Here is a 72,089-nt window from a genome sequence, read left to right as displayed (position 1 = left end):
TATCGCGTCGATGTCACCAATAATCTCATTTTGATCTATGTGCGTACCGCTGAGTTTTACCGTCAATTTCCCGACAGATTCTAATGCCAATCTAAAAAACTAAAGATGACTTCAGATCCCCGCTACAGTCATTTAGACCAAAGAAGTGGCCACGTTACCACAACGGTGCGCTGCCTCTTGTCCCGCTTTATTTATCCAAATGGGACGATCTAGTCTGTTATGGACTTTTTAACCCGTCAAAGTTAATGTAAAGTGGATTCCGAACTCCGCTGTAAAGAACCAGGAAGTCGAGCACAGCATGCGCGATGGTAAAAGTCTTTGAATAAAATCCCAAATTGGTGGAGTAGTGTCTTCCTTCGCTCCGCTTGTCCTGCTCTGGTGCCTGTGTAGGAGCCCAGTGTGCGCGTCTGACTTTAACTGAAGAGAGCTGTGCTTTTCTCCGCGGGATGGAGGGACCATAGCAGAGGAGAGAAAACATAGGAGGTCTGACGCTTCCACCAGCCGCCACCGAGGACGATGAAGAGGAGGAGGAGGAGAGGGGATACACTGGGGCTGACGAGAGTCGGAATATAGGCGGGACTTAGGGATTTGGAATGACAATTAAGTAGCCAATAGACGCACAGAGATTGCGCGTAGTTTCAAATTTATGATCATTTTTATTATTAGGTTAAATTCGCCTAACTTTTCTGGAAACTTGGAGTCACTTTAACCAGTCACACAATGTCATAAAAATAGCCGAATAAATTGAAGCCATCAATGTCTTTTTGTTGTTATTTTGAGTGTGGCTGGAGAAGTGCGCGCGCCCTCATCCTGTTTATCCCTCTAAAGCCTCTGCCTTCATTATTCATAGAGAGACACGCGCGACACCTGTTCCTGGTGTAATCGATAGAAGTTCGCTGGTGTCGGCAGCACGCAAGACGTGCCTCACACAAATGCCTCATTCACTTTCTATTACAGAAGAAGTGTGTGTGAGTGGATTTTGGACGAAGTTACTGGCCGGAAAGATATCTTACCTTTCTGACGGTCTGGTTTAAGTGCGCACCTGCTTTACTTTGTCAGCTACAGAGATGACATTGTGACTAAGTGAATTGAAAATAAGGAAGATTTCGGGAGACGAGGATAGGCGATACTCACTGAACCTCTGCTAGTATCAGAGCTCTACCCAGTCAAGCAAGGAACGATAGCACCCCCTGCTGGCGACTGTGCGTTAAAGTGAATGGGGATGCTTGGCGCCTGCACCAAAGAACGAGCTATTCCATTACTGCCAAAAGACCACACTTTTCATACATATTTCCACGTCTTGATATGTGTAGACTTAATTACCACCACATGTTATCCCAGCCTCTAATTTCATCACAAAGAGTTAAACTTTCATTCCTGTTCAATGCCCAGTCGTCCATTTACTATCTTCAAATCCATTTCTCTGCTCTGCCCTTCCACTCATCTGTGCTATGAAGCAGAACCACATCAGCAGGCTACAGTCTCATGCCTCTGGAGCCAATGTTCACTAGAACTTGCTCTTGGAGTATAATTTTTTTTTTCTTTTTTTCTTTTAGCCTAATTCCTCAGTAGCATGCATCAAGCATGCAATGAAGTAATATGTGTGCAGCTAGTTCCACAATACCAATGGGACTGCACTGGCTGAAGAGCGTTGCCAGAAGAAAAGTATTGCAAATAGTCTTATTTTGCAAAGACAAAGTAAAGATCCACTATGTGTATTAGTATTGTTGAAGCTTTTGCCACTCAAAAATAGTAGTTTAGAGACTCAGGGAATCTTTTAACATAAAAGTGTGTTCCAATCTCCTAACATGTCCTGAAAGTAAAACTACATCAGTGAACACATAAAATGCTTTTTAAATACAATAACCTTAATTGTTGTAAAACCTAACACACCTGCAGGCACAGTATGTTCTCGTATGATGTACTGTATATCACAGAGGAAGCCACAGCAGCTGTCCAATATGATGGTAGCATCATGTAAACTATGACTGTTATGCCTCTTGTGAGAAGAAAAGGAGGAGTCTGTCTGTGGTGCTCCATCAGGCTGACCACAGACTGTGACCTGGTTTACCTGTGCTCTCTCCACTTGGACAAGTCCAGGCTAAATTCTGCCATTATACAAGCCCCACTTTTCACATGCACTTTGCACGCATGGCTCAAAAGAGAGCTTCAAAGGAAAAGTAGATAGTAATCAATTACAAGCTAACATTGATTTTAATAAATTTAAATTCCTAATGTGTGTACAACCTCAGCTGTCCAGGTAGAATCCATAGCAGAAGGAGAAATTCAATTTCAGCTTGGATTCAGCTCATCCTAAGCTGAGAAACGTATTTGATCGCAATAAACTTTTGTCCAGCTGACAAATTGAATTTCTCCTTTTGCCTTAAATTCCTTATAATCTGCAATTGTAATAAAATACCTCCATTATATTTTGCAACAACATTTTTTTTCCATTAAGAATGGAAAGGTAGCTCAAGCAGGTTGTATCTTGTCATTTGAACTCACTTCACTGACAGCTAGTGATCCAGGTGAGCTAACCACCATCTACCCTAAAAGAAGACTCCTAATATCAGATTAATTTTCTCATCAAGTGTCAGTAGGCAGGTGAATGGTGGACACTTGAAGCATCACAACAGGTGTGTCAAAGAGCAACCCTGTGTCCTGTGGTCACCTTTAGGTGCTGTTCGTCGTCACAACGTTGTGTCAAATGTGACTCGTGACCTTTGACCTTCTCCTGTCACTGCAACATCAGCTTCACATCTCTTTGGGCAGAGAGGGCATCACTCAATAACCCGTCTCTATAGAAATTGTAAATCTATTAGAGCTGCCCTTATAAAAAGAGGCTGAACCTAGATTGATTCTTTTCACAGTAATAGAGCTTCAACTAATATTTGAAGTACTATCCATTTATCCACAAGGGCAGTGGGAACTGCCAACTCTGCACACAGTGCATATGCAGTACACCTGAACAGAGACAAGGGACTAGAGCTAGTCTAATATAACATATTTAGGAAGGCACCCCTAGAAGTAGTACAAAGTCCAAAGTGTGAGTAGTTCAGCAGTGAATTACACCATTTTCATTTCACACTGTTATTGGAACAAAGGGCATATTTGAGTGTGATTTTACCCATGGGTCAAGCTACATCTTTGGAACAAATTGCGGTACTGCCGTTACTTGTTCAAACAATTCTACTATATTTATAGCTCAAAGTTATTCATTTCATTGGGACAATCGTCAATTCATGTACTGCATTTCGATGAATAGAGTAAAGATAGAAGGACCACATCAGAGGGACTCATGTTTGATGATTATTTATCAGATGGCCAAATGAAACAGAGGAATTGTGACTTAATTCTTGACCGTGGAGACATTTTATGGAATGACACCATATAGGATACATGCTGGAGCTACTGAAGGCAAGCTGTTTGTAGCAATCTCTCAAAAGAAAAAGTTTGTATTGATTCTCTGAAGAGCAAAAAGCCACGTGTTAATAAATAGCTACTGACATGAGGCCCACATGTATTTTTGCACTTGTTTATACATGTACGTTGCTTTTCCTGTTAGATTTGATGGGCTGCTAAATGAGAGGCAGGATTTGCTATACGCTTTACTCAGAGACTTTGCTATACACTTTGCTCAGAGACTGAAGAAAGAGAACTACACTTTTTAAAGTGCACTTCCACTGGACTCCTCCTCACTCGTCTTCTGTCTGCTCCATCTCCAGGAGGAATGCTCTGCTCACTGGAGCAAATGGAATACATTAGATTCCAATTAAGGTTGTGGAGAACTGCTCAGGCGAGGAGTGTGTAGGTTTGAGCAGGGAGTTTGATCTTGTAATTTCAGATAACTGACTGTACACACTGTAACACTGTATGTAAGTTATGGTTGTATAACAAATACAAGACACCTAAAATGTCTTGTGGGATTAATTTGGGATCTAGTGGGATTGCACTTAAAATAATACAGTTTATTTTACATTTTACAGCCTACCAAATTGCAATTCAAAATCTCAAAGCACTGTGTTTACCATTGCAAATAGGGATTTTTGAATACATTCAGTCAAATAAGCATTTTACAGCAGAAGTGCAAATTCAAAAATTAAACCCAAATCAGAATATGGTGTTCTCGGTTATGTTGTTCAGCTTTTGCTTTTGCTTAATTTGAACTGCTTCACTTGAGGAAAGTGTAACATAGAACAACTCCTAGTGCTTTCTGCTTTCAGTGGGTGTTATATAGTTGAATGTTAGATGACCAGTGTACTTTAAAAGGTGTACCATGTAAGTTTTCTAGTTGAGTGTCTGCTGTTTACCATGGAGGAGTGTAGGATTTGCCTGGAATGTTCCACACCAAGGCAATAAACCCCATCATCCTCCATGGAGAAAAGCAGATGACCCTCTTCATTTTACTGAGTCAGCTCCTTGCTCTTCTCCTCACTCACTCTGCTCACTGTCACCCTCTGGCTAAAAGGTTAAGTGTCTATGCCATGATGCTGGTAGTTCTACGCTTATGTGACCGCTGTCTGAACAGTGTCACCCAAACGCACACACGGAGACGCCCTGAGATCAATTACAGTCATAGGTGCTACACTCCTCCTCTTGCTACACATGCAATTTAACCTCACTCTGTAAATCAATGGAGACAAGTGGGGCTAATTTAGACCATTTGATGTCAATTTGGCCTTGACCCTCTCTCGCAATCCCTCTCCCCCCTTCCCCACACACACTCAACTTAATGACTAGCACTAGACCTTATTACCGCCAAGCCCAGAAGCACCTTGAGTCGCGCTTATAAATACACACGTTTGGGAATTACAGTGGGAAAACACACTTACATGCACCGACACACATGTACGCACTGTATGAAGTGGGCTATAACTCGCCAGGCCCCGCACACAAGATTTCCATATTCGTTCTGTCAGAGGCCATTTTGTTTACAGGACACTTCGGATGAAATAGCAGCACAGGGGACTATCAATTATGAAGGGAGTGAGAGGGGGCGTAGGGAGAGGGAGAGAAGAGCACCCAACCGGGATGTGAAGGCAATCGGGAGACAAGAGGAAATACTGCACAGATAAAGATTGGAAAGAGAATTGTAAACATGGAAAATTGTTTGTTGCAGTAAAATTGGTGCCATTAGAATTTGAATACATACTGTACATAATGCCAGTTTTTAGACAAATCAATTTCAAAATTGACCCTTATACATAGGGTTTACTAAGGTAGCATGGCAGGTGTTCTTCAGTAAAAACATGTACATGAAAATTATTTTCTTGCTGCAATGACATGCCAGAGCATCTCAGTTCTGCGGAAATCAATGGACCAATTTCTGATATTAGGTCAGTTTTAGATCAGTTGCATTTTAGATACATTTTATTTATTGTAAAACATAATTTAAGAAAAGTTTATGCATGTTAGTACTAAAAACAGGGAAAAAATCACGTCTTCTTTAAAGGTGCACTGTGCAGTTTTTGTGGTGGAGGGTTCGTCACCTGTTTGTCTTTATGGGGATGTTATTGCTTTGGTTGGAATGTTCCATAGTGACATTATACACATCTATTTAGCATTTATTCTTTATGGATGTTTCTATATTCAAAAATAGGGTTGCCTCTCCACAGATCTGACCTGTAATGTAGCCTAGGCTATAGTCACCTCCCTTGAGATACATTAATAGGTTTAATCTCTACTATTGAACAGACAAGCAGGTGACGGACCCTCCACCAATAAAGTTGCACAATGCACCTTTAACCCTCCATTAATCATTTGAACTTTGAATTTCTACAGTTGGTTGGCAGTGGTGACGTAGGTGGCCTTAAATGAAACAAAATACCATTAAACATGAGCCATTTGAACACACATTGTGCACTATGGCGATATGTGAGCAGCAGATACAACACCTGACCTTTTCATCTGTGCTCTGTGTGCAGAGTCACTGACTTCTGCAGACTTCACACTGTACTTTCTGCCTCTGCTACACAATCAGAGGAGCGTACAGCTTTTCCACTCCACTGAGCCCTCCCGGGCTCATCACATCATTTTAGACACTTCCACAGACTCAAGAGCTCCAGAGCACTGTGAATGTAGACCTCAAAAAGATGATATTGTTTTGATTCTGTCTCCTGTCTGTCCTGAGGAGTACCAAGATTTATCATCTAAGCATTACAACATATCCAATGAAAATGGTCAATAGTGGGGAAAGCACATACACATTTAAATACCAGTTGTCTTGGTTGTTGTTGTGTATAGAATGTTCCACAGCATTGTTTTCATATTATCTATCCTCATGGAAATAAGCAGTTAATGAAACCAGGTCAGGTCTGTGGTGAGGCAACAATGCTCGCTGTAAGAATGCTTGCTTTTCAAAGTTTATTTTTGTTTTAGATAAGTTAAATGCCATACTGCCAAAAGTTTCAGGTAAAGCTGTAAAAGTTGTAATACTCAATGGAGGTTAGCCCCCTCCACACACCCCACACACAGATCAGAAATATCACACAGCACAGCTTACCTGCTTTTGCTGAGAAGTTAAATAAAAATGATCTTTTATTTTGAACTGTCCAGACCTATATTTGCATGTCCAAACTGTTGACTGTTTGCATGTGACTATGGGTATGGTTGATTTTGTAATGTAATACTGATACTGAAATTCTTAATCACTCACTCATCACAATGTCCAAACAAATTACTAGGCCTCACAGTCATCACTTAACAGGGCCGAAGGTGGCTCTGAAAGATGTCATTAAGAAGCCCACATAATAAACACAGTCTGTGAATACTGATGCAGAGGCCCCCACAACTGGCATCTTCATTACACTCATCACAGTGATCGTCCCCAGTGGAACTCCGCCTGGCCCAGCACACTTGGAATTAACCACTGTCATATTGGATCATTTCTCCAGAGTGCACGTGTGCATGTGTGTGTGTGTGTATGCACGTGCGCATATGTGTGTGCATGTGTATGTGTATGCGTGTGTGGAATCAAAACTTGCAATTAGCATCCTACATCTAACAGCCAACACTTTCAGGCAAAACAAGTGACAAACAACGAAATTATTACAACAAATAAATTTGAATAACTGCACAAAGACTCCACTCATAAAGAGGTTTCCTAGATGACAAGAAACTTAGCCTGAAGTGCCAAAAGTCATCATCCACAAATCAGTGACAATTAGCAGATGTTAACACCTGATAATGAGACCCCAAACCCAAATTAGCACACACAGAACGACAATTTTCACAAACCTCATGTTGCTTACAGATTAACTGGTGACAGATTTGGGCTGTAAGAGGAAACAATAAAATAACCAAGGTTATAATAAAATCTTTGTTTCCAAAATTGTCATATGAACTTTTAATTAACTTTTTTAAAATTTTAAATATGTTACACCTCTGATCCAAGAGGCTTTCTTAATTTGGATTATAAGCACACACAGTTCCTTCATTAAGGTTAAGGCAGGGTAATGTTAACGGAAACTTGCCCTGTGCCTGGGGATCCATCTCCATGATCTTGTTGCTAGGCTTGATCAGGACTACCCTAGCTGGACGATTTTACCTATGGTGCATGTTTTGAGTGGTAGCGTAATAATTAACAATAAAACCTGTATTATATTCAGAAAAGGCAGACTGAAAAGACCATAGCCACAGATGGCGCTCTGAAGAGAGTAAACAGAGAAGGGTGAGAGGAGGGCTGAGGTACGCACATGAGGACTAGGAGACAGTAAACATGGCAGTGTGCAGCGCTGGATGTGAGCAGGGCACAGTGTTTGGACAGATGGTCGTCTGTGTGCTAATTACAGCACAGAGCTCGACACTGTCAACAGTCACACACAAACTCACTCTATTTGTTCAGCTTCAGCCACACTATAGGTGCACAGCATCATCATTCACACATAACGCACACATGCAAAACAATGACCAAAAGCACGCTGCAATGAGCACAGGCAAACAGGGTTTCACCTCTGTGCACCAACATGCACCACTCAGGCACAAATAACAGTGGAACAATCAAACAACAAACTGCTCTCCTATGGACTCAAACAGTCCACTTCCACATCAAAACTGAGCCTGCACTGGTCTATACCTGGATGAGACGAGAGTCAAAAAAAAGTTTACATCAGAGATGAACTGGGCTCAATTAGGAAGTATGAACACGCTGAGCCTGTTTTGAATATTTACATTTTCTATAGAGTGAATCCCATTGGTTAAAACTTTCACCCATCACCCTTTGAGGTCGATGGTTTAATCCCAGGTCAGAGCCAGTGTATTCTGCCATTATCTCCTTGGGCAAAATACTTGAGAGGCTGGTAAATGCCATCATCAGATTTTGTTGCACACTTAAACATGCTGAGTTCAAAAAAAATGCTTGGACGACACGCCTGGTGCAGCCCGTATCAGACAAAACAGTCAGTTTAATGTAGCTATCATTAGTTTAATACTGAAAGCATGAAGGAAATAAATAACCAGATTTCATATCTTCATAACACTCCCACAAACAGCTCAGATTTGCACAACCACAGACTTGCATGCAGCCAAAAATGACATGAGCCATTTCCATTGGCTATGCCAGTGAGAGGAGCCAGGCTGCTTGCATAAACAATACAAGTATCCTGGCACACACGGGGGAATTATTAATATAAACCTGTGTGCTGCATTTCTGACCAAACACATGCAGATGGACCGCTCAACAGTTCTCTCAACACTTTTCAGCATTTTAAATGTGGTTTAAAAATATAAAAAAAAAAAAAAAAAGTAGCTGAAACATGGCACCTGTGAGCTCCTGAGAGGGGCAGGAAGCCACGCCCCCACACAGGTGTCTGCACTCAAGCTGCTGAGGGGGCGGGGCCAGGGTGGATATTTAAATGAGGTGACCGTAATGGAGGAGAATGGACACAGGTGCAATCATTCAGGCTGGAGTTATTCAAACAGACACCCAAAGTAGGGCCAGTGAAATATCTTGCCTAAGGAAGTAAAAGCAGGCATAGAAGCAATCAACCTTTAAGAAAGTGTTAACCATAACAAGCAGGGCCGCAAGCATTCACGTGGGGTCAAGAAATCACAAAAGTATAATACATTTAATATGAGATTGGGCCACTAGTTACTTTTCACAGTAAAGGTCAGGGGACCAGGGTCAAAAAGGCAAATGACCTACATTTAGCCACTGGTCTCTCATTGTTTCTTGTGCAGCAACTGTGTTAATGTTAAAGCAATATCCTTCAGATCTTTCCACTTGATTCAAATCCATACAATGTCTAATTCTGTAATGCACCATGTTTCTCTGACTACACATCTAGCCAAATAGTTAAAACCCTTTACAGTTTACATTTGACTAAAATATTCTATACAATAGTTACACTGTGTATGCTCCTGAAAAATATTGGTAATGTAAAAATATAGATCACCATTTCTGATTGTGTAAGTGAACATGCAACCCTATTTTGTTATTATTAATCTTTTAGTGTGTCCCTTTGTGAAGAATACCTGGATGCACACAGCTCCTCCACATTCCCACAGTGCTCCATGGCTCAGTCACCTTGTAGCATGCTCATTAGCAGAAAACATAACGCAGAGGCCTAACGAGCTTAACGAGGGCCTAACGACGTGTTGGTGTCTGTCGGCGAGTGGCGTGTGGTCGCGCCTCGTCAGGCAGCCCAATACAGCAAAGTGTCAGCTCCAGATGTTAGCCCGGCCCCTCCACTGTTACAGGCACCACAGGCACTCTCATTTGTGGAGGTGAGGCCAAACATGGGCTATTATGCAAAACATTTTTAACTATTTAAATTTTACTAAAATAAAGTTAATAATCATGAATCCAACAGGCAAACACGAACCACTGTACTCACTGTGGTGCTATTTGTTCATTGTACCTGGAAGGGCATCAGGTGTAAAATCAATGAGTAAACACATGAAGGCAGATGGGAACACTCATTTACAAATCTTATAAAATTAAAAGCTGTGAACTCTTCTATGGTTTCATATGTGGGAGTGACAACAGTCCATATGTTTGACTCATATTCACAGACAGAGGCATTATTTCATTATTGTTTCTGAGCACTCTATAGCTCATGTTCACAGTGTGTGTTTAACTGAGCTGATGAATCCATTCACATCCACGTCAACAGCGAGCCATATTGAATTGGATCTGTGCAACATCACATTATTCAAAGTGATTGGTGGATCAATCAACAGAAACCCCAGGAGGTTAGTTCAACTTTTTGAGACAGTATTATTCAACTTAAGCAACTGTTATGACTGAATTACAGAAAACCTTCCGAATGTTCCACAAGACTCAAACTTATTGATAGCACATGAGTATTGACTACATGCTTTCAGTAAAGTGCAGTAGCTCCAGAGCAGCTCCTAAAGGCCTGTAGTGCAGTCAAGGTTAGTGTGGGGTAAAGGCCCTGGCCTAGCTCAGTCTGCGTCTGTGATCTGCTGTAAGAGGCTCTAAAGCGCTACAGCTGTGGAGGCCGGCTCCACCTCCACCCTCTCTCCTCCACAACACACACACGTTTCCATGCTTTGTGTGGACGCTACATTCGCTTACCCTAATCTTTATTACTTCTTATCTATTAGTCTAAACCTTAAACTGACCTAAATTATTACTTTTCTTCTGCTGTCTGCTTGTCTAATGCTTTGCCTGGAATGTCCCACAGTATGGCATTAAACTTGTCCATCTTGAAATTACTCAATCAAGTGTTTTTATTGCTCAAAAACATTCCTACTGAGAGTGGGGTTGCCAGTAATGTGGAACATTACAGGCAGAACACTGAGATTAGGAAGGTGGACCCTCCACCAGAAAATTTGCATAGGGTACCCTTTACTTGTGACCTGATTTTTGGTCCAAATTCCTGGCCATAGGCACACACAGAGATACTTTTACTACAGAATCTATAATGCCTTTCTTTAACTGAAAATAGGACAAAGAAGACAAAAGGTTACACAAATCGTTCATTCATTTACATTCTATAAAATAATGCAATCCAAGCACCCCACACGGACCTGGATGTAAACCAGGAGAGCAACAGCTTGTAATGAATATTCAGAAGTGATTGTGTTTGAGTGCTTCATATGTAAAGATGGTGAACAGCCTTATGTAATCCCCCACAACAGGAAACGTGCTCCTTTGAATGTACGGCAGGCCTGTGTGAAGAGCAGAGGCAGATCAGACAAAGGCCATTCCAGTTTGTTGTGTATTTACAACATGCATTCTGTCCAACCACTAGTAAGCAAAGTACTAGTAATTAAAAATACATTTGAGGATGGAAGTGAAAATAAGATGGTACAGTTAGCAATGCTTGTGTTGGCATGTATGCTATTCTACAGCACTACACCAAATGTTCAGGCTGGATGTTTCTGTAACTGGGTGGTACAAAGATGAATATGATAGCCTGTTCTTTACAATTCTTTGGTTAAAAACTTATTTGAAGAGAAATTAATAGTTATATAGTCTCTAGAGAATGATTTATTATTATATATTTAATTCAGGAATTTTGTGTGATAATTGATTTTACCTTTCAGTTCAGTAGAGATTGGCAATTCCAGGGCTGAAATTATCGAAATGATTATAGAGAAGATGTGAGTTAATACACGTTGAAACACTTCCTGTATTACCACATGATATCACTGAGTGGAACAGAGTGTTTTCTGTTGGAGAAAAGAACTCAGCCTAAATATGCAGGATTTGTGTTTGTGTATATTTGTGTGTATGAAACAAAACACAACTCCAGGATCAGAAAAAAGCATAATATGGGGCCTTTAAATCTCACTTTGTAATTTTTAGTTTTGGATAAAACTTTGAAAACTTACATGTCTAAAATGAAACGCAGCATGAATGTGACTATATGGTTTTGCTTTAGCAGAGGAGCTCCATCAGTCTTAGTTTGGAGGCTTCAGGTAGCATTTGTGTCACTAATTCCACATGAGCAGGTTCAGAGCAGGCTGGTGACGCCGAACAAACTGGTTGATTAATGCGCTGATGGGACATGATTAGCTCAAGTGATGTGTGATTATCATATGATTCAGATAGTTAGTGAATGGCTGGGTTGGTCAATGATTCATTCAGACATCACTTTGTGATTTGTGAATTCCTGCCTCACAGTCATTGATCCTGTCAGTGCAGTCCCTCTCACCACAGGCAGGTGGGCCTCTCCAGCTGGGAGGAGGAACACAGTGGGGGTCATTAGTTTCACAGGTTTACGTGGCCATTCTGTTGATACCGTGTTTCCCAATCGGGGGGGTGGTGACCTCAAGGTTACACAAGCTCTTACCATGCAATATTTGGAAGGATTTCAGATTTTTAAAGGTAAAAATTTTGTTTTTTGAATATACAAAGTAATGTAATGTAATGAAAAAAGACTCTGGTGGTACCCTCTGCAGTGTTCATTTATTTTGCTGGAGACAAATCTCTTCATATTTTTGCCCTCCGTTGGGTTGGTCATCACCTTTATGATAGTTTAGTCTCACATTTGACCTGGTTTAGTCTTATATTAAACCATGAGAATCCCCAATCCAATGCTAAAGCTAAAGTATTAATGCTTTGTTAATATGGTGGTAGTACTATGTGCGAGTAAGGTCCTGGGTACTTTTACTTTAAATAATAAACCTAAACAGGAAATACAGCAATAATCTAATCCTTGAGTACATAATAAATTTTTGTTTGACGGTGCCTCTACTTAGCATGTATATTTAAGATACTTTTTTAAACTCCCCAATAATAAATAAATAAATAAATATGAATTATCTCAAATTTATCTCAATGTAAACTGATGCAACCTTTGAGAATATGAACCTAAATTAATACACAATGCAGACTGTTTAAATGTAAAAAAAAAAAAAGGAGTATGTTCAATGCATTTTAATTTTCAATAGGCTCTATTCACGCTTACGTCACAAACCAGGAAGACATTTGGAAAGTGACAACTTCCCAGGACCAGTTTTCTTCATCTAAATATCATTGTAGTGTTGCATTATGTTCAGCTAATCAACAATTACACCCATACCTCAGTTTTCATCATTTCCACTGACACACAACTCCGAGCGCACTGGGTACGTACAGTTAAAAGAGATTTAGGCACCAAATTCAAGATTTTTCCAAACAGCACATATGTATGCAGTCTTCATTTTATCACTGATGACATTTACTTCAGTGGGTTTTGTCACAGTCAGTTTTAATAAATCCATGTTCGCCAAACACATTGTTGATAACTATACTGGAAGTTGTAATTGCATCTTTCCAAACGTTTTCTTGGTTTGTGACGTAAGTGTGAATAAAGCCTATAACAACTGAAATAAAATAAATAACGTCTTGTTTCAGATTACATTTGTAACCTTAAATCATAAGTAGGGCTGCTTCACCTGTTAAGGAAACCAAAATAAAAGCACGTAAACTTTCAATGGTACTCACAAAACCGTGGGATGAATCAAAGAGTAGGTGACAAGGCTGGGCAGGCGAGGAGTGTGTGTCCATGTGCTTGCTCGAATGGCAGGCTACGTATGCAGGATTTAGGGAAGGAGCAGCACACGCCATGGAATGAGACAACTGAAATCCACAGTAGGGTCCAAAGATAGCGGCTTCGGTCCACTGTGCATTAGAAAGTCTCTTTTTAGCATATTTATAAAAAAAAAAACACAATATTTTGCATACAGAAGAATAGATTTAGACTTAGACAAACTTTAGAGACCCACAATGGAAATTATTTGGACACAGTAGCTCATATCACAATAAATATAAAAGCCAAAAGCAAAAAATATAAATGGTAATAATAAATAAAACATTAATAGCAAAAACTGTAATAGACTGGTGTCAAATGAGGCATAATTATACAAATATATATGTATAAATTAAAATATTGAAATATTGTAAAACAAATATATCTCTGTTATAGGGCTGGGCGATATGGGTCAAAAAATATATCTCGATATATTTTGCTATATCTCGATATACGATATATATCTCGATATATGTTCAAGAAAAAATAACCCCCTAAAACTGAAAACTGCAAAAACAAATCTGCCAAATTCCACAAGGTCCTTTTTTTTTTATTGAAGTGTAAGAGGTCGACAGTACATATAGGAACATTTAAGATTACAAAAAACCCTAATTACATAAATAATAATTTAACTGTAAAATAAAAGAAATAATACATATTTTCTTCTTTTCATTCATAAATAAAACAACTCAACACAAGTTCATCTTTGCATTAACTGTTATCTAGACCATAATCATAACCATGAGCTCATTTAGCAGAAGAAGCTCAGGATGTTCCTTATTTCAATAGATCCATGTTCCTATCCAGCAGTAAGGAGCACTGAGGTTTAATCCCACAATCCACTACAGATCAAATCAAACGTTTCCAAACACTATTGTACAAGTGACACTGCAGCAGATTATTAATTAAAATATTCTGCATAAATAAACTTTACATTGCTAAACTTTACAATATATAAAGCATAACGACTCTAGAGCCGCATCAGCCTGTTAGCGATAATAATGTGTTTAATGCAGTTTTGCGCACGTGTGTTTACATTTTACAGAAACGAAACTAAAGCGCATGGCTCATTTGCATAAACGGCGCACTTCTCGTGCAGCTCAGCTCGTTTAGCTTCTTTCGGGCTAAAGGACGCGACTCGGTGGAATATGAGGATGTGCTGCTGATGTTCTTGTCTGTAAATGGTGGAAAAGGTTCGTGGTGCTTTAAGTTTTTCACTAGCACCAACTTTCGGAGTTCACGGCGACAGTGAGGAGTGAATGAGACACGAGCGAACAAAATCAGGGAGGCGGGGGCGCGCGGAGAGAAGGTAAACAAGCGAAGCGGCGAAATCAGAATTGAATATAAGCATTATATCGATATATACGATATGAATTCATATCGAGTTTAAAAACTATCTCGATATATTTAAAATATCGATATATCGCCCACCCCTACTCTGTTATATTCAGGAGACTGTAAGGAGAAACAATGCCATGATAAATAATTATTGATATGCAGAGGGTATCTATTACATAAGGGTCATAGTAGTCTAGTGTAGTAGTAGGCTAGTAAATCAATAAAGGACATATTAATAAGATCAGTAGTTGCTTTTCCACATCTTATAATTTCCTTGCAAACATTTATTTGCAGAGTCATCAAACAATACAAACAAGGTTTAAGAATATTCAGTTAATCAATAAAGAGTTATTCAGGTCACAATACAATCTAGTATCAACTAATAAATAATAATCATCAGGAACTTTAGAAGCATAGACTTCAAGCATAGACTTCATTTTAATCTACACTACAATTAAACATGTAAAGCGCTTTTTTTAATCTGGCAATTAAACTTTATGTCATCCAGAAAATGGTTTTGGTCATGCAATAGAGCTCCGGACCCCACGTGACTCACGGTGGGCGGGCCGCCATTTTGGCAGTAAAAATGGATAGCGCCACCGCTGAATTTTTCAAGCCATCGGAGTACTCACTTTAATTCACAAGACATTGAGCTTCAGATCAAAATTAAATGGATTAAACATTGACCGTATAATGCCCGGGGTTTTTTTTTTTTAATATTTCCGCTGAAGAAGACGTCCCAGATCCGCAGTACATCGCCAAATGAACCAAAATTGGTCCGATTGACATGCCTCTGTTTCCTGGTAGAACAGCAATACCTCCAATTATCAACACCGATGTTCCCTGTTAAGACCACGGGACATCCTCATCTCAAGAGTCATCATGAACTCGTAAAACACAAAAGCACGGGTAACAGCAGCAGCAACAGCGATAAAGAGGAGCCCTCACCGCAGCTCAGATCCCTCAGGACGGGGTCTGCGGTCTGGTCCTTGGTCCGGAGGCTCCGTCCTCCATGTGCTGGTTCCAGACGGTAGCGAGCAAGACCAGTGCTTGATGGGCTGGGTCTGAGCTGTTCCGTGTCATCGTCTGCATGCTGGTTCCGTGCGGGAAAAGCGAGAATGCACTGTGGACTACAGGTCTGGACAGTTCGCTCCGGCGGTCAAGAACTGCGGCTGGTTCCGAGGTGATGCAAAGCATCCGGACAGAAGCGTGAATAGTTTGGTGGGTTATATGTTGTTCTGAGCGTCCGACCTCCGCGCTCTTTGTTCCTGGGGAACGTTCTTGTCAGGCCAAAGCACCTGACACCACTCCCCGCTGTAGCTCCTCTGAGCCCGGCCTGAACCGGAGCTTCTCCCGCTGGTTCAGGACTCTGGTTTGGATCTAGTCCGACTGTAGCATTTCTCACACTAGGCTAAAAGCAGGACATTTTTAAAGTTGAATCAATTGAATAAGCTATTGCCTATTTCCATAAAATTATTTGGTTAATTATAAGCCTAAAATAACAAATGCTGTTTGCTACTTTGGAGCCACACGTTCGCACATTGGTTCTTGCTCTGATCTTTGTGTATTACATTATCTGTATTGGAAAATTGTTGGCAAAATAATTCGGAAATGAATCGCGGCTGCGTCTGGAGAACAATCTGTTATTGCGCTGGAGTCGTACAGCGCGAGTCAGCCGATCTGCCGATTACTGCCAAAATGGTGACACCTTGTGCTTGACGAGCCGGTATGACGTCAGCTCCCGGAGCTCTATTGTGAATAATCATAAAATTATGATTTCTTCTCACAATAGCACAAAAATAGATGCTCTGACATTCCTAAAACTAACATCATAAGGGAAATGATACTGGAGCACAACTTGGACCCTGTGCAGCTGCTGTCCGAGTGACTGTTCCCCACAAAAACAGCCCAAATTGCTGGCACTGGACTGAGACTGATCCTATCTTCTCCGGGCACATGAGATTCGTGGTCTGTCTAAAACCTGGCTTCCTGCTGGTTTAGCCCTCCTCCTCAGCGCGCTCACCCCCAGATCCTGCCTAGTCCCCTCGGCTATTTCCAGGCCAATTAAAGCTGTTGCTCTGACCGCGTTTTGGACAGCCTGGCAGAGTGGTTGGCCTTTAGGATAATCCAGGCTATAAGGATCAGTTCACAGCAGGTCAGCCAGGAGACGTGTGAGGTATACGACACCAATGTATTCTCACCTATGATTGCAAAGAATGTGGAATTAGCTAGCACCGGGCAACTAAAATAACTCAGATTTTTGTGCTATCGTGAATAAATGTTTTTGTTCACTCCTAATTTTAACTCAATAAACATTTGAAGGATCTGTTTTTGAGTTACTTACTATTTTTGTCTATTAATAATGCTTAATAAATTATGTGGTAAAGCAAAGGGTGGGAGTGGCATAGTAGTTTAACCAGTCATACATGAAATAGGATAGACCAGAAAGTGTTTTATTTGACATTTAATTTGGTGTTGCTGCTGTCTTTTTCCTATGTGCTTTAGTCCAGATAATTACAATTATTTTAAGTACAGTTGACGATAAATTTAATAGTCGAACTGTCACGATTATTAAGATTACTGTTTCACCCCTAATTCCTATACAGTTGGTGCATACTGTGGTTGTTTCCTTGGGCAAGACACTTCACTCACCTTTTTTAAATATGATGTGTGAGTGTATTATTTGGTGCTGGGTGGAGTCTACCCTTGGGCACCAAAGGGAGGTTATTTTTAGTATTTTTTCTGCAATGTCTACTATTGCATTTTGGACTTGCTTCTCTGAACTGCCAGTTGGAACCCACTCAAAACAACCATCGCCCTTCGTGGCTGTGAGTCTCCTGAAGTGAATTCTGGCACTTGTGCTGGAGGATTAGTCGCTACAGTGGTGCCATCTCACACTGGCAAATCCATAATCGATACCAGGGCGGCCATTTGCGACACCTTTAATAAGTTTCTGTCAGCAGCTCGATTATTAGCCCGTGCCCAAACATTCAGGGTCCATCTAGAGTTCCTACTTAGTACAGAGGAGCTGATTAAGACAGGAAATAGTCTCATGTGAGTGTGCTTTAGCCCTTTTTAATATCAGAGATGGAGATGCGATCGATACAGGAGCCCATCTGGAGAGCAGGGTGAGGAGTTTCCCACAGTGTCTTGTGTAAGGCAGACTAATATTGTCGGTATTCAGACTTCCTGTAATGATTTTTCCTTCTAAATTTACAAACTTTAGGACTGGGTTGTTCCTGATTGATCAGTGGATTCAGCTATGTGTGGATGAAGCCTAGACTTTTTTTTTTTTTTTTTTTTGGCATAACCTATTTCACTGTGGTCTAAATGCAGTGATGTGGGAAGGATACTTTGAAATGTATTTAATTACAGAATGCTGAATACCTGCATTAAAATGTATTCTGATACATGGGCCAATCACAGTACTGTATACTGAATACTTAGAATACTTTTACATAAAGTTCCATGTAATTTGTAGTGTAAAGACGCATTATAGGATTAAAAACTGCTTAATACTTGTTTCATTGTTTGTTTTGCATTTCTCTTTGCAACACTAATTGGAGAAGGAAAAATCATACCTGAACTCAATGCAGAATTTTCTATGTTTCTCTCTGATTATGTGCTGTTTTTTGTATTCAAATACCACAATGTATGCCTATGATTTTAGAAAAGCAACTGCATTCTGTATACTTTCTCAAAGAGTAAATTGTACCGGAATATAGTTACTCAAAATTAGGATTCAGAATACGTATTCTCTGTACATGTATTAATTTACATGCCAAGACTGTGTAAATGTGATTTAAGAATCCATATTAGCAGCAGTAATAGTCATACAGTAAAATGAATAGTTAGTTATGGATAATAATTGGTGCTAGAATCAATGTGGTATTGGCATAATTTACCAATATAACCTCTTTTTTCTATTATAATATAAAACTAAAGAGCAATGAATTTAATGATGTGGCCATGCTTACACGACCATCATAAAAAGTAAAACTAATTGTATTATATTTAAGAAAATATATTACGTAATGTGTTTGAAAGTAAAAAGTTAATTTGAGAACTTAAGTACAACTTTACTTGAAATTTGGGCCTTTTCATAAATATAAAATAAAATTGGCAGATATTGGCTGAATGCAACAGCAACAAATATTGAAAATCTATCTTGGTTGGGGAAAATAATCTGTATTAGATGGTTCCTAGTTATAACAGTAACATGAACATTAACAGACTTGTGACATTGACATAGCTGACATTAGCCACATGGATTTTCAATTTTGCTTGATAACACAATACCACTGCCACTTATGCCAGCTGTTTTTTATGCATACACTATACATCAGTTTTAACAGAACTTTAGATCTTAACTCAGATCTAAAGTTAAAGCTGGTATGATAGAAATGTATATATATATGTTTTTGTTACAAAGAATGTATACACCCAAACAACTGCTGTAATTGAGGCTATTTAAAATGAGCAAGACAAGCCACAATTGATTTTACATTATTTTAACACATGTTTTGCTTATCTGCGGCTTATGTGCAATGTAAGATGATTTTCTATGGACTTTTTCATCCCTGTTTGTAGAATGTAAACCAACACTGTATATCTGAATAAATAAGAGATCTGACAGTGAACACCATGCAGCACTATGCTGATAAGTATTCTATGCTTGACTTGGTAATATTTCTGCGATCTGTGTCATTTAGATGAAATCAGGCTGCTCACTGGTGGTCTCCACTTCAATTTCATGCAAATGTGCACATCCTGCTCTGCTCAGTGTGGGATCAGAGATAGAGCAGGCTGTTAGATGGATAGGCTGTATGCACTGACAAAACTAGATATAAAGATTCAAAAACCTTCATGGGACATGTTGTAATCTTACATTGCATGACTAAATAAGAGTAAAACATAGGAAATGCATTTTTGAGGTGAGACACTGCTAACAGGCACATCTAATTTATTTACTCCCTGAACATAAGTTTACATATAGAAACAGCATTGTCCAATCCACATCTGCAGTTGTTTTATTGTTTCATTTAATCAACTTGCAACCACAGATTTATATAGAATTGTTATCTCACATTATTTCCTTCTACATGCACCCAGAACCATACAGCCACCAAAATGGGTTTTGATCTTGACAGTACAGGATTTGTTGATGTCTTATTCTAAACTTGATTTATTAAAGTTTTAACTACAAAAATATGAATGTTTAGTTAGATGTAAATAAAAAATAAGACATCCAAAATCCTGTGAGTAAATTTAATTTGTATCTGTCAGTTAAAGGTTGTATGGAGGATTTTTTTTTGTTTCAAGTTGTCAATGATAGCATTATAGAGGTGCAGTAGCCTTGTAATTATGATGACCAAAAAAAAGAGAATAAAAATTCATCAACTCTGGATGTGGTGGGGCTAAACATTTGCCAATAGATAACGACACTGCCTCGTTATCTGTTAGTTGACAGGCTGTCAATCAATCTCCCTACGTTTCTAGCGTAACTGACTTGCCTGCGCGCCGCCGGTACGTGGTTTACGTACGCCTGTCACGCAGTCCACAGACGCAAGACGCACAGACGCTGTTTACTCCACCAACGCAACAGTTCTTAGCGGCTTTTTTTGACCTATATCTTCCTCGCAGTTAGCACAAAGTTTGTTGCAATGGCAGACAAGAATCCAGGAGCAGTTAGCCGCAAAAGAAAGTCCGTTTTTGAGGTCGCTGAAAGAAGAAGACAAGGGGAAAAGCAGCGAAGCCAAACTAAGGTGATTCTTATAGATTCATTCCAGCGATGGCGCAACTGAAGCAGACGCAGGGTCTAAAGACTGACGCATTGGTCGCCAAATTACTCCTGGACAGGTCACTTCTGCTTATTATGAAAACGTACTTTATTTCCAAGAGCTAGTCAAACGTTTTTCAGGACACGAAAGCGATATCCTATGTCTGAAAACGTAATCTTCAAGGCAAAGAAAGAGTCCGCTTGCTGCTGCGTGTTGTAGCTAGTTCATTCGCACGGAATCTCCGCGCAACCTTCTCTGCACCCCTTACTGCTCCTGTCCCCGCTGCCCGTTCCGCTCTTCCCCCTGCTCCTCACTTCTCTGGGCACGGAATCTCCGCGCACCGCTCCCCTCTCCTCTCTCCCTGCTCCGCTCTTCTCCCTGCTCCTCACTTCTCATCCGCGAACGAAATGTCCGCGCACCCGCTCCCCCCGCTCCTCACTTCTCCGCCTTGCCTAACCAACACTGTAGTTAGTTGTTTACAAGTCATGTGCAGCGCACCGGCTGTAAACAAACCTGTTTCTGGCGTAGTGAGGAGGCGGGAGGAGGCGTTTCTACGTAGGGAGCTGTAGGGGAGGGGGGGTGGTTTCACGCATGCGCAACATTTGAAAAAGGACAAACAGTCGCTGGATTTCTCGTTCCTTGGAAAATCCTCTATACAACCTTTAAATGAAGCAAGCATTTTTCTTTCACACGAGATGCTTATTGATTTCATGAATTGACACAAAGGTTGAAGGAAATGCAAGATTCAAGTGCAAGATTACAGTCTTGAGGTCATTTTAGAAAATATATTTTGTTTTAAAATGTTATGTCTGCAGAAGTTTACCTCCAGTCTGACATACATTTAAGAACATATGTTGTACTCTGGAAATGGTGAATGCTGCACTTCTGAAAATAGGGAGAAACGAGAGTGATTGTGTGTTTCTCTCATGCAGAAGTTTAATGCAGTAGTAGATGCAACAGTATTTTACCATGTGCCTTTGTAACATTGGCTTGTGTGGGCACAAGATGGCGGAGTACAAGTATACGATGCAGAAAAACTTTAGATCTAATTTATCAAAACAAAGAAATAAAACATCTCCTTATCTCCACTTTACCGTGCTATTTTAACAAGTAAATATCTGAACAATGCGTGTATAAAACATCTGGTAACCTTTACCTGAAAACGGAGAACGACAGGAGTGAGAGCGTGTTGTTTATTTCATGTAGAATCTCAGGGCGCGAAATGCCCCAAGTGTTGGGTGAAGGCATTACCAATCTCTAAAACAAAGGATCCCAGGCTTACTTGTCGATTACGGATGATATGATTGCTTTCCTTGAACGAAATGACAGCAATACTGTCATGACATGCTGACATATTTCTTTTCTCTTTGTATTAAAACATAACTGTGGGTCAGGAGATTCGTGCAAACACTGCCATCTACTCTGTGCTGAGGCTCTGTACTCTTGGTGAAGGCTCTTTTGGATATGTGATCAAGTGCCAAAACATGGAGACCAAAGAGTAGGTGGCTATTAAAATGATGAAGAATCATTTGGCCATTGAAGAGGCTGAAGATGAAGTAAGCTGAAGTTATTTGTCTTGATTTTGTCTAAGTCTAGATGAACAAAGGACATGTCTAAATGCATGTTACCATCTACAGGTGACCATGCTAAACATCATCGGGCAGCTGGACTGTGAACGCTGTAACATGGTCCAGTTCAAAGAGTGCTTCATCCAGTTGGGCCTTCCCTGTCTGGTGTTTGAGATGTTGGATATCAGTCTGTGGGATTACCTCCGAGACTGTAGGCGCTCACTTGCTCCATGTGAGCTACGGACCATAGCCCAACAGGGATGTGGAGTTATTCTGTTTACACTATGAGATATGATATATGTAATATAGAAAAGGCTTCCAACAAGTTTTTACAGCATTTAAAAAAAAATAATAATATATATATATATATATATAACTTATTGTACACATGAAAATATTCTCATTGTTGTTGTCTTTGCAGCTCCTGGTGGCTTTTGACAGCCTGAAGGGTCTTGGTGTCACACACTCAGATCTTAAGCTTGACAACATCATGTTGGTCAACAGGAAACTGAAAGTCAAACTCACTGATTTTGGTTTGGCCATTCCCACACCAAAGGTGCACCATGGGCTGTATAAGCAGCCTGATGGATACAGGTAAGTTCATTGCATCCAATATTCATTTATTTTCATTTGCACTGGTAACTTTAGTATTCTCATGTGTTCTTATGTCTGCTTTCTCAGGGCTCCAGAGGTACATGTGGGGCTGTACTTTGGTCTTCCTATCTTGGACAACACCTTTTCCCTAGCTCCAATTATCACTTGGTAAGATATTACTTCCCTCTCACTTGTACTGCAGCCCCATTTGGACTATCCACTAATGTTATGTCACTGCACAGATGAAGATGATGGTGGAACAGCTGGGAATGCCTCCTGACAACCTACTTGAGTATGGAGCATACTCAAACTGTTACTTTAAGCAGGAAAATGTTGAGGAAACACTGGAGCCAACATGGAGACTCCTGATGCCTCCATTGGTTTGTTGTCTAAACTCAAGATTTAGACTATACAAGAAGCAAAATTGGTACTAATGTTTTTTCTGAGTTTCTTTTGCAGAGCGAGGTGGTGAAATGGTAAGAAATATAATCTCGGAGTAGATTCCCGGCTCCTCCACATCAACAGGATACTGAGCCTGCCAAATGACATTTGCAAAAAATGGTACTAAATCATGGCCTTGAATTATCACACATAGTTTCCACCCATTAGCAATTCGTTACCAGGTTTTACCAATTTGTCTATTAAGGTTGCGATCTCATGGTCTCTGCCTGCTTATGGCTGGCACAATGGCATTTGGGTAAACAAGAGGATGTTGACATGGTTAATATGCAAATATGTGAGAATCTGTGGCTCTCAGCTTTGATTATGTTACAAGGCACTAATGTGAACACAACGACAAGGTCCGCATTTGTACAACACACTGGATGATGGTCACTGAAGCTCATGCCCTCGGACAGTGGCTGCTCTTGTGTAGTCTAGGTAACAAGCATTAAAGTAGAGAGTACATCATGTTTTCAAAGAAGGGCCAAGATCTAAAGGACTTGTTGAAAACAGGATCAGACACAATTCAGGGTCTATATTTTATTTCCATGGCCCCAAGTTTTGGGTGATCACAACAGCCTGCATCGTTACTTCAACAATGCTGGTTGTTTTGGGATCTGGGATCCAGGATAAAAGCACATTTGAATCGCGAAGACAAAGTCCCACCTGATTTTCATTCAAATGAGTGATGCATTGAGACTTGTGCATTCATTGTGAGGTAGATCTTGGCTACCTGCTGGTGTCAATAGCTTAGCAGTTTACCCTTCCTCTGCTCCATATTGAAGTCATGTCTATAAAATGTGGCATGCATCTGAGACTTTTTGTGTTAAATGTGCTCTTTCCCTGGAGTTGACCAGAACAGTGGTGGTTGTTGCATTTGTGCCCATGGACATTTAGACTAGAAGGATGCTGATAGAGTTACCTTACTAAGATAACACGCGAGGAGAGAGCACACCGTGTTTTCAAAGGGGCCAATAGTGAAAGGAGGTGTTGAAGGCAGGAAAGAGCACAGGAGCTACAGTTTATTTCTGTTATCCTAAAGATCAGAGTGTAGATTAATTTGGATAACACAGGCCACATGTTATTCATTTTTGGATTAATTTCTTTGAATGAAAAAAAAAGTCTAAACCAAGGACTGGAGCAAGGACGTCCTGCTGTTTGATAAACAGTTATGCTAACTGCACACTAACTTGTGTACAGGCTGTTGAGTGTTGATATTATATCCATCAGCTGCACACAGCACATTGAATTCACGCTGTTCTTGGTGTCTTGTTTACCTGAATGTCATTGTGCCACCCATAAACAGGCAAGTGTGCGCCCTGACGCATGAGATCACAGCCTAAATAGTTTCATATTAAATAATTTTTCTTAAAATGGACTCCATAAAATAGCTCACTAAGTGCTTTACACTTATTGAAATGAGGTGCGTCGGGCTTCAGTGGGCCTCTACATGGCTCATGAAATGTCAGTTTAGCCAATGTAGAGGGTTTATAGCTCATACGTAATACTTAATTTCTTAATTTTCGGAAACAAATTGGCTAAAACATGGGAACGAATTGCTAACGCATTGGGACGAAATAATAATTCGGGGCCACGAACCAGGAAAAGGATACCACGGGTACCCTTTGTTGCACACGTCATTAAACGGGCTCCTTTAGAGGATGTGGTTTGTCTGTGTGTACCAGATGTGTTGATGTTCCAGGTGTATAGTCTGCAGGTGACCTCTGCCACTTAGGTGCTCCAGTAAAGATTATAAGATCTCTCAGTCGTCACGCCCTCTGACTTCACACACTTTCGGTCCCATTTGTTGTTGATACATCCGTTACATATGGAAACATTGTCTTATGAACATGCTCTTGGGGTTTCAAAATAAAACCTAAAAATGATCAAATTCACATAAAATGAAACATAAAATACAATCAGTAGTATTACAAGAGTAATAAGTGCATTTTTAACTCTGTTACATGTGTCTTAATTTCTTTTTATAGATCCATGCTCATCCCACAAACTTGCGTGCCTCAGTTAAGGCCTTGAGCCCATCTTAGGTGACATTGTTTGGCAATAAAATTTTGTTATAGTGGAAGCTAAAAATTCATACCCAATCGATCACTGTGGCAGGATGTTGATATAGAACTAGAGGCATATTTTGTTTTTCATGCATATATGACCCAGCATTTAAAATAATGCTTAAATGAGACTTTACATAAGGAAATAATTAAATAAATGAATTAAATAATAAAATACAGCATTATTCCTGTGTAATCCAGCAATATTTGGTAAAGCCATTTTTTCCACCAGTCTCTACTAATCCATTGGCCCTGATCCTGTAGCACAAGGTCTGTCAGACACTTCCCTGTTTATTTTCTTATTTTACACCTGCATCGCACTGTGAATCCCATCGCATTCTCAAGGACACAGATCAATGCAGATGTGAGATAATTGACTCAAAGCGTGGGAAAAAGGGCCTCATCATTTCTTGGTGGAGAAGGTATTACAAATGAGTAATTATTATCGGGTTATTTTTAACGGTGAGAACTGAAGTGGATGTTAATGATGTAATGCAGCATTCACACTGTAGTCTTAATTCAATAATGATTTACAGAAATACACAGCCAGAACCATTTATTTTTTAAGCAAACATCTCCCTGACTTAAGAAGAGGATAAAGGACAAATAAATAAAAAGAAAATATACTGAACTACATAGCTTTTTTTTTTCTTTCCGCATCCATATGTTTCCAGTATTCTCCCATGCCATCTTGTGTGGAAATCTCTCTGCATCATCTGCCAATCACATTTAGCTCAGTTTAGCCTTTTCTCGTCTTGACCAGGCCAGACTATTTTTAGGTTACACTGCTGTAGAATGAGAAACAGGGCAGCACGATTTTCACATTTGTACCTGAAAAAATGAATAATTGGTTTTGACAAACTATCGCTAATATCGCTAAACAAGTAATATTTGGTGAACATTTAGTGTGGAAGTATAATACTATCTTTATCCAAAGTACAACACACAAACGCCCATGCACTAACATTGCTACTCTCCCACTCAAGAGAGTATGTTAATTTTGTAATTTATTCATTACCATTGTCCTCTTCTTTATTTTAACTCATAAGAACCAAAAGCAGAGGTTGTTCCTCTAGTCTGAAATGCATCCCATCCCATCTAACCATCTTCTTCTTGCACCATCTGCATACATAAATCCTGCCTTTTGCTAATATTCATTTAAGATCTACTACTTATTGTTGTGGTGCATTGTCCTTGCTTGTAAAAATGTATTCCTAAGTGAACCTTTTTTCATTATTGTAAATTTTTAAAAACTGTAATTGAAAAAAATCAACAACAAAAATAATCATTAGTTGCAGCCTTACTTAGGAGTTCAATTGTTATGTCTCTCTTTTAACCTTGACAGACACCAAAGGCATAGTCCTCACTGAACACCAACCAGCTTTAAGGACAAATAAATGAACTGCAAATGAACTGAATGATGTATTTATCTAAGAAGTACTTCCACTCACAAAAAGAACTCAGCATGTGACAGGGAACTGAGTGACACACGTCTTCACAAAGCGGGCTGCCACCTACATCTGAACAGTCAACAAAAAGAGCACGAGATTGGCAGATAAAATTGAAGCGAATTCAAACGATCATAACACGTCGTCATTCAATCTAATATGGGCTATATAGCAGTTTTTTCCATGTCTGCTATACACCCTTTTGCTTTACCTATTTAAGAAATATGCCCTTTTCTCTGCAATTTCAACATCCTTCAGATTTCCCTTCCCAGCCATCTCAAATCTCTTGCTTTTGAGAGAGCGTGATAAAAGGAGAAGTGAGTTCATCAGTCGGTTTTGTTTTAAGAAAAGTAAAAGAAAAACTTATATTACTGTTGGTGCTTGACAGTCCCAACAGGTATTTAAAACTTCAGGTGAAATAGAAGACGGAAATTATCAAGGTCTGAAAAGCCTGAAAACTCTACTGGAGTTGGGCTACAAGAAGTGTGTCAAAAATCAACTGAATGATTCAACTTGAGTTTGAATTTTGCACTGTAAAATTCTATCTCTTCACCACTGACTCTTTGGTGGTCTTCAAGTTTTTATTACTTTGTCAAAAATGCTCTCAAACAAAATGGTAAAATTTCTATCAAGACACTAATCTCCTACACCTTTCAAGAGAAGTTAGGCCTATTGCTTGTGAGGTTTTGTACAATGCTGTTCAACTGCTCTGTGCCATATACTGCTGGTGTGATAGACTTCAAAGTACATACTTCTAGGCCATTTAGGTTCATTAGGTCTTCACATTTTGATAATTGTTCAGTCTGACTAGAAGTATACCTAAATTAATTAAAGGGCCCATATTACATTATTTTCTGATCTATATTATAATGTTGTATCATCATCAAAAACATACGTGGAGTTGTTTATCTTTCATTCACACATGTTTAACACATGAATCCTACATATTTTGGCTGAGTTCTTCTCTCAAACTGAAAACACTCTTTTCCACCTTGTGATGGTATCTGGTAATACATATAGATCTCCACTGTATTTTAAACTCCATACACCTAGAAGGTGTATAGAGGTGTATGGAGAATCAGTTGGATGATTTCAGCAATGATTTCTGTTAATATGAAAACTACAGTTCATAATAAAGAGACTCAAACATGTGTGAATGAAACTAAACACAACTCTGGGTAGCTTTTTTGAGGAGGTAACAACATTCTAACATTTCTTAAAGCAGAAGAGTAAACTTTATATAATATAGGACCTCAAACTAACTGGTATACCATAGGTCTGCTGTTTATTTGAACAATTACAGAGCCTGCCCACTGGGATTTCTGGCTAGAAACACATTTGATGAATTCAACAGAAATTTACACTAAACTTCGTGGGTAAACCATTCATAGGTATATATAGGCTTTTGTGGCGTGACGATTTGTGTGTATGCGTGTGTGTTTTTGAATTCTTAGCTGTTGTGCATTCTATCTAAAGCTGAGTGACTTCCATTCTTGAGTTACAAAAGTCAGGAAGTTCATTTTTCCATTAATCTTAGAAGAGGCAGAGCAAACATGAGAAATGCGAAGGCTTGGCTCTTGTAGCACACAGCCCCAGCACTTTGAGATTGGTATTCTCTGTGTGCCCAGGTGTGCCATTTGAACTGCGCCTTATTGTCCTTTTGCTCAGGATCTCACAAGAATCAATTACCCTTTAGGTTGTCACATGTATGTACCCTCCACTGTTTTAATCAGCTGTACAAACTTCGATTCCCACCTTACACAGGTAGCTACAGTTTATTGCAATCACAATGTCTGTTACTCTGTAGCCTATTCATTTGTTTGCCTTGTGCTAGTTATTATTGTAATGCCGTTGGTAGCCAGATAATAATACCTGTTGTGTCCTTAGGAAAGACACACATTGTTTAATATAAATGCGGCGTGTGTGTAAGTGTCGGTTGTGGTCGGAGGGGCTGATGGTGCAGATTGGCAGCTGTGGATACAATAGTAGTTTACCACCATTGAGAGTAGAGTGGACGAATACAGCAAGGCTAAATGCTTTGGGTATCTTGAAAGGTGCTACATAAATCCAGTGGTTAATTAATTAATGTAATGAATGCTAATCTGCAACTTTAGGTTATCAAGCGAATGTTTCTGTACTATATTATGAACTACAGTGCTGCACCTTTAAACTACTCAGAAACAATACAGACCTTTGAGTAAATATATTCACACAAAACTATGTGGCTAACTTACAATTAGATGCTGTGACAGTTTCATAAAGTCACAATTGTCATTCCAGAGGACACAAACTGTTTACTCTCCAGTGGATCGGAAATGTGTGATACCAATTTGCACATCTGCTCAACACAATTTGGGCGGTTATACAAACACAAATCTCCACAGAGATCCTTTTCCATTTAGCCGCTTCTCCTGTCGCACTCATCACCACGACAACACCAAACAAACTCAAATTAAATTGCACGAAAGGCATATTAAGTTGTGTTATCTCATACTGTTGACTGAGTGAGGAGGAAAGGGGGGCTACAGCAAAGAAACTGATAAAACAGAAAGACCAAACTAAAATGATGCAAAGTAATTAAATCATTGTAACATATAAAACACTCTTTTTAAACCATATTTTCTCAATCTCAATTTCTCCACAAATATATGGATTTCAGAAAAATTAGGACTGTTCCCACTGCAACAATTTAAAACTAAACATGGCATCTTATGAATGTGAAAAGTCCTCAAAATGTTGCATAGTAGTATAACAGGGAGCTGACACCTACTATGAACACCTGTTGTATGGGGTCTCTTTGGCTTCTTTGGTTCCACTTTTATATCTTGGCGTTTACATTATTTAAATATATATAAAACAAACAAATGAGTAAAATGCATTAAATGAATGTATAAAGGTTTTTATTAACTTGACATAGGTTTTGGAAGAAGTCAACAATTAAAACAACTAAAACTAAAACTCATTCTAACTGCTCCTCAAAGCACAACAACACTTCAACAACACCTCCCATTTTCCTGTCACCCATATTTGGTCAAGGTTCACTCAGTTCCACCATCTCACCTCACCCAGCCATGAGTCATCTACTAATCTTCATCTCATCATCATCCTCAGCATTCCTGCATCTGGATACCCCTCACTTGGCCTTAGCTTGGGGCCATTGTTGGATCTTATATAATGAAGATTATCTAATAGTATCGATAACTGACAATGACGTCACTCTGAGGGGGGTTTCTACATGTATCTCTAATGCTGGACAGTTTAGGAGTTACCATGATGACACAATGCTTTAGCAACTGTCAAAACATCATAAAATGGTCTGAAAATTCAAGGAAAAACCCAAAATAGATTTAAAAAACACATTTTCAGGCACCTGTGATCAATATGAGCATTCATGGTCCACCGAAAAAACTTGTGACTGTAATTTTACGTGTGACAGACTTGTTTAGCAGCACAAATCAAGTCAGTTCATTATGGTCAAAAAAAAGTAAGTCAGTTCATTATGGTCAAATTGTGTTCAAATATGACACAGATTAAAGTCTCAAAAGCCTCAAACAGAGCAGAGCCTACAGTTAGTATCAGTACCCTATTTGGTGAGTGTGGTCCTTGCAAATAAATCATAATTGTTAAGAGACTTTTCTCCTCCAACTCTGAAACTATTGGTGAAGAAGAAGAAGAAGAAGTAGAGCTAGGGAGTCTGAGGAGGCAGATAGTTCTACTGCTACAATAGAGATGGAGAAGTCGTGTTGATTGACTGAAAGGAAAAAAATAACTCGCACTTCCTGTTTACATTTTTGACAGTAGTGAAACTTGTTATAACGTTCTGTTTCGTAGTCTTTTCAACATGTTGCTCACATCTCAAAATTGCCTCTAAAGGTGTCGCCAATTCAATTCTTGGCTTATTGTTTTTCAGTATGTTAAGATCTGTCATACACTTTTATTGTTAATAGTTAACTAATCACCCTTTACTGACACATGAGGCAGGAGTTAGTATGTCTTACATCCTGCTCAGATCTTACTGAATGTGATTGTTTTGCCTAACTACAATCAGCACATGTTCAGCCTCTACACACAAGAGAATAGAGAGTGTATCATTAGTGAGTGAAGATGAATTTACATTTTAAATTGATCACACAGACAACAAATTACCACTAAACACACAAACACAGAGCACATCACAGTAAACAAAGTCATTTAGTCACCGCTAATGTGCTCCGTTTTATGCCTAGTGGGTTAGCTCTAGTTCCCTTTCTCTAGGGACCTCACTGTTTTGCATTGGCGTTTATCAAGCACTTGTTATTTGGGTATAAAAATGATATTTCAGCTTTCCTGCTCTTCCATGATATTCACAGTCTGTGTTTTGACAAACTGGAAGCAAACCAGATCTCTATTTTTAAGTTGTTGTTTTGAAATTTGGCAGACGGACTGCGCACAGCGTTTGCACGTCCAAAGGTTGCAGGTTTATTTTAGAATTAGATGTCAGTCACAATGATTGGCTCTTGGACACATATGCGCTACTTCAACACTGGAACATTTTCTACAGCTAACAGCTTGGAGTTCAGTTAGCAGAACTTACTAAAGCTAAGTACAAATGAAGAGTTAGAATGTAAACCCTTTTTTAGTTCAGATCATACATTTATATCAGTGAAACTAAAGTCGGGTGGATTTAAACAAGAATTACAAGCAATCCACTACTTAGGCCACTGTTTGTATTGCAGTGAACAATTATACAAAAAGAAAATTAGTAGCTTCATCTTATTTTTCTAAATGGCAATAGAATAGAAAATATTTGTTCATGGACATTAGTCAGTAGGAGTTTTGACTATACTTACAACATCAATCTCTTGAGACAAATAATTTCAATTATAAAATTATTTATTAGTAAAATATGCAACTTAGATCTAGTAGCCACATGAAAACACTGTACCATGTAACACATTAAAGTGCAAGTTCATTATTATGATCCCTTTCCAACCTGTAGCACACATCTTTGTCAGTTTAGAAGGGAATGTTTTGTTTTATAGCATTTTTAAAAGAATCTATGGAAAAACGATTTTATTATTGTAAGCCTTTTACTTCTTATTAGTTTGCTATAACAAGTAATTTAATAGTTTACAAAAACCTCATGAAAAGGTTAGTGAAGCTTGCCTTACAAAAATAAATGTTAGTACATAACTTTTCAGTTTAAGATACAATTTTCAGTAAGTGTTTCTGTGGTTAATTTAACCAAACTGGAAGTTCCAACGTCACAAAGCATCTGTGCATTTAGCGTTCACATACAGGCCACTATCTGCACTTGCATATATAATATCAATGCCATACACAGTTAAAAATATACAGTATATTTACCAGTACACGAACGTTGAAAAAGCAGCACACATCACATAGAAAATGATATGGCAATATGAGACAAAGATAATCATTACACCTGTTTGCACAGTTCTTGGTTTTCAAGTCTGGGAGCTACAGTACCAGTGACACAGAGACCTGCATAGAGAGGCCAAAGCAAAGCATGATGGGAAAATCCTCTCTATTATCCACAGTTTCAAAGCAGAGAACAAGTGCCACTGCCCTTCAGTTTACTCAGTCACAAAAAGAACTGAAGCAGCAACAGTCGTATTTCAGTTACAATAGTGTTTATCGTTGGCTATATGCACACTCAAATTTGATTATTATCTGATTTATGGACCTTACAGATTATTTAAATTACATGCAAACTGCAAAATCTGATGTGAGCAATCTGCAGAACCATGATCAGAGAGAAATCAGATTACTCACAGCAGATTTCACCGCTTATGTCATTTTAATAATTTTATCAAACTTCTGATAATAATGAGATTTTGAGTGTGCATGTACGCACGACCATTGTCTTTAAGTTGTAATAAATTACCTTATTATTTAAGTTAATTGACCTGTACAAGAGAAGGGTTACTTTGTCAGAAGTCACAGCAATTTCCCCTATTTACATATTAGACTTTTGGTCTTGCATCAACATATATATACATTTTTCTATATATATGATATCATATATGACGAAATTATTCTTTTAATTTTTATGGGACAATATATTCAACAGACTTACATTTTAAGTATGATGCAGTATTAAATTACTTTTAAGTGTTATTTTGAGGCCAAAATTAATATGAGATTTAAGACTCTTGATATGCATGGCCCGATTCAAACGCACTGGAGCCAGCCAATATTTTTTAACTGACACATCCATAATTCATTGAAATATTTCCCTAATCTAAAAAGCTTTAGAAGTTCTGCAGCTCAGGAATGTTCTTGTAAAGGTCCAGTGAATCTGGGTTGGAGAACGCTCCTCTTTGGGACACCTCTCGTCCAGCTATCACCTGTTTTACTGCCACTTCCACCTTCTTCCCGCTGATGGTGTACTGCAGAACACACAACAGAAAATCAGTTATACAGACACATTTTGAAGTACCATTCATCACTACAAAAACAACTTATATTACATAATGGTGGATGATAGTGAAAAAAATGTTTTTCTCAACATTTATTTCAATTGTCCTGATAATGCTAATCAGTATCTACATGCCTATATATGCCTGTAATATGGAGTTTGCGTAAATTCAGCCTGGACTTTGCTCAACTACTTTGCTACCACACCACTTCTACTCCTCACCCGCTCATTACTCCTCGCTGCTCACTGCAACTCCCCATGTTGAAGCAGCGTCCAGTCTGCCCAATTTAAACCCCCATCGCAGGTGCACGGCCGCTTTAGTTTGTGCTACGCTCCACCTCCTCCCTAGCGCCCCCTCATCCTCTCATCATTCCCTTCTCTCTCCTCGACCTCACTTCTACCACTTCCAGTGTCCAGGCCTCGGGGAAAGTCATCTAATCGCATCCTTTTTTTCTTTGGGGAAATTTTTGTTACTTTAGTGGTAATACGATAAGATTTCAGCTATAAAGGATTGAATAAGTCAGTCTTGGGGCTAATTATAGGTGCATCATCCTATTTATTTGTTGTATTGTTGTATTGATACTGTCTACTTAAAAAGGGTTTGCTGGGATTATCTTGCTTTATTTTATATATATCATGCATCAAAATGTGTTATTGTGACAGATCTATGTACCAAATAATTTTGGAATTCAAACTGTTTCCAGCATCTTTCATTTTGAGCTGTATGCTGTTATAATGACCAGGAACATTCAGGTGCATGTATGTCTTTGTGTGCTGCCCATTGCACATGAGGCATTATTATTAGCCTGTAGCATTTGCCTATACTGTCTTACCATAGGCCAGATCTGTAATATACTCCCATACACATATACACTGCTATTGTGACAAGCTGACCTATCTCACTGTATCTAGGCTTTTTCTTGTTCTCTTTACTTACAGGAATGTCTTTGGTCTCCAGCAGCAGGGCGGGGACGTGGCGGGCAGACAGAGCTTTCCTAATAGCTCCTCTAATCTTTGACACCAGCTCTGCACTGAAGGGTCTCCCTGGTGCCATCTTTAAGAACAGAATCACTCTCTCCTCTCCGTCTGCGTTGTACTGAGGCACGCACAGGCTGTCCGATACTTCCTCAAAAGCTTCCACTGGACACAAAAAGAGGTGTGGCAGAACAATGACGATGCATGTTAGATATATTACCACTAACATAACTATTCATAGATACGCATTTGTTCATTACGTTAAAATGGTAAGATGGGCAGAAAGCATATTGGTTTGTAAGTTTGACCATATAAGACTTTACTTACATAAAGGGACTTTTGTTCGTAGTATACACAAGGCAAAGCAAAACACATCTAAAATATTTTTTGGAGGATACAGGAATAATAAGAACATTTTACCAATATTGTAGATCTCTGAGCTTCCAAAACGGACTCCATTGGGGTTCAGTGTCCCATCGCTGAAAAGAGATACAAACATTTATATTGTAAGAAAGGTGTTGAATGAATCACCAAAAACCATGATTTTTTACAACTAACCTTCTTCCTAACATGACAATGCCTCCTGTCTTTGGGTTTATTTTAAGGTAGTCACCATGGGCCCATATCCCTGTGGGAATTGCCATACAATCAATTACCGAATATATTTCACAAGTAACCCTGCATTAGTGTGTGCAATAGTGTATTAGTGTGTCTCATCTCCAAAGTTCAAAATGCTCTGTTCCAGCTTGTGATGTCATGAAGTGGTAGTTTTAAAGTTAACAGCCACTTTTGACCTTTTGTTCAGTTGAGATTGGCAATTCCAGGGTTAAAATCATCCAGATGATTCTAGTGAAGGTGTATGGACTTCAAAAACACAGTGGAGCACTTCCTATATTACCACATGGCATCACAAGAAGGAACAGAGTGTTTTCTGTTTGAGAGAACAACTCTAAATATGCAGGGTTCGTGCATCAAATGTGTGAATGGAAAAAAGCACAAATCGAGGTATGTTTGACGATTAAACATTAGAACATAGATCAAAAAATAGCATAATATGGGCCCTTAATTGAAGTAGCATGTATAGTTTGTGCTTACCTGGAAAAGTTGAAAAGTATGCCTTGTGATATTTGCTCCAGTTCTCATCATTCCAAAAGTGAGTTGGTTGACAAGGGATAGGCTTCAGACAGACTAGTTCACCGCTCTCTCCCCATACAGGCTTACCTGAACATGCAGTTTTACACAACATTAGATATACAACATAGATATATACTGGGCAAAGTAATCAATACAGACTCACAAACTCCAACAGAGATGTATAGATGTTCAAATCATAGGCTAAAAAAGCACTGAAGCTAATACGATGGTTTCACACAGCACTCCCCATGTCCCCCAGGATAGCATTAAAGGCTTAGACAGGGACTAAAATAATCCAAACCTCTTTCTACAAAACTGTTTTTAAATTATTGCTCAATAGATTTGCTTTGAGGTGGTGGAGATATGCCAATGTGGCCTGCAGCGGGGATCGGAGCGGGGGAATATGGGACTACAATCAATGAGAAAAACATACAGCACTTTGAAGGCTCCCAGGAAGAAGAAAAATGGCTCTTTTGTGTAGTTAGTTAATGAAGAATAAGTGCTGTTAGTTATAGAGAGGAAAAGTGATATCCCAAGTCTATTACTGACAGAAAAAGCAGAGAAGTCATCTTTGAATAAATTGTCACGGTCTAACTCCCATCTTTCAAACATGCAGTCTATGGTTCAGATCTGATCTACATAGGCCAAAAGAGGGGTATAAAATGGTCATTCGTGTTTTAATTTGTCTTAATCAGTCCAATTGCAGAAAACAAGCCAAAATATTGCTTTGTGTCTTTCTGTAGAACTACATTATACTGGTAATATCAATGGAGCTAATGTTTATAGCACAAAAATTGACTTTGTAGTCTGCTATGCAAAGAGTAAATTACACCTCATAAATGAAATGTGTTTAGTGTGACATCCTCAGACTCAAGTGATCCTGGGTTGACATATCTCACCATCAAAGCCCCAGGCCTCCACAGCCATGCCCAGGTTCCTGGTTTGGATCTCTCCGCGGTATACAGGAACTGTTGGGTTCTGCCCCATGAAGCAGGACACTATATCAGTACCACCTGTAGACACAGAGGGAAAAACACAAGTTTCATATTAATCAGGATTGTCCATGTACTGTGAAAAAAAATGTTGTGTTTATTGCACTGAAAGACACAGGAAAACACGTGCCCTTACTCTCAGTGTGCTTGCATCTCTACAAACCTGATTATTAGTTAAGCTTCAAGCTTTTTTGTGGATACCCACGATTTGTGAAAAATTGTGAATGTGAAACAATGTATGTGTGAAGAATCCCTCAGTCGTCCAGGTAGAATCCATGGCGAGGAGAAAATTCAGTTTGTTGACTGGACAAAAGTTAATTTGGTTGAAGACATTTCGTAGCTCATCCAAGCTGCCAGAACTGAAGAAGCAACTTGGATGAGCTGCAAAACCAAACTAACTTTTGTCGACAATCATATATTGTTTCATGGCGAGGAGAAAATTCAGTTTATTTTAAGCCATTTTAACATCTTAAGAAGTAGTAGTTTTAAGATCCATGTTAACTGGCCTATTAATTTGGCCCTTCTAAAAACCTTTTCTGCATTTGAATGAATCCTAAATAAATGAAATTTAAAAATGTTGTTGTGCATACTTAATTCTGCAATATTATTTTTAGAACTTGTTAAATTCCTCAAAAGTATGTCAAAAGTGTGCTCACCCTAGCAGCTCCACCTCCTCTGGCCTATATAGACTTCAGCTGCAACTCTTTTCATAAACTGAACAATCCTTCTTTTCTTATGCAGGAGCTTCCTTTTGTTTTTGCACCTTTCAATAAGGCACTATTTCTGACATGTTCCCATTGTTGCCTTTTTACCTCTATGTTTTCTCCTTCTTTTATCAGACTTCATCCATCCATCTTCCTTTCTTCCCTTGCCACAGCTGCGTCCTTCCCTACACTTTCTTTTTAAGTCTCTTTCTGCCAGGTTCTTTGTTGAGCTTTAATTGGCTCCCAGGAGAAAGAGGAAGTTTGTCTTGTGATTAAACACACAAAGTTATACGGCGAAGACAAGTAATTATACTATTATCACACTCTAATGCCTGGGCACAAACTCTCACACACAGGCAGATCTGGAGTGCCATTTGAGCTCCCTCTCCACGTCCTTCAACGTCGTCGTCAGTGTGTTTTGTCTAAATGGCTCTCCTGAAAGATCTGTTTGTCTTTGACCATAACAAGCAGAAATGACACTTTTACTTCAATGGCTGCTGTCTGCATGGGCCCAGAATATAGAACAGACTGAAGACTATGATAATCATAGTGTATGCTGCCATTGATGAAATACAAAACTGAGGTGAAGATGTTTTATAAAAAACTGTTCTAAAAAGGAACACTGCAAAAAGTGTGCCAAAAAGCCATCTGTGCCAGGACAGTCTTGGAAAAGAGATTTATGGTTAAATGGAGGATATAATATTGTTAATATTGAAATATTACAGAAGTCTGTTTTTATTTTTCTCATTTCTTATTTTGTTACATGTACAGAGACAGTTAGGGCATATGGGTAGTCAGATGGAGGTATATTAGGGTGGCTGAGATCCAGCAGGGAAAGTGTTAAATTCCCAAAAGAGTAGCAGTGGGGGCCAGTCTTCATTCTGACACCATTACATGCACAAACTAACACACAAGTGCATCTGAACAATACAAAGATAACAAAACAATGAGATAAACATAGAGAGCCACTTTAGCTGTAAAGGAGGTGCATCTGTGCTTTCCCAAACACTGTAACAGCACATTTGGACAAGAGCACATCCTCACATATGTCACTGGGCCAGCAGTCCCTCACATATGCTACACAGTGAGATAACCTCGGGGGTCAAGGTCAGGCCAGCCAGCAGCCCACTGGGACCTGCCCACTGTTGCCCTTGGCAACAAGATGGAGAATGACTGGCACAGGATCTGCTGTTCTCAGAGACCCAACACAGGCATGTAAGATTTATCTGTATCATTTCTTTTTAAATCTAATCATTATAATATCATGCTCAATTACTTAAAAACCCTTTTATGACTCAACAGAGCTACAAATTACACTACTACTGCCTTGGGTCATATTAGAGGACACAGATCAGTAAGCACAAGCTTGGTCTCTAGTGTATCTGAGCTCCACAAAGAACACTGACCATAGGCGAAGCAGATGTCCTCGTCCGCTCACACAGTCGGAGGGCCAGAGTTCACCTGTGTGGGGCGCACAGCTGCTGGGAAGTCAAACTGTGTCTCTAAATGTTCTGTACACTACATATGAGCCATTACTATTATCATGACTACAATACACATGCTGTACAGGAGCACACAGATTGTTAGACCTACAATGTAAAATAATGAAATCAACTGAAAATCCAGATTTTCTGCACAGCTGGTGAATATTCCACATGTCCAACAGGCCGGTTTGTAAAAGTCTGTGGCCTTTCCTTCTCTTTATAGTGTACATGTGACTGCTGATGACATTTCTGTGCTGGACATGTGTGTCTCTGCATGTGCTCTTTTATACTTGTGACATGAAGCCTGTCATTCACAGAGGGCTCTGTGTGTTCTGTCTGAGCCCACTGTTTATGTGCATCTGTCTATTACCCATCAGTCACTACAGCGGCTAAATGCTAAACGCTTCAGTACTCTCAGAGAGGGACAAATAGATTTCTATTGGCCTGTCAACACAACAAAACCCTCAAAGGGACAGTATGTGTCTGTAGGTGGTCATGTATTTTTCTATACACTTTTTATTTGTATTCTGTATGAGTCAGTCTTTTGAAATGTTGCTGAAATTAACTGTCATTAGTCACCATGTAACAGCAGTGTTGAAACCAGCAATCACTGAAGAGTTGTATCAAAAGTATCAAGACACTAATAAATACTAAAACTAGTACTGAAAATGGATATATAATGATATACTGATACTGGAAAAAGAACTAATAAAAAAGAAAGTACTATCGAGTTTAACATTTTATTGCGACAACACTACTTTCATTACAGATAGCGAAAAAATTGAATATTATTGAAATACCTGAGATTGAACCCAGCAAAACGTTGCGTTTTATGCATTCAAACACATAGTCGTAACTCTGAGGCTTGAGAGGAGAACCCGTGGACAGGATGGTATGGAGTGACTGGAGGCTGTGAGTCTCCACTGCAAGAGAAAAATACAGTATGTAAAACGTTCACATATTTTAACACCATTTTAGGTATGAGAGACAAAAGTCCACCACATCATAAATATTTCAAACAGTGATGTATCTTTGGACAAACTGTGATAAATCATGTATTAAAGGGCCCATATTACACCATTTTCTGATCTATGCTATAATGATGTTTCCTCATCAAAACATGTCTGGAGTTGTGTTTTGTTTCATTCACACATGTTTAACACACAAATCCTGTATATTTAGGGTGGGTTCTTCTCTCAAACAGAAAACATTCTGTTCCACCTTATGATGTCATGTGGTAATACAGCAAGTGCTCAGCTGTGTTTTAAACTCCATACATTCAATACTTTCAGCCCAGAAACTGTCAGTCTCCACAGAACAAAAGGAAAAAGATAGCTGTTAACTTTAAAACTGAGATCACTAGTAGGTAGAACAGAGAATTTTGAGGTTTGGAGATGTAGACAGCCTGATAATGCAGGATTACTCAAACATGTGAATGAAACAAACCACAACTCCAAGTATGTTTTTGAGGAGGTAACAGAATTATAACATGTCTTAAAGGTCAGAAGAGTCAATTTTGTCTAATATCAGACCTTTAAACATAGCTTCTGTCAATCGCTCGTACAAAATCTAAATGCAAAGATATAAGAAATATTTCTATTATGAGTTCAGATTTTAGAGGAAGTCATTTGGAGACTATTAACACTGATCCCATTAACAATCTCTAACCCCTAGAATGCCTCCAGGTGCCCAGTCCAAATGTCAGCCCAGGGAAAGGGCTCCTCCACTGGGACAGGCTGAGATGAAGCCCCCCTGCCCTCCCCTGCACACTGGGAGCATACCACACACAGTGGCTTTAACAGGCATCCAAAAGGCCCCACAAATGCCAAATGTGTGGTTCAACAAAGGACATGAAGACATTAACACCTGGTTTATGAGCAAATAACAAAATTACCATTGTAGAAATAATGATGAAAACTGTGTAGGACTGTTTTTGTATGAAATGGAAAAACACATTTGGTGAATAGTTTTCTGATGCTTCTGAATGTAATTGTTTGTAATCATCTTTTTATATTTAACGTCAAACAACTTGTAAAGGCTTTCTGCATTGGAAAAACACTCCAACATTTTAGCATATCTGCCCAAAAAGCTTTTCATCCCTTGTGTAATAAAAACAGAAAGTAACAGTGTTCAGATAACACACATGAAGGTTGGCTGGAGGGCTAATAAGTGGCTACACAGCTCTGATTATGCACAGGGAGCAGGTCCTGTCTCCAGAGAGAGCTGACACTAAAAGCAATTAGCTCCTCCCATCCATGACTGGTGAGAATTATCCTTACAGCTCGTTTATCCAGACGACTCACTGTCAAACACCGCCGCACAGGCCAAACTGTTGAATCACGCTAAAAGTGTCTAAAGGACGAATGGAGTCAAACTATACGTGCATATTATAGTTATCACATTGTCTATCATTTTATTCTCATTTTCTGTTTCATTTTAGAAGCTAGAATCTAGGGCTGCCACGACAAAAAATTTTGAAGCATGATATACTATTGCATACAGTAGATATACTGTGATAATATTGAAAGTACTTTATGTCACTAAAACAATAACAATAACGCAAGATAATCTCAGTAAACCATTTTTAAATAGACAGTATCATTAAAAGGCCCAAGCTGCAACAAATAAATAGCAAAATTAAACAATAATTAGCTATAGAAGTTAGTTATTCAACTATTACTACCACTCTACAGCTCAAATCTTATTGTATTACAACAAAAAATACCCCAAATCTCCCCAATTTACAAAGAAAATATGCACATGATAACTACTGAGCTAAAACAAATATTGTTCCACCTGTCATATATTAAACGATATAGTAATTATCATGACAGGCCTACTTGAATCTGTTTTTTTTTTTATGCATCAGCTTGTTATCTATTCATGTGTTTATCTCCATGCACATATGTGGACTTACTGGGTTTCAAGTCCCTCTCCTGCAGCACTGACAGCCACTTAGCCCCGGTCCCAAAAATAGTGATACTGGAATAAAAAAGAAAGAAACATTTTATCATTATTTATATTTTAGACATTTACCAGCAAGCGTCAACACATGTGAGAAAGATGAACAATAGCTGCAATGTTGTCAATTAAAAGCATTTGGTGAGCTCCCTCCTACATCTTCAATAATGACAAGACACAATTAACAAAACCAAATTAACAAACAAAATGAGTCATCCTCCGTGGTGGCTTTATTATCAGGCTGTGTTTTATGGGGGTCTGTTTTTCAATTGTCAAGACATCTTTGCTCAAAGTGTCAGACAGATGGATGGCTGGACCCTCATTGCATTTCATCATTAAATCTAAAGATAAGTGGTGCAGAGAATATCCTGGACTATGAGTGCTAGTTCTCACTGCAAAGTTTTATGTAGAAATTGGTCATTGATTCGGGGGTCATGTCAGGGCAAAGAACTTAATCAAGGGTAACAAGATTGGTACCATTTTACATTGGATTTTCATTTGTAATCAGATTGCAGATCCTCTTTGCAAAAAAAACAAAAACAAAAAAAACAATGTAGATTGAATATCATTGTTGTAAATATAAGTTTATTAGTTTTTTTTATTTAAGTGTGTCAAAGTTTCACAAAAAGTATTCTTAGACACTAGACACAATATTTATGCTTTTCTTTCTGTTTTTTTATCCCCATTTTTCCCCCACTCTTGTGCTAAAGAGCTTAATCATGTAAACAGATAAAATCAAATATGCATTTCAATTATTTAGTTTTAGTGGATTCACTGTACTAAAATTCATTTGAAATATTATATATATATATATATATTTTTTTTAATTGTTCAGTCAAACTTACTCCCAACTTCTTTTCATGACTTACTTATTTACTTACTTTACTCAAACCTATAGCCTTCTTACTATTGGATGTCAACACATTTTCTTGTAAGTGTCACATACCAACACAAACCTACTATAAAAGGTGAAGCTCAAATTAGAGAATATTGATGAGAGGATTAGGATTTATGGCCTAAAACTGAAAAGCAATTTCTGTATAATATAGTATAAGAGTTGTCCAGTGTCTTGTAAATGTTATTAATTAATTGCTAAGGACACTGAAAGCTGAAAGCATGTTGCACCCTCATCCATAACGTAAACCAAAACATTTTTTTACATTCAAATTATATGCTTTCTTCAATATACAGCGCAGCGATGTGTTGAGATCAGATTAACCAGTCAAAGTATTTATTTAACATGCTACAAAACACAATCTCCTCCCAAGGTCTTGTGAAGGATGTCAACAGCACACTTATTACAGATAAAAGCTCTTGATAAAAAGTTGCTTCGGAAATGATCGGAGCAACCACACTGCATGTCGCCTTATTGTGAAACTTATCTGACAATAACAGAAGCCTCACAGAGCAACGTAATCTGGATATCTTTTACAATGCTGCGCGGTGAAGTGATCTGCACCAGCAAACAGACTCTGCATTAGAAGAATCAAAGTAGAGAGAGACAGAGACTTTGTAAATGGTGAGGGGATGCTGCCTCACGTACGATGGTAGAGTTCACAGTGGTTCATTTGTGGCCTTTTACCTATGCATGACAAGGCATAATTTCTACATTTTTATGCGCCACCAAAAACAGACTTGTCCTAAATGTCTGTGCTTCCACTGGGGCAGACTACTTTTTAGAAGAATCACAAGCAGAAACTTACCCTAGAGGAGCAAGTGAAAAGGGCTGAAACTAGAGATATATCGAGGCGAGATTGGTATGTTTTAGTAACACTATCAGACTTAAATCTCCAATATAAGACAATATGTTGTTTTGACTGGCCATCTGACAAAACTAGGAAAGGCTTTTAGCTTGATTTTAATACAAAAAAGTGACTACACAGCTTTAAGTTTTTTTTTTTTTACAACTGCAGATCACATAATTTGTGGATGACATAACAGATAAAAAACGCTGTTCCAGAAGTAAGCAAAAATTTTGTATATTAGAAACTGTCAAAAAGTTGCTTAAGAGTTGATGGAACAACGAAAACAAAAAACAAAACTACCAGAGTATAATGACAAACAAGGGTCCCTATAAGTCTTCACAGCTGAACCAAAATCAGGACATTTAGAGCCACGTTTTAGCACATTTATAATTACAAATATAAAACAATCTGGGTATTGTTATCTGAAGAGTTACCAAAAACAACAAAATAATCATGTTTATCTCGATATCTCCAGACTAGGTTCAGTGTTCAGTGGGAAAATTACCAGCCAAGAGACTTATATTGATGAAGCTGATTGACTGAGTGCACTAATAGATTACTCCTGGTGGTTAAGTAACTTTGAAGCATGTTTTTTTTTTTTTTTTTTTTGCTGTCCTTCTGCCCTGACAGCTGACAATACTCGAGCAACATGTGGAAGGCAAAAAATGTCAACACGTCACCACTGCACTTTGAATCTGAAAACAAAAGCTATTAAAAGCTTTGCCTTGGTGAATGTGTGTCTGTCACTGTTTCTGCGTCTCCTTTTCTTGCATCAATCAATCCCACAGCGGCATATCACTATAGTAACCGTGTCTATCAATCAAATGTGAAAGAGAAACTGGCTGAGTGACACTGAACAACTCCATGGTCGATGTATAGATTAGTGAAGAGAGAACAGATAGGAAGATGATGGGACAACATGGGGTCACAAGGTACACAACTCTAAACATAGATTTTGGATGGTCACATTATCAGAAGGCTGGGTTTTACAAAAGAATTTAAATTTGTGTTTGAAAATGTATTTGCCATAATTTCAAGTTGAATCACAAGATACCACAACAAAAAAGTGCAGCTACTATGCTGGTGGTTGTCATAAACATTATTTGCATTTAAGTTTTGTTGAGATAGCAATATCACAAGATGTTCAGAAGAGGAAATAGAAAAATGTAATATGTATTTGATAGAAGGCTCTTCAAAAAAATCAGCAAGACAAAATATAAGCTCAGTTCAGTTTTCAACATTTTTCCAGACTTAAGAAATGTTAACAGTATTTATTTATTACTCAGTACTAAATGTGATAAATTATTAGTCTGACCCCTATTGCAATCAGAAGTCCTTGAAAACAAGAACATGGTCCCACACAAAAACTCTAAAGTTAATAACAAGTAGCCATTGTCTTAAGCCTTATAACATGAAAATTCATGTTCCCTCTGTTGGCAAGAAGATGTTTTGAACAAAAATGTAGTTGAAATGTCCCACACACTTTTCTGATTCCTGGATTAAAATTCCCAGTCATTATTCCCATAGACTGTAGAGGAAAAAACACTAGTGTATGAAAATCTGCTAAGGCAATGTGATATTTAATGAGCAAAGGTTACTAGCAGAAAAGCTATAGAAAAAACATACATGGGCTTATCACTGTGAGAATGCCCAATCTATCAGCTCTTTGCAGTTCTTGTGAGATCTCAGAAGCTAAGCAATGTTGAGCCTGGTTAGAAATGGGAAGGGAGACCGCTGGGAATGCCAGGTACCACAGTGGGGAACCAGTGGCTCTAGTGCATACTCTCAGATTTGTGCTGGTCAGATAGGCTGATAGCACAGAATGACTGTTTCACTGCTGTCTGTCTACCTCAGGCCTGTTAAAGCTTACTCACCTTACATGACATAAAGTAATAAAACTTGAAATTAAAGTGTCCAGGCAATTGTCCTAGTAGCTACTGTAGCTGAAATGAAACTGCACAATGTACTGTCTAAACTCCAGCCTTCTCCGCTTTGACAATTCAGCCACAAAAAATAAGAAATAGTTAATTTATGTGCTGTCATCCCAAAAGACACTCTCACAAACTCAAGGGCCGTCTCTGTCATCCTGAGCACTATTTATGAGCCCATCAATCATGTGCGACCCCCCATCCAACAGCGCATTTGTTGGACGCTCACTGCCATGGCAACGCTGGCTCGGTCCTGATTGGAGGCAGGTGGCCAGGTGTGGATTCTAATGGGCTGTTTAGGAGGCTGCCCGACATCGTGTGCCCATGTCTGCGCCCGTACAGTACAAGTGTGGGACATTACCAAATAAGAGATACTTGAAGCCAATCGAAAACAAGGACTGAGCAGTTATTGCATTAAACGCTGCTTTGTGCGTGTCGTGTTGCAGCAACTGAAAAGCCACTTGTTTACTAACCTCCCGCACTGCAATCTGTAATCAGAATAGACACTTTACCAGAGTGCAAAAAGAAAAGAAAAACAGTAGCAGCAACTGAAAAATAAACATATGAATAGCCACTAGTCTTTCATTTAACAGTTCAAACAACTATGGGTTTATTCAGTTTCATGCTATACCATACACATGCCTTTTTAATAGTTGTGGATTTTCAGTTTCAAAGTAATCAAAAAACATTCTACTTTTGTTGTACAACCATGTAACTTTTCTGACACGCTCAGATCTGCACATTCAGTAAGACGGTATCTGACTTTTTGCCGCAAAAGACCTGCAATTAAATATAGGCAAGACAAATATGTTTAATGCCATATTGTGGAATATTCCAGACAAAGGCATGGAGACAAGCAGATGGCAGACCCTTTGAGCCATTGAAGCTTATGAAATATTTAAAGGCGCATTGTGTAACTTTTCTGGTGGAGAGTCCACAACTTATTTGTCTCATGGAGATGTTATAGCTTTGCCCAGAATACTACACAATATGGCATTAAATTAATTTATTACAGGCGTCTTATTGCTTAGAAAAACCTTGAAAAGCATTATTTCTCCACAGATCAGACCTGTAACTTTGCCTGATAGTTCACATCTTTGTCTTTTCGGAGATGGATAAGTTTAATGCCATACTGTAGGACATCTTAATGAAGACAATCAGATGGACCCTCCATCAGAAACTTAGACAGTACACCTTTAAGATAACTCTTTGAAACTTTAACTTTAATTCACAAGAGTCCTGCTATTAAAATAAAAGGTAACCCTATAACTACTGAACCATGACAAAAATACAAGTGATCTTTTCCATCTCTGCTTTTTAATGCAACAATTACTGCAATTAAACATTTTGAAAATGTTTCAGTAAATTGCCATTCCATCAGCGAAAATGTCATCTTGTAATAATGTCGCTGACCTCCTAATCCTTTAAAAGTGTAAATGTCATCTGCTCTAGAAATGTAGAAATCGACAGCAAACTTAAACCACGAAATCCAACATTCAGCTCTCAATGTGAGTTTAAGTCTGGCAGGGGCCCTGACAGATTTAGCCCCAATTAAAATGTCCAGGCTCCGTTCACAAGACGAAGGAGGAGGAAGTTTCATGTCAGCCCTTCCCAGAGGGTTTTCCACAAAGCAATGGATTGTGGGAAATGTGTCTAAAGGGGCTACATCAGCACTTAATTGGTTCCAAAATGTACTCCCAGTTAAAGTCTCTTACTGCTACACGGGTATTTCTGAAGCGGTTTCATGTGACCATTTCATTTTCAGATACAGGTGTTTTAGTACAAAAATTGTCCTTTTTTAAATGGCTATATAAAGGACAGGACTGACATCTACTTTACAAGATGAGTTACCAAGCAACCAATCATCATTTGTGGTCCTACTCCTCTATGATGAATCTAAATTGGTTGGAAAAAAGCAAAACAGACTCTAACGCAGCTCATTAGTTGGGGTCTCTGCAGCAGTCAAACAGCCTGTCCTGGCACTTTAACGCTACATAGATTTGAGTTTCTATCTTATGTCAGAGTTTTCTAGCTGTTTCCCATTTTACTCCTTGCTAAGGGCAATATGCCAATGTTGAAGATGTGCCTGTAGTATCACTAGCTTAAAGACCCTTCCTTCTGCTGACTACAGTTTTCTCAAGGGTTTTTTCAAGGCCTAAGTAAAGTCAGTGAACTTGGAAACAGTGTGCACACATTTAGGACTGCTTCAGTAATTTGATTTGATATAATTTACAATGATATGGTCTTAAATACACAAATCTATGTAACACTTAAGTTTAAGAGCTGGAGGTCAGACCTTTTTAAGTATACAGTGTTACCATCAATTGTAGTAACAATAGACCTAAAGACAGCTGACCCAGCTCAGGGCAAAGCGCCTGTTCAGCGGAGTCCAACATCACTGCACTTTGTCACTGATGTCCAAGCTGCTCTTTTCTAGTCGTCAATAACACAAGAGTTTCTTTACACACCTCACCAGATAACGTCCTTTTGCTTACTGATATATAAATATGAATCTGATATTTGCAAACATTGCAGAATACAGTGATTTAAACAAATAACATTTTAAGAAAGCTTTGAATTAAAATTTTCCATCATACTGTACCACGTGTTGCACCATATCATACATGTCAACCAGAATATGCTCATTTTCACATTATATTGTGGTCATAGAGCAGATGTACGATACCCTCACAACATATTCAGTGTGCACTTTATAAGTACTGATTTCAAATTTGGTGAAAGGCAATACTGACAAAAATGAATATCTATACATTTTTAGATAATGCCAATGACAATACTCACACAATATTATCACAATCCATCAGACATATGTTCAAACGTGCCTGTAAATGTTGCGGCTGAGGATCAAGCATTGCACAAAATGTGAATGGGCAAGTCAAGAAACACCACTTTATACTCTTAATTGAAATACTACACCGCAAGTTTGTTTCATCTTCATTTTAATCAGATTCAGTTTTTGCAGTCTTTTAAACCCATTTGGATTATAGAAGTCATACTCAATAATTTGCAAAACAACATTTGCAATATTCTCAATTGTTCAATATATATTCTACCTCAAATTAAGTGCAAAAAGTGGAAATAAAATAGTTTTGTCTGTACCCTTTTGTGTATGTATAGGACTCACCCCAGCCGGTCGGTGAGGTCCCACAGAACATTGGGCGTGGGCATGAGAGGTGAACCGTCGTATAAAACCACTGAGGCTCCAATTGCCAGAGCAGACACCAGCCAGTTCCACATCATCCAGCCCGTCTGGACACAACAAGCACATCATCACTTTATCTGCACCCAACACGCAGCACAAATGGCAGCGAAAGGGACATCAACCTGGTCTGCATGGAAGCAATTCACACTATTTTAAAATGTGCACTATGTAACATTTTTGGGTGTCTGTCACTTGGATCTATAGACACGGAATCGTTCAAACTTATTTTATTATTTCTGGAGTTTTAATTGCATAAAAATAACAGTAGTGTTAGTGTATATGGGCTCCCCTCTCCAAAGATCTGATCTGTAACTTAATTTGATGGAGTCAGTTATTTGTCACCATGAAGATAGACAAGTTTAATACCATACTGTGGTACATTCCAAATAAAGAAATAACATCTCCATGGAGACAGTGTGGTAGACACAGTGGTAGTGGTAGACACCACACAAAGTGTACCTAAACCTTAACGTACACCAGAAAAGTAACATTGGGCACATTTAACAGTAGAATTAAAACAGTAACATTTTAATCAAATGAGTAACTTCCAAAATTATTTTCCTAAAAAGTGCTGTATTTTTCAGAACAATGATTAATATATACACAAGCCTGACCTTCAGCACACAATGCAGCTCATTAGAAGAGCTGAGTGTGCCTATTGTGAATGTGCACAGACTTGTGATTAAAAGCCCCCTGCACCCATCGCTTACTCCTGCTACCTGCTGGACACCATCACGTTAGACCAGTGCTGCTCCAACATGTGCTACAGATGTTGGGATACAGGTGTGTCACTGTATAATAGACGTTGGTAAGTACCGTGGTGTAGTAGATGATGACGTCACTGCTGGTCATGTTACCATGGAGAACGTGCTCCTTCAAGTGTTGGATGAGAGTGCCCTGAAAGAGCAGAAATATGAATGAAAGTTTTATTTGTCAGTTTATTATTTCGGTGATTCTTGAGAGCTGGGACAAAACAGGTTTTGAAAAGATCTGGCTTGGATTTGACTTTTTGTAAGTATGCCAATTATGATTATTTTGAAAATATTCTTCTACAAATTTCTGTGTTTCAGGAAGGACCTATTTTGTCCTGACTCTCAAGAATCACTTTCTTTTTCATTTATTTAATCATTGTTAAGCATTCATTTAGCCAATGCCAATGCAATCTGCCTGAAGAAAAAGAAGATAAATACTTGTCAGGAGTACCAAGCTGATCCAAGAACCTGATCTAAACTGCATACCAGAAATCATAAAGGATTGTTTATTAAAACCCTCTACTTTCTCATGTGTAATTTAATTCAGACCAATTCTCTCAAAATAAGGCACTTTGCAAAAAGTCAAACTTGTGTTAAGTGAGCCTTTCTCCTCCAAACCCCCGCTGTTTACAACTTGATGGGTCATTATCACTGGCAACGGCCCTGGTCTGTTCACTGTGTATTCAGCCTATGTGTGTGTCCAGGTGCGTGTGTGTGATGCGTGCGTGGGCATGTGTGTGCATGTGCGTGTGTGTGAAGCACTGTGTAGAGTGTAGTGTTGGCAGTGCGCTCTGCCACAGTCGCCCTTTGGTGCATGCCTTCTTGCTGCTGACAGCATGTTAACAGAGCCGTAACAAAGCAGAAAGCACAACAGTGCCGGGGCTAATTGGGAGAGCCAGAAAGACTGCCAGTGTCTCACTATGAAATGTTTTCTCAATACATTACTCTCCAATTATCGCCAGCTTCAAGGAGAGAAGGTGGACCACAAAAGCACTAAGGACAACAATACGCTGTAAAAACGTGTTTGGAAGGACACTGTGTGATTGAGAAATATGTACTGCTAGAATAAATAGTACAGAAAATGAATGTGAACAAGTAAAACATAAAAAGAGCAATGAGATCAGAGGAGGCAGGCCAGTGAGTGCATAACTCATTTGAGTGTTGAAACATATTTTGTCTAAAAACTTATTCAGGCTGTTGAGTGTTTTAACCTTGGACGAGTGGCATTTATCCACTTTTCCCGAAGTACCTTTATTCGTGATGGTGTAGATATGCTGCCATCTAGTGGTCAAACTAGTAAACGCCTAGTAAATTTAAGTGTGCGGTTACTTATTTATAACCTATTTATATGGTCTTTAACAATTTGCTTATTATTATTATTATTATTATTATTGATAAACAGGAGGGAAATGTGAAAGAATTTATGTGTTATTTTAAAATATTATGAATCATTTAAAATCATAATCATTTGTGTGTGTGATTAAAGTTATCAACAATTGCGTTTTTGGGTTTTTCCATATGTATATCATATGTCCTAGTTCAAGAACTCTTGACTCATTAAGCTAATCTACTGAGTCACCCATGAGAAGACAGCTAAGGGTTTTTTCCCCTCATGTGGTTAGCATAAGTTTTTGGGAGAAAACTGACCAAATTGTTTATCACCTGGAGCCTGTAATCAAGTGTGAAATGGGAGGGTGGTTTACCCTAAAGATTGTTAGCATGTGATCATTGTAAACATCGTGTGATATAACATAATGTACTGTATTGTTATCTGTGAAATGACTGCAATAAAACCTGCTGTTGGGGAGAGAGCTGGCAGAGTAGAGTAGGATCAGCCAGTGGTACAGACAGGCTCTGACAGCTCTCTTTCCTTGTGCAAGTATTAATTTTACCCGTCTCGTTTTGGTGTGTCTTATTTAATGTAATTTGATGTCTTAGGGTAAATTCCCCGACACTTAGATAAATATTCAGTGATATAATACCCTAGGCCAAACATGTTTGTATAGATCTAAAAGCACAGGGTTAGCAGTTTTTAAGCAGAACAATGCAGAATATTTTGTTGTTTGCAGAGGAAATTATGGAATTTTAAAAGTGGCTATTTGTGATGTGCTAATTGCATCCATTCAATTTACAGTCCTATTCAAGTTTTCTTTAAAGATTATTTAGTACCTGTATATCAAATGTTAAGGGTTTTGACACAAATATAGTCAAAGAAAAATATTACTACAATTACAAATTATGTTATCACGTTCTACTTTTTTATTTGCCAATCATTATGTTATCTGTTCTTGCCAAAGTATCTTACCCCCGCAGAGTGGACCATACATTTTGGAGCTCCTGTAGTGCCAGAGGAATACATAATGAAGAGTGGGTGACTGAAGGGAAGTTGTTCAAACTCTAACTGTGGAAATTGGCCAGCTTCTCCGTGTCCCGTTGCCAAGAAGTCTTCAATAAATACACTGTAGAAAAAGAACAGCATTTGTACAAGAAAAGATGTACCACATGTCATCTGATCCTTGAAAAGCTATTATGCATCTTGCCTTACCTGTTGGGAATCTTTGAGAGATCTGTTTCCTGTTTTGACCGTGCATAGGGAATAACCACAACTTTTTTCAGGTCAGGTAAGCCTATAGAAAGACCAAAAAAGAGTTGAATATGATTTTAAATACTATAAGTGAATCAAATATAAGCAACTGTAATATGGCAATCAAGTATGCGTAACAACTAAGTTAATTGATCCAGTTACTGACCTTTAACTACACTGATCAACTTTTCCATATGGTCATGTGTTTTTCCATTATAAACCACAGCAGCGACAGAAAAAATCAGTTTGGGTTGGATTTGTGAAAACCTATCAAGGACCCCCTGAAAAAAAGAATCCTCAATATTAGCAAAATAATCTTGGAAAAAATTGTTTGAAGCAGTGCCATTTTGCACAGTTAATTTACTCAATTAATTAATTTAACTCCAATTATTTTAACTCCAATGCTAGGTATCTGACATATTTGCTTTGCCAAATATATGTATAGTTACTTCCACTGCTGTCATGTTCTTTATAGCGGTTTTTGCTACATCTTTTTGTAGCCACAAGAGGGCAGTAACAAACAAGAAACAGAGGCACAATATCAGTACAAGGTGACCATTGAGGAGGATATAGCCATAGGAAGCTCATTATGTCCACAAACACACGTTTAAGTTATTCAGCCTTTCCTCCCTTCTCATGTAAGTTGGTTATGCCAGCAATCAAAATAATGTTTACAAAAAAAACAAGACTGTTGGTGAATAACTTCTTGTTTAAATACTCAAATGAGAAGAGTGTTAGAACCAAACAAACATACATTGACACCAAAGTCGACTGAGGTGGAGCTCCAAATGGCCCCGATGCTAGCGGCTGCTAACATGGCCTCTACAGCATGGATACCATTGGGAAGGTAGCCTAAACAGAGAAACACAGAGTCACTCAAAAATGAAACATCGTAAAACACCAAACAATACTAAATTAGGGGGAAACTATTTAAGGAGTGATGTTAATCACAGTGTGAAGAAAAAGTCATTTATCACTGATGTGTATTTTCTAGTATAACAAACATTTCCTGTATAAAAACATACAGTTTATTCTATTAAATAATAAATAAAATATTCTACTTAATTGATAGTTATCCTATTATTAGCAGTATAACTAAGTTTCACTACAATTTTGATATCATAAAATGATGATACAATACTATTTTTGAGGGAAAAAAATGCAATGTTATCAGGTGATCGGATATGGATCAAGATTCAAGACCTTTCTAAAACTATTCTGGAATGTCAACCTTTGCCCTATTTATCTCATTTTTTCAGTATCAATATATGCTCAAATGAATATCTACTTTGGTTTCTTTCAGCATGGATTTTTTGGCAACCCTCCTACTTTCACGATCTTCGTTGCAAAAAATCTAAAAACACTTGGACCCTCCGTCAATAACATGGCACTGATAACAAAACATTTCCAAATAAAATTCAATATTATCCAACCAACTATGAATCTTTTTTGTTTGTATGTCATTTCTAACAAGCTTCTCTTAACTGTTCAGGTCAATTTATTCAAACATCAATAATGGAAATAGAGTTTAAGGACACAGCCTTCTCCCTCATGTAGACGTGGACAGATACTGACATCAAGTAAAAGGCACTGGGCACTCAGCCAAGACTCACAGAAGCTCTGTATTGAAAAAGAGGGTTGGTCTATCAATAAAGTACATCTTATCTGACTTCGTAAAACTATTACACATATGGGACTAGTTCCAACTAATTGGCCGCTATGGACAAGGCAATCTCCAGGTGTACTGTCACTGCTGAGGAATCATGACTATTGTGCCAGAATGGTTGCTATGCCGAGTCTAGCTGTAACCAGGAAGTGGAGAAGCACATTTACACGACGGAACACTGCCCTGCTATGCTGGCTACTGGGCGCTACATGAATTACCCTCCTCTTACATCAGAGCAGGACTCACCACGTCATGGATCATGTTGTTACCACAGTGCCTTGCCTGACTGCTACTGCCACTAATGTTATGAATCACTCAGACAACAGCGTATGCACCAAGAGACCAGCAAAACTGCTTAGGGTGGAGTCACTGATCATAATTAAGAAGGAAAGGAAGGACTCAAGGAATGGTCAAGATATCTAAGCACAGATAAAGATGCCCAAATAACATAGGAAGAAAATGCAAACTTCACTTCACAGAGACTCAAATTACCTTCTTTTCCAAAATAAAGGTGAATGTAAATGAAGAAGTTTGACAGAAGTGGAACAGATTAGTTTTATAAACAAATCTATGTATTTTGTTTAATGTGAAAATCTCTATACCAGATGTGTTGCACAGAATGGCATTTAATAGAGGTGTAATGGTACACAAAAATTACAGTTCAGGGTGTAACTCGGTTTTGAGGTCACGGTTCAATTCATTTTCGGTACAGTATAGGAACAAAATGCAAAACCATTTGCTTATTGTTTATTTGTGTGTTTATTAAACCAATCATTTGTTTTAGCATTTAACGGGAAAATAAAATAAATGCAAAGTGCTGCTTGTTAATACTAGTAATAAAAAAAATTAAAAAAAACTAAAATAAGCAACAAATGAATGAAATTAAGCAAAAAAAAAGTATAATATATAATATTATATATATATATATATAAAATAATTAATAGAACATATAGTCAAGACATTGACAAGGTTAGAAATAATGATTTGCATTTGAAATAATATATTTTTCCTTCAAACTTTGCTTTCGTCAAAGAATTATCCATTTGCAGCAATTACAGCATAGCAGACCTTTGGCATTCTAGCTGTTAATTTGTTGAGGTAATCTGGAGAAATTTCACCCCATGCTTCTAGAACACTGTCCCACAAATTGGATTACCTGGATGGGCATTTCTTGCGTACCATACAGTCAAGCTGCTCCCACAACAGCTCAATGGGGTTTAGATCTGGTGACTGCGACTAAATAGTTCTTGCACAATTTGGAGGTGTGTTTTGGTCATTGTCCTGTTGTAGGATGAAATTGGCTCCAATCAAGCACTGTCCACAGGGTATGGCATGGCATTGCAAAATGGAGTGATAGCCTTCCTTATTCAAAATCCCTATTACCCTGATCAAATCTCCCACCTTACCAGCACCAAAGCAACCCCAGATCATCAGGTTAGCCCCACCATGCTTGACAGATGGAGTCAGACACTCTTCCAACATCTTTTCAGTTGTTCTACATCTCACAAATGTTCTTCTGTGTGATCCAAACACCATATTAATCTTTTTCTTTTATTGGCCAGTCTCAGATATGGCTTTTTCTTTGCCACTCTGCCCTGAAGGCCAGCATCCAAGAGTCGCCTCTTCACTGTAGATGTTGACACTGGCATTTTGAAGGTACTATTTAATGAAGCTGCCAGTTGAGGACCTGTGAGGCGTCTATTTCTCAAACTACAGACTCTAATGTACTTATCTTCTTGCTTAGTTGTGCAGCAGGGCCTTCTACTTCTAATTCTACTCTGGTTAGAGCCTGTTTGTGCTGTTCTATGAAGGGAGTAGTAGTTTCTCACATGGAATAGCCTTCATTTTTAAGAACAAGAATAGACTGTCAAGTTTCACATGAAAGTTCTCTTTTTCTGGCCATTTTGAGCGTTTAATCGACCCCACAAATGTGATGCTCCAGATACTCAACCTGCTCAAAGGAAGGTCAGTTTTATAGCTTTTTTAACCAGCTAAACTCTTTTCAGCTGTCCTAACATGATTGCACAAGGGTTTTCTAATCATTCATTAGCCTTCTGACACAATGCGCAAACACATTGTACCATTAGAACACTGGAGTGATAGTTGCTGGAAATGGGCCTCTAAAAAAAACAGTCATTTGCAGTTAGAATAGTCATTTACCACATTAGCAAATGTATAGAGTGTATCGAAAATCCTGTACCAAAATGGTTTGGCACGAATACATGTACTGTTACACCCTTAGCATTTAATATATCTGTCTCCATGGAGACACATGTGTGATACCACCAGGTCAAGTTGCAGGTCCAACCTGTGAAGTGGTAACCCTGCTAATGGCAAGAATATCTTTTTTCCAGGTTTTTTTTTTTTTTACATTGACAAGTGTAATACAAGATAGATAAGTTTAATGCTGTATGGTGGAACATTCCAAGCAAAGCAATATCATCTCTCCATGGAGACAAGCAGGTAGTATAGCCTCAATCAGAACAGTTACACAGTGCACCTTATGAGCAGAATACATAATGAGCACGCCTAATATTGCACGCTATAGCAATAGTATGTGACCTGAAAGTATGTTTTCCACTAACAACTGACTAGGTGAGTTCCCAGAAAAGAATACAAGGTGGTAAGGTGATTGTGTAAAATAATACGCCCTTAAATTCAAGAGCCTTGCTGTATTAAAAAACTATAGGCCTTACAAAAATATTATAATCATAAAAAATATAATAAAGGTAAAACCAATGCATGTGCAGTTCTAAATATAGAGAGGCAGAGCACAGAGGCGGGGGAGTTGGTGGCTCATTGCTATAAAACCTCAGCCGGCTTCATTAGCTAAGTGCTTATATATCTTCAAGATAGTGACAAGCCATTTCACTTCCAACAAGCGGACAAGGACATCTCTGCCTGTAACGCTTCAATAAAATGACGCAGTGATACAAAGCTAAAATACCAGGAGAGATGGGGTCCAATCTCTCCCTCTCTCTTTTCTTTCACTCTCTATTCCATCCTGACCCTTCTAATGAGATTCCCACAAAGCTTTAAGTCATTTAGCTAATGGATTTTACTGCTACAATATCCATCTCTGATCTGGCTAAAGGGGTCCATGCAAGTGCTATGGTTATTCTTCTGCAATGCATTAATTTGAATTCAAGCAACACCATGAAACCACCAGCAAAAATACCCTTAATGCTCTTAAGTCAAGTTTTACAGTGGTAATCATGTGGAAAAATAAGGTATTTTACATTTTATCAGACTAAAATGTATAAACAAGTGTTTTTAGTGTCAAGAAATCTGTCCAGGTACATAGAGCTACGCCTTTTCAGATATGTTTAGTTTAGGGGTTACTTTTAGTTAACTATTGTTGTAACATTGTTGTAATAAGGTGTTTTAGTTGAATAGACAGAGCATTTACACTTTAGTTACAAGCTCTAAAAATTTTGAAACAGCAGTATTCGGTGGTGGGAAAGTATAAAATGAAGTATTTCTGTTGGATATTGGAGAACCTGTAATGTAATATAATCTTCTCATAGTGACAAAGTAAACAAAGAGCTGAATATTATGCCACTAGAAATGTGTCACTGAACACTAGAACACTACAATATGTGGGAACAAAACACAGAAAAACATACATTTTGTTTGCTGATTAGATAGATAGCTATAGCTAATGCTGGAGCTAATCCTAAAATCCTACAAGTGTTACTTCTCTGTTAAATCTGTTAGAAATGTATATACAGCCATCCCTCACTGTTCAAATATGAGTTGGATTAAATAAAAGGCCACATTCAGTAGGAGAGCCTGGTGCCAAAAAGGCCTTCCCTCTGGTCGTTACACCCACAGATTCAGAGCACAAGGCTCCGCACTGAACTGTGAGAGGGATACTCACCCACAACTCTGTCTCCTGTCTGGATGCCCATCTTTCTCATCGCTGCTGCAAACACCGCCACGTCACGTCTCAGCTCCCCAAATGTCACCTTCACTATTTCTTCATTTTTCTCAGCTGTGAAGACAAAAGGACAAAATTATAATTCAAAATCTCCACAAAATATTTCATGAGTTAGTGCAATGATACTGTATGAAGTGGTGTTTTTGAAAAATACATGCACTTAGAATGTGAAATAAGTGAACAACAGAACACAGCTGTTTAAGCACTTTGTTGCCAATAGGAGTCAGAGGTGCCAGAGCGAATTTCAGTATCTATGGGGTTAAGGCATGATACACAAAAGCCTTTTAATACTTTTCTTACACATAGTCACATAAGAAGCCTTTTGAGAATATATTTTTTTTTAGAAACAATCAATCAATTCCAAAACATTAATTACATTTAGAGGCTTTGTGCAAAGGCAGTGAGCCAGGGATGAAGGAAGCAGCTTCCGATATGTAACAGTCTCTTATCTGACTGAGAATTAGGTTTACTGACATTGAGGAAGGCACCCGCAAATTATGACCAATGAGTCTGCAGATAATAGCATTACAGTCCTAAAGAGAGGTGTGTGCTTGCAGGCCAGTCTCTCTCTCTCTGTCTGTCTGTCTGTCTCTCTCTCTCTCTAACACAGCAATAAAGTATGGGCTTTTCATTACAGTGACAGCCTGGAGAGGTAAAGCAGGGGCCTAATATAATAAAAGTGACATATACCAGCAGGTTTGATTCTGCTATTCTCCAATCTATCCTACAATTTAATAAAATTTCTGGGGGAAATAGTGCAAACAGTATATAACATTCACGTAAACATACAGTAGCAAATATGGCCTAGCAAAAGAATATTTATGTGCATTTACAAAGGTAATTTAATATGATGTGCATCTCCTTACTAGCAGCGTACAGAGCCACTTTATCCTGGTCTGCATGTTTGAGGAGATTTTCAGCGTAGTTTAGACGTGCTCCTCTGAACCATTCAGGAACATCTGAGATTCGCTTGGAGGTGTCCACCACCTGTACACAATCAGAGAGTGGGAAATGTCAGAGTTAGCAGATGAAAGCATGTTAAAAAGGTAGACACATCTTTGCAATGCTTTTAATATTGTGTGGCGAGACCATAAAAATGGTTAATCCATTACAGAGCCTAGATGCAGTGTTAGAACTGGCACTAACAACAATTAAATTAGTTCTGTTTACAAAATGGGTGCAATAGGAAGATACCAATTAGCCACTAGAGAGACACTACATGTAATGGCATTTTAAATACAATCAATCAAACATGTTCCACAGAGCAAGTTTATGGAAAGAAAAGCAAATAAAGCAAATAATTGGACTAAATAGTTTCTGCTTGCTTAAATATTTATTCAACATTTTAGAAAGAACAGGTATGATTATGTTATAAAATAGAAATGTTATAGTCCTGCTTTACACACCTGGAAGTCCATTCATGCAATACGATGTGGAACAACATCAGCTTTTAGCATCTCTAGCATGTTTAACACATATAATCAGACAGAAGAGACTTTCCTTACCTCATCATAGGGTTTAGAGCACACCACTCCACAGTAGTTCCACACTTGTGTCCAGAACTCAGGATAATAGTCCACTGACCACTGATACAAATCATGATAGTTCCCTGCAGACAGAACAGCATCAAAGCTAGAAGAACACTATATTTTATATATAGTGTGAATTACCATCACATTCATACCTGCATATTTGGACAGATGTAAATATATAAATACAACGAGTTTATAGTTTAACTAAACTAAAATAGTTTAACTTAAGATCTGATCAGATTAAACAATGTTACAGTAACCTGGAAACTGGACAAATCCTTGTGTCACCATCATCACTGTCTGACCGAGTTACATAATCTATATAAACCCATCTCAACACTAACAGTATAACAGGTTTTTCTGCATTCCTAATTTGTTTTTTCACTAGTTCATCACCCTATTTTGACATAATTATAACTAGCATGTTAACAGTGTGTATAGCAGTGCTGTTACACGTGTATTGCAGAGGGAGGAGTGTTTATGTTGTTATCACACAGCTTAACTTAACTAACAAGTTAATCAAGCTCCCTCCGGTTAAACCTCCTTGTCACAGCCCAGCTCTGTCTAGCCTTGGTGCCTGCTCCTCCTCCCAACTCACCCAGATTAAGCCCGTAGTCCTTGTTGACCTGTATCCTGAATCTATCCATCTGTGTGTCCCTCTTCGCGTCTGGGTACCACAGCGCTTTACACTCCATGTCCATGATCTTTTCGCTTTTTTGTTCCGTATCTTTCGACATTTTGCTGCACCTGGTTTGTCCGCGCGGTCTTGATGTCCGCTAGATGTCCCCGAGCTAAAAAAAAATCACCCAGAACAATTGTGAGAAGCTAGAGAGTAGCAGTGCTCGACAGCTAGCAAGGCAGACTGTCAAAGGCAAGCATGGGTCAGTCAGGAAAACTGACAGGATACGCCCCGCCCTGCGTCATGACGTAGCCGACGCAGTTCACGAGCACTCGTCAATCTTAAAACTAAACTCAAAGTATCTAATTAAAATACAAAATAAATTACATTCCTGCAAATTTATGAACAAACATCAGCTCAAAAGAAGCACATACAATTTCGTTACCTGAAAAATAAAGATATTTTTAGATCTATAAGACGAGCCCTAGATTTGACAAAATGTTGGCTACACGTAAAAATGCCCAATAACTTGTATATTTAAATCATAAAGAGTTTTTTAGTATGTATTTTTAGTGTGTAATTTTGCATGTATTGGTGTTGAAAAATGTATTACCTTTTTAGTAAAAGTCAATTTCTGTCATTTTCATTTAGAATATAAAAAATGATGGATGCTCGTAGTGCTTTTGAAAGTCTCCCTGGCTTGCACGCGCCGCTGATTCCCACAGGTGTAGACGCCCGTGCACGCCGGGACCTTGCCTGCTGAATGAAGAGCTCTGATTGGGTGCACTGGGCTGGTCTCACATCAGCCGACCCATGGCTCTATACGAGGGGTGTGTCGGCGTCTCTGGACAGACATATGCAGGAAGCTATGAGCACAGACGGTGGTCGCTCAAGAGGGACCAAGGGACCAACCACAGCAGAGGAAAGGAGGGACGTGTTAGAGGTGTGCCCAATCACCAAACAGAAAGAACTGCCCACCTCAGGACATACAGGTGAAGAGGGAAGTTCATCCTCCCCCAGATCCTGCGTAACTCTTATATAAAAATGTTTTAATCAGCCTCAAATGACACAGAGATACACAATAGCCTACTCATAACTACTTTTAATTTTTTTTTTTTTTACTTTTTAACATGCTTGATTTTCTCAGCAAATAGGCTAATGAGTTTTTCCCCACAGCAATGACATTCTAAAGCACATTATATGGTTTAGACGGGGGTCATGTCTCTTTTTTCTTTCCCGCTTCCTTCTCCTTAATTCTTTTCCTCGATTCTGCAGGAAATGGGTGAGGAACTCCCACCTATAGAGGAGATACAGGCAAGGGAGGAAAGAGGATATAAACTCCTCACTGAGACCAAACTTAAAATGAACCTTCCGTGGTTTTCTTTGGGACACCACTTTATGGCCACGTCTCATTTCTCTTTCCTGGCTTCCTCCTCCTTGATTCCTCTCCTTGATCCTCCATTTTGTAACTGTCAATCAAATGTGTCATATTAAGTGGTGTCCCAAAGAAAACCACAGGCTGAAGAAATAAATATGAGGGAGACTTTAGAAGGCAGGTAAACATCAAACTTTATTGGTTCCAGTAAGGAGTTTATATCCTCTCTCTCTTATCTTCTCTCTAGAAATCAAAGAGAAGGAAGCGTGGAAAGAAAACTGACCACATGTGGAATAATAAATCAACAATTTGTTGAAATTGTTTACTTGAATACAAAAACATTAATTTTGATTGCATGGTGGCAATGGCATACCATCTAGGTCCCAGGTTCAAACTGACAGACCTGTTAGGGCATGGGATGAGTATTCCATTTAAAGCATGTTCCTCTAGTGTCCCTTTTGGGGTCAGAACTCCCCTGAAAAAAGTACAAATACAATTTTTAAATGTAGTGAGCTATCTTGTCACAGTCCACCCATTGACTGTTTCCATTTCCAACAATGGGCTACTAGGCATATCCTTCACACTGTAACTCATTCAGTGGTTGCTGTGAGTTTATGCACTTGAGACATTTGTGAACAATGCAAATCAGTGACATTTCTGCACATCTCACCAACTCAGCCAGAATGTATTCAGAAGACCTGATGTGCCTGTAAACTGTATATAAAACACTTGGTTGGTTAAAATTTGAAAATGTGGGCTACAGATCCATACCAAAAAAATTTACCTACGGCAGGGGTCTCCAGCCTGTGGCTCGGGAGGTACCAGTAGCTTTCCAGCCCCTTCCAAGCAGCTCACCAAAGGATTTCTGAATTCAATGTATTGTGGATAATAAGTAAAATTTAATTAACTACCATTGTTAATGTATCATTTTGATGCCTAACTTGGTGCATGGATAATGGTTTATTTTTTATAAGCATCTAACTGTTCCCCATCGAAGGCTTGCCATGGCTCTTATATTTACTCAGTTTCTTTGCCACTGCTGAAAGTGGTAGCTCTGGCATTTTCGTTTTATAAAGGTAGCTCACTGGACAGAAAAGGTTGGAGACCCCTGGCTTAGGGCACAGCAAGTTCAAAAGTGTTAAATTCACGGTGTTGGTGTTCTTGTGAGTAAAGTGAAGAAAATCCAGATATGTTTCAACACAGTCAAAGAGTTATTTCAACTATGACAGTGCTGTAGAGTAAAATAAGTAGTTGTTGATTTTCACTTCTTCTCAAACTAACCTCAGACTAGGCTCCGAGTCACTTCTCATGTGCTGCTCAACTTGAACTAGGACAAACTTGAAGCCCATTGGTGAGAGTGGCTTTGGTGTTTGGACTTGTGTCTGTGAACAGCTGAGCTCTGCTGTTTTCAGAGATATTTCTGGACATTTCTCTTTGAGGCTCGCAGCTAGTTAGGTTGAAGCTAACAATGCTAACAACAACGCTAGTGCCTATGTGCTAGCGCTAGCAGCTACCGCCAAACTGTAGAGCCGCACTTGATTTAGCTGGACTCTGGGACAGAAAATGCATGTGTGTGCTTCGATTTGAGTGTGTTGAATTAGAGTCTACATACTAGTGTACGTGGAAATTGTCAAATAGAAATGCCACCGAACAGTTTGTGTTTCAGTTCGCCTAAAGAGCAGGCTACACTATAGAATTCCCTGCTTTTTGTGGAATGAGCTTTCTGTAATTTTTTTCTTTTTTGTGTGTGTTCCTTTTTTGTATCCAAGCAGACAGCATAAAACGTTAATATTATCTAATATTGTCTAGTAGCAAGGAAATAATGCATTTATGTGAAGAGTATATGTATTTTTATAGGAAATGTAAAGTATATTATTAAATATTAAATAACTATGATCATAATTATTTTAGCTTTTTTAAGTGAAGTCATTTCCCTCATGTATATAAGTGTATACGTTTTTTTCCTTTCTGGATTTAAGTTATTTAATTATGTGTTGCAGGTAGAAGTCGAATGGAGACAGTGCGAGCATCTTTCCCTGAAACATTGTGATGAGTACAAAACAAGTGATAAACCTGCACCCAAAATGTGAACCAGTCACCGTCTTCCATGGACACACTGTCTAGATATACTGAAAAATTCCCGAAGAGACCCAGGTAGACTCTTTAACTGGCCAACCCGACTTTTGAAACTTTGAACATTCAATGTCCAACAATATGTGAAACTGCGACTCATTAATGACTGCATTTGGAACATGTGAAAGGTTTTAGTTGGAGTTCTGATTATTAGCCAAAGCTATATGTGTGTATGTATATGTTACAAAGAGTTAAAAATACAATTTAAACTGTACAAAGGTGCTTGGATTGGTGAAATGTAAAACAAAAAAACAAAAAAAACTGTACCATGTTCAGTTGAAGTGTACATATTTGTTTCTTTAATATTATCAATAAAAACATTTTTGAAATTCACAAATGTTTTATTCTTTCTCAGTTGTATGTTTTTAGGACAATTTGATTTGAGCCGTTAAAAATGTTTCTCCCCAGTGTCTCAAGTAGGACTACTTTTAGTTTCCATTGCAGATGTTAAAGCGGTTTCTCACCAGTGCCTCAAGTAGGACTCCTGTTTGTGTCTCCCCGTTGCTCCTAGTGAATTTGAGGAGAAACAAACAATATTCACACCAGACAAATCTAAAACTATAATGAGACTACAATGACAGTCTCAACTTTGTCTTCCCAGCTTAAAAAAGATATATTTGAGCAGCAAATTTTCCTCTAGGTAGTTTCCACGTTAACAGCTACTCTTTACCTTTTGTTCATTGGAGATGGGAAATTCTAGGGCTGAAATGATCAAATGATTGTATTGAAAGCATGTGGAGTTTGAAGACACACTTGAGCACTTCCTATATAACCACATGACATCACAAGGTGGAAGAGAGTGTTTTCAGTTTGAGAGAAGAACTCAGCTGAAACTTGCAGGGTTTGTGTCTGAATGAAACAAAACACAACTCCAGGTATGTTTTTGACGAGGAAGCGTTATAACATATATCAGAAAATAGTGTCATATTAATCATAAAAATCACAAAATCAACTAGAACCCCCATTTTTTATATAAATTGCGATAAAAATCAGTCTTCTGGATCAGATCCGGATCAGCCTTTGGAATATGAAAGAGGATCCCATTGTCCATCCCTGAGTCAAATTTCATGGGGTTTGGTCAATAATTAACCGAGATATTGAGAAACAAAATTTTTGGCCCCATTTACCACAATGTTAACTAAAATTTCAAAGTGATCCAGAATCCAGGATTTCTTCCGGATCAACCCCAAAATGAAATCAGTTCTTCCTTTTCACATTTCCAACAAATCCTGAAAATTTCATCAAAATCGGTCCATAACTTTTTGAGTTATGTTGCTAACAGACAAACAAACAAACAAACAAACGCCGGCAAAAACATAACCTCCTTGGCGAAGGTAATAATCACAAAAATGTAACTGGACTTAAATGAAAGTCCAATTTGATTGACATGGAACACTAAGCTCCACCCTCAGACGACATGCAAAGAATTTAAGGAGTCCCTTCAATTTTACAAGCACATAACATTCTGCTTTAATAACTGAATAACGTTCGAGCGAATTTTTGCTGTACTGAGTTGGACTAAGCAGTGTTTTGGCCTGTCCCCAGAATTTATTGTTTGCGGATTGGAAAATAACTTAAAAAATGTATACATTTTCATAAATACATAATTCACTTTTTATAATGAGCTCACCAGATGCAAACAGCAGTCAACAATGATCTTAAAGAGAAAAGTGATTTACAGGCTCTAACACGCAAACTCCATCAACACCTTAAAACCTTACAATTCTTTTCCTTTTGCATTCATATTATAGGTTGTTACGACCCAGCTCGTTGGGGTGAGGGAGGTAACAAAAATAAAACCAAGATGTAAAATTGAATAAATTAAATAATGTTTAATTAACAGGAAGGTAAAAGGTAAATTAACAAAAGACTAAAAATATACAGAAAATAACCTAATTAAGAAACAAAACTACAGACAACATGTTTTGTGCCACAAAAGGGGTCACGCAGGCTTACACAATAATGAGTGGTAAAATTAAGGGACACACACGAAAGTTCCCCAAATTAAACCACATAAGCCCACAAACAGAATCGAGTGACCAAATCAAAAAAGGCACAAAACAGAACTAAAACACACAAACAAACACTAAATGGCATAATGGCCACCAAGGCTAGCATCCCCGAACAGGTGCTGGCAATCTTCTTAAATAGGGGGAGGTGGCTGCAGATGAGCTGGGCATCATCCTGCCCCACCAATCACAGACCAGGGCTCCTGCAGCAGGACTCAAGAGAACTCGGCAAAAATCACACAAACAAATTAGAACTAAGGCCTGGGGCCGTAACATAGGTGCATTGTGTAACTTTTATGAAGCAGGATCTGGCATCTGTTTGTCTTCATGGTGATGTTATTGCTTTGCCTTACCAGATTGGAATTAAACAAATATATCTTGTGTTTCTATTACAGGTATTTTTATTTCTCAAAACTACTGTAAAAATATATATTTTTACTGTGAGCATGCCCACTTCTCCACAGATCTGACCTGTAACTTGGTCAAGTGATGTGGCCAAGCTTATCGTCATGGAAACTACTCCTACTACTACTATAAGTACTATAACTACTCGGCTACTACTGCTACTACTACTAACTCCTACTTCTGCTACTACAACTACTACTGCTACTGCTATGTTCCACAGTATTAAACAAATATATCTTGTATTTATACTACTACTGGTGTCTTTATTTTTCCCAACTACAGCAAAAACTGTATTTTTACTGGTCCTGGTCCTGTTTTAGACATGGTTTAGTAATGGTGTAGTCCTGGTGTAGTCCAGGTTTAGTCCTGGTGTAGTCCTGATGTTGTCCTGGTTTAGTCCTAGTTTAGACCTGGTTTAGTCCTGGTTTGGTCCTGGTTTAGACATAGACAAAGTTTCTGCAATGTTACTGTTTCATAATTAGCAGGACTGTATCTATTATGAACATTGTTATGTTTATATAATGGAGAGAAGATCTTGTTTCAAACAGTCAGACATGCTCCTCTCATTTTTGGAGATGAGCGTGCCTCAGTTCCATTCAAGACAAGATCTCAAGATCTTGTCTTGAATGGAACTGAGGCACCATCCATCATTCATCCATCGACTGCTTGCATTGAAAAATCAACTTTAAAAAAATAAATGACAATCATTGTGACCAACTGTTGAGGGCACAGAAAATTCCTGCTGTCAGTTGGATTTTTGCAAAAATACTATTGTGTCATATGACTTGTTTAAATTGTGTTTATTGCATGTTGTGCATGGTTTTAATACAAGTTAAGTTGAAATGGAATTTTGTGGTGGTTTTCATTATTTTACATTTGTAAAAGGGATTATGAACTAGAACGACCACAGCATTTACACTGTATTTAGTGAAGAAAGAGTTACTATTGAATAGTGTAACATAAAGAACACTCTACACCAGGGGTCTCAGACTCGCGGCCCGGGGGCCAACTGCGGCCCTCAGAAGGATTTTTTGCGGTCCTCCACTTAATTCCAAAGAATAATGTCAGTGCGGCCCGTGGTAGATGTAAGCACAATCCCACCCCTCTACAGCGGGCCGAACTGACAGATGAAGCTGCAATCGGTGCCTGGGCAGATTCACAACAACAGATTATTAACGCATCTTACATCCCAAAACTCAACTTACAGCAGTTGTGAAGCAACGAGTCTAAGTGGATCTGTTAATACGAGTACACGTGCACATACGGCGTCACCGAAGAACCAAAACAAACCACACATGGTGGTACATGTGTGCTCACTTCACTTTACCTCCCACAACTACCTACAGTACACTGAAAAAACGGTCCGAGAGGGGTTGCTCAAATTGCAAAAACAAATTTGACAACAATAACATCACTTTTTTACGTTTCTCTGTCAAGCATGTTTAAATCTTACAAACATCGCTTGATTGTGGCTGATGTGAGACCTGCATGTTTTAATCAGGTTGAGGAAACATGACTTTATTATAATTTCTGGTGAGGCTCCTCCCTCTGGAATTCTCCTCCCCAAAACTTTTGGAGGGAAAATTCAAATGTAACAGGACACAGGACAGTTAGATGAGCAGAGGACACACAGTGTGGAGCAGGAGGATTATGAGACTGATCTGGAGGTAAGACTTTTCAAAGATTTTATTATGTGCTTCTCCAGCCTAGAATGTCGTCATTGTTAAAACATGTTTGTGGTGTTTTATTTGAAATTAGAGTTAATGTAAGGACAGCTTGAAACAAATTGTTTTTGACTGTCCATCTACAAGAGTGTGACACTTGTACTAAGATTTGAATGTGTTGCTTCCAGAGTCGTCTACAAAGAGTGACATCCAGAGCTCTGCTGGAGCTGTGGGGAAGTTCATGAATGTTATAGTTGATGTTTCAGAAAAAAGGAAGATGTTTGAGAACCAACAAAACACAGACCACAGATGAACAAAGTAAGTAAACCAACTAAAATTATTTTAAAATTTTTCAAAATGAACTTCCTATTGAAACTGTTATCGTACTTGTACAAGGTGATGTGGCATTAGGAGACTTTATACCAGATGCCCTCCCTGTTACTGTGTTTAGAGGAAGAAAAGCAGCACATGGTGAGTTTTGTTTCTGCAGATACACTTCTAATGTTCTTGTGATTCTGTTCTGGTGCTATAAGTGTATTTAAACATGTACAACAGTGTAGATCATCAGAATGTGTTATTCCTGTGTCCACAGGCAGAGACCAGAGCGTCTTCACTGGAATAAATCTTCACACTGTCCAGCTCCAAACTGTGTATCTCTGTCCCTGTGCTCTCTTTGTGTTTGATTCTGTTTAAGACAATACAGAACTGTGGAAAACTAAAGACTGTTTTTGTATTCTTTTACAGAATTAGATCAATTAAATTACATTATACATACTTATACATTTCATGATAAGGTACCATAAGATAAATATGCATATTCAGCATGATTTGTTCAAATTTCATCAACATGAAAAAGTGATGTTCATGTTCCGAGAAAAATATGTGTAGAGGGGTTCGAAAAAAGTTTCAAAGCCTAAACATAATTTTATTGCGTGCAACCGCTGTCCATAACTTTTTTACGCAAATCCAGCAACCTTTTTTTTTCAGTGTATCAGAGCGTAGGAGGCGCTGACAGAATTCCCCTGTTCAAAAGTATGGGACCTTTATTGGAGGGGCTAATAAGAAATAAAAAGACACTGACAGTCTGTTTACCTGCTCAACACTCGGTGCGTAATGATGACCAAGCTCCACATATGCATCGCCGAATTCCACACGCACTAAGCGGCAAACACAGCTGTCCCATCAATATGCAAGCACCACAAAACTGCAGTGATCTATTCCAGAGGCTTGGCGACATGTTAGCAAAAAGTAAGAGGCAAAAACAAGCGTCTTCCATCCATGTTTGACATACGAAAAGCAAATACACTCCAGTGTGGTCCGCTTTCACACCGGCAAACGAACCAAAACTGGTCTGATTAACGAGCTTCTGTATCCCAGTAGAACAGCGATACCTCCAGTAACCAATACTGATCTTCAGTGTTAATACCACGGGCCGTCCTCATCTTATTACCATGAACTCATAAAACAGCAACGTAGAACTTTGTACAAACTCACCGCATCAGCCCAGAGTTCGGGTAACAGCAGCAGCCAACAGCGCTCACCGTAGCGCGCAGCTCCTCAGGTCGGGGCTGTGGTCTGGTCCTTGGTCTTCTGTCGTCCTACAAGCGCGTTGGTCAGATGTCCGGAGGCTCTGTCCTCCATGTGCTGGTTCCAGATGGTGGCGAGCAAGATCAGTGCGCAATGACTGGGTCTGAGCGGGTAAGTTCCGCCGTCTGCCCGCTGGTTCTGTGCGGGGAAAGTTAGAATGCGCTGTGGACTACAGGTCTGTGCGGGCTGCTCCGGTCCTCCGCGTTCAAGAACCGCGGCTGGTTCCGAGGTGGTGCAAAGCATCCGGACAGAAACGTGAGTCCAGTTTAGTTGGTGTCCGTCCTCCGCGCATTTGGTTCTTCCCGGGAAAACGCTTTTCACTCCCCGCTCCACGTCATCTGAGTCTGGACAGAACCGGAGCTGTTCCTGCTGGTTCGGGACTCTGGTTTGGATCTAGTCCGACTGTATTTCTCACACTAGGCTAAAAGCAGGACATTTTTTAAAGGTAAATCAATTGAATGGGCGATTGCCTATTGCCATAAAATTATCGGGTTAATTAAAGCCTAAAATAATAAATGCTGTTCCTACATGATCACGGGGAACACCGGGACCTCTGTGCAGGTCCTGAACAGACGTACACACCCCTAATTTTGACTCACTCTGGAGCCACACGTTCGCACACTGATACTTGCTCTGATCTTCGTGTGTTACATTCTCTGTATTGGCCATTGTTGGTAAATAATTCGAAAATGAATCGCGGCTGCATCTGGACAACAATCTGTTACTGCGCTGGAATCGTACAGCGCTCATTTCAGGCAGAGGAGACGCATTTCTCCCATGATGCATTTCGAATAGTTCGTTTGGACCTGCTGTCTATGGTTTGGACCCGGGTTCGCGTTCACACCAGAAGAACCGCACCAAAGTTGGTCATTTGGGTGCGGATTCAAGCGAACCGAGACCACCTCTTTTTTGAGGTCTCGGTCCGCTTGAGTTGGTCCGGGTCAGAGTCCGATTGACGCTTTCACACCAACGCAAACGAACCGAGCTAACCACTTCTGGTTCGAATGGACCATTTGGTGCGCACCAAATACTGTCGGTGTGAAAGCACCTAATACAGGTCAAGGCTCACTGATGAGCATCTTCAATCTATCCTGAGGATCTCATACGCTTCCTCCTGCAAGCCAAATATCTGTCAGCTGTGCAAGATGAAGCGTAGCCAGGTTTCAACCAGCAAGGAGTAGGCAAAAGAAGAGTAGACGTAATAGTTTAAACTTTCGTTCTGAATACATTTTCATGTTCTGAACTGTTATTAAAGATTAAGAAAATCTGTTGTGTGTTGTTCTTTCTCTGTCTTTTTTTTCCGTGCAACCGCTATTTATCGAATACTCAATGCGACCCAGCCTCACTCAGACGTTTTCTAATTTGGCCCTCAGGTGATTTGAGTTTGAGACCCCTGCTCTACACTATTTCTACTTCATAAAGTGTTAAAACGTAACAATATAGAGTTATTAGTTTTTCACTATACAATAGTGTAAAAAAATCAAATCTTAATCGGTGTCAAATTCAACTGTGATGAGTGTGGTTACATCACTTTACCAGTGTTGAGCCTTGTACACTTTGGAAAGTGTAGTTTGAACTCATTTTATTGTGGACCCCATATGACATGGTACAAGTGTTAAAATTAACAATATACAAGTTGAATTAACACTCTTGAATTTGCTGTGTAGGGCAAGGGCAGACTTCACTTGCAGCAGTCTGACACTAGATGGTGTGAATGCTCTCTGAACTAATAAGCCATAACCATATAGTCTATGGCTATAACCAGCAATGTCTTAGCGCGGTGAGAATTAGTCTGAAATAGATGTTTTCTTCACATAGTTGTTGTTCTTTTTGTAAATGACAATAATGTTCTCTCTTGTAGTAATACTTCAGTAGGCTGATCTTCATACGCCAAAATCTGCTATTATTTGAGCTATTCTGTGTTCCACCCGTTCACTTTGAAAGAGACTTCTATGAGTTTAATTGTGAAATACAAACACATGACACGTTTGAGAGCCAACAGGTGCAGAGCAGAAGTACCTGTTGTACATTCTCGTCACGTGACTGGATCGTGACGTTGCGGCTCTTTGCGGAAGTGAGTTTCAGTGATGGTGGCGGCCTCGTCAGCCCAGCTGCAGAAAAAAGATGTTGGCTTTCTGTAGCACGATCATTTCTTTTAAATACAACCCCCTGTAGCTGACCAATCATTTGAAGAGTACGTGCGTGGCCTGTCTCTGATTTGAACCGTGTGTCTGTGTCGTTGGGAGCAGCTTGTGTCGCTCTGAAGCGGGACAGAAGACAGACATGTCCCTCTTTCAGTCCGCTTTGGATTTTCTAGCCGGGCCCGGTTCATCCGGAGCTGCCAGCCGGGACCAAAATGACTTCGTTGGGCAAATCGTTGAGCTCGGTGACATGAAACTGAGAATAAAGCGGGTTATCGCAGAAGGTGAGATCGCTTTTATACGGTTCGAGTTGGCACGGTTTGGGCTTTTGGAGGCTGTATGCTAGTTTGCTGCTAATAGGCCGTGACAGTAGCTGCATCTGTGTGCACTGATATGAAGAAGACACATGATATGACTCACTATCAGATCACATTATCAGCTCTTCATTTACACTATTAATGGTCACTTTCATGTTTTAACTTCACACATCACATACTCTGTAGTTCCCCAGTACAGTGACTGTTGTGTGCTGTAGGAGAGTGGTGGAGAATAGAAATATGTTACTACAGTGTGTACGGACACAATGTACAGTCTATCCTCTTGTTTTTGTTTGTTTTGCTTTAGCCTGCAAACACGCCTATTCTTTATGATTTAAACGTATATGTCAACAGACAGGTATCATATATTGTTAAATGGAAATAGATAGAAAGAGAGAAAGAAAGAAGTTGAAGCTGTCAAAACAAAGAAGTCATGGTAAGACACGATGTTCTCATTTTTAGCATTACACATTCCATTGCATATAGAATAATCTTTCCCAGGCTTCAGAGTTCAGGATGTGTGACTGTAGCCAGGTAAGTAGTTGATTTACTGATCACTATGGCAGTCTTTACCTGGTTGTCTGGCCTTTGTGAAAGTGCTTCAAGGGCCCTTCAAGGACCTAGTTAGCAAAATTGTTACCTATCTGTACTGATCTATTTGTTGAAAACGTGGTATGCTGTTACTCTAAACTATTCAATGCCTTTAATCAAAAGTGGTCAAATAAAGAGGGTGGAACTATAGACTCTTCTTTTGTTGTGGCTTTCTTAAGCAAGATGTTTAAGCTCAGGTTTCTCCTGCGTGGCCGCTTGCTGTTTACTACTGTAGTTCACGTAGCCTCTTGTATGTGGTCATTGGTCTTTAAGTAGACCCGTAGTCTTGTGCATTAACCCGATTTGAAATGACAAACCTTTTCTAACGAGGAAGAATTCTTAAATTTATGTGGGAGATACATTTATAGGACTCTGAATAATATTGCAACTATTGTTTTGGAAACATGCAAATATTCTAAATATATATCATTGTCTAGTGTATCTCTATTAAAAGAGGATGCAAAATTGCTGATTAAGCAGAATTCAATAAA

General features: G+C 38.9%; 1 protein-coding gene and 1 long non-coding RNA gene across 2 annotated transcripts; one reads left to right on the top strand and one right to left on the bottom strand.

The window, feature by feature from the left end:
• Window positions 1–31,570: 31,570 nt before the first annotated feature.
• On the bottom strand, window positions 31,571–59,632 carry aacs (acetoacetyl-CoA synthetase). Its single transcript, XM_020937149.2, has 18 exons — window positions 59,356–59,632; window positions 58,731–58,834; window positions 58,092–58,212; window positions 57,166–57,279; window positions 52,374–52,471; window positions 51,786–51,900; window positions 51,581–51,662; window positions 51,341–51,494; window positions 49,100–49,180; window positions 48,206–48,330; window positions 41,344–41,408; window positions 39,227–39,349; window positions 36,146–36,259; window positions 35,208–35,333; window positions 34,671–34,740; window positions 34,533–34,591; window positions 34,075–34,277; window positions 31,571–33,108 (listed from the first exon to the last, which is right to left on the bottom strand). Exons 1-18 carry the CDS (start codon window positions 59,492–59,494, stop codon window positions 32,971–32,973), a joined length of 2,031 nt encoding a protein of 676 aa, XP_020792808.2. The 5' UTR covers window positions 59,495–59,632; the 3' UTR covers window positions 31,571–32,970.
• A 7,437-nt stretch (window positions 59,633–67,069) lies between these two features.
• On the top strand, window positions 67,070–67,938 carry LOC129411370 (uncharacterized). Its single transcript, XR_008633280.1, has 3 exons — window positions 67,070–67,280; window positions 67,359–67,433; window positions 67,555–67,938. It is a non-coding gene; the product is annotated as an uncharacterized LOC129411370 (long non-coding RNA).
• Window positions 67,939–72,089: the final 4,151 nt, after the last annotated feature.

This window comes from Boleophthalmus pectinirostris, unplaced genomic scaffold, assembly GCF_026225935.1.
Source record: "Boleophthalmus pectinirostris isolate CB_2022bp ecotype Guang Dong unplaced genomic scaffold, ASM2622593v1 HiC_scaffold_4, whole genome shotgun sequence".
In the NCBI taxonomy this organism is placed as follows: domain Eukaryota; kingdom Metazoa; phylum Chordata; class Actinopteri; order Gobiiformes; family Gobiidae; genus Boleophthalmus; species Boleophthalmus pectinirostris.
This window is presented reverse-complemented; position numbering and strand designations above follow the sequence as displayed.

Excerpts from the sequence above, each read along its gene's own strand:
- aacs (XM_020937149.2), bottom strand. The coding sequence starts at position 59,494 with ATGTCGAAAGATACGGAACAAAAAAGCGAAAAGATCATGGACATGGAG. Across the intron at positions 48,331-49,099 it reads TCATCATCTACTACACCACG|ACGGGCTGGATGATGTGGAA; the intron begins GTACTTACCAAC and ends TGTTGTGTCCAG. Across the intron at positions 34,741-35,207 it reads ATACTTTTCAACTTTTCCAG|GGATATGGGCCCATGGTGAC; the intron begins GTAAGCACAAAC and ends CAATTCCCACAG.